This window comes from Polyodon spathula, chromosome 12 (assembly GCF_017654505.1).
Source record: "Polyodon spathula isolate WHYD16114869_AA chromosome 12, ASM1765450v1, whole genome shotgun sequence".
NCBI lineage: Eukaryota > Metazoa > Chordata > Actinopteri > Acipenseriformes > Polyodontidae > Polyodon > Polyodon spathula.
Genome location: NC_054545.1, coordinates 34,753,277 through 34,815,968, shown reverse-complemented (window position 1 = coordinate 34,815,968; position 62,692 = coordinate 34,753,277). Strand labels below are relative to the sequence as shown.

Sequence of the window (62,692 nt, the reverse complement as noted above, 5' to 3'; positions counted from 1 at the left end):
GATGTGACCGCTCAGCAGAGCTGCAATAGCAGCTGCACCCCAGGAAAGAAAGAAATCGACTCCTAAATGGCACCCTTTATAGCCAGGTTACATGAAACAGAAAGCTTTTAGTCTCCTTCACCCAGCCAGATTTACAACAGCTAGCCTCAGACTTCATTGACCAATGTATCACTGTGTATATTTTACCAAGATAGAGACACTGAGCTCCAGCATTTCGTTCTAGAGAGGTCCAGTCCACTTTCTTAAGGGTAGGGATTGAGGCACGTAGCGGGCAGTGCTGTGTGATACACTGCCTTTATGGATTGAAGCTCTAATGAATGTAGACGTGCTTGGCTCTTTTGTATAGTAGTTAAGACGCTCGCTTGTGGTGTGCATGCTCGCTGGTTCACCCCCAGCCTCTCCCCTGTAACAGACATTACATACAGTACGGAGAGATTTTGTTGAGTTATGACTCAGAGGGAACAGCCTCTCCTGCAGAACTGGATGGGACCAACATTTCTTCCATAACTTGATTGTTTCGATCAAGGATTTTCATGGTTTCCAATCGCAGCTCTCTTTTTCCAGTAAACAGACATACTGTAAATGACTGTCTTGTAGATATATATTTTTGCCAGACAGTCACTACTTGAAAACAGCCCCAGGCAGCCACAAGAACATCCTTAGCAAATGTAGTACCTGTGCAGGCAGTTCTGTAAGGCTTTGTGAAGTATAGTACAGTTCCTGGGCACACAATTTTGGCATCTATTCTACAACGCTCAATATTGCTTCTGACCATTTCTCTGCTTTCCTGTGAATTGCTGCTCCTTTGCTCAGCCTGAGTGTTGATATGTTGTTGTTGATCACTGTTGTTTTTTGCCACCCTCCTGATTGCTTGTTTGGGGCACTTTGGCAGCTTCTTGAAGCCTGGCTTTGTGTACAGATGATGTTTGTGTACACATCTCAAATGAGGATTAGCGAGGTCCTGCTGACAGCTCCGTACCCTGCCCACCTTCACTCCAGCCTCTTTCAGCTTATCACATTCCTCCCATTCCATGTACCTCAAAATGAAGCCTGCACACCTTGATCTTGCAAGGAGCCTCTCAGAAGACACCCGAAAGCAGTAGAGGGCTATTAGGTCTGCTAATGATTTGTTGCATAAATAGGGGATTATTTTCAATCTGCTGGAGCTAATTGGGCTTATTAGTATCACAGACTACTTAAGGCTGGCCTCAGTAGCACAGCTACCCAAAGTGTGACAGTTGTCAAGAAATAGACCCTTGTTATAGTTCTTCCAGAAGTGCATGGAAAATACAAGTATTAAAGGTGTCTTTAAGGTGTCTTTGAAGACTACAACTACTGTCTTAGTAGATTAGTAGACTTACTGTCTTAACGGATTCCAGGATGATAGTGGTTAAATAAAGAACTATATGTAAACAGCTTATTACATCTTTTGTCATTTTAAGGGTATGTAAGTAGAACATTTGCTGGGTTAAATAGTCAGAATATTTTAAATCATGAACTATAGAATAAAATGACTCCAGGACAGGATAGCTGTATTTTCAAATGATAGCAGTTCTCCATTGTCCCTCTTCAGTCAAATACATGGATTATTAATGTCTGACTTGTAAACAGATCAGGTTTTCATATTTGATATCACATTTTCATATACAAGTACAGGAAAATACCTAAAACCAAGTTTTCCAATGCTTTTCCTGTGTGGTTGTACTATGCATTTACTATGATTTATTATGTTTTTATAATGTTTTATTATGCTTTATATCGACCATGCATTCACTGTGCTTTACTACACTCGATTGAGCATTTACTGTAGGAAACTTTTACAAGGTTTGTCCTACATTTACAGAAGGCTTGAGGGCAACATCTGACTGACAGGAAAGGGACTGTTCTGACAACAGAATTTTGATGTCAGAACAGTAAATAATGACCTTTTTTTGTATTGACTAGGCTGCAAGTAACAGTTGTGTATTCTAATGTTATTTATAGAGATATTAATTAGCAGCTCTAGTGCAGTTACGTTGCAGCTAAACTGCGTTCCTGCCTGTTTACTGGGCTGTGCTCCATATGGTCGAGAAGAAGTCTACCTGACCTATAACCTAACCCAGGACCTCACCTTCGATCTCTGTGCCTCCAACGCTCACTTCGATTCGGAAGTAACGAAAGCTAAGAGAGCACAGCCCCAGGGCTTCCAGTGCAGGCTGCTTGGAAGAATTTCATGTCTCCGTTTGTTACAAAAAGCTAGCAAATACACACACAGGTTTGTGCACCTAGAGAAGTCACAGCTTGAAATGCATTGTTCAGGTATATCAATTAACATCCATCTCTCAGAGTGAGTGTCTATCGACACAAATCAGAAGCCATTAACAACCACTGTTAATTATTAAAAATCTAATAGTACATTTAGAAATACTAATAGAAGCACAGTCTATTCAGAATTTAAAATGCTTAAGTATATTTTAGAGTTGCTATTTAAAAAAAAAAAAAAAAGCTATTCAGTGGACCCTCCAACAAACAAAACAGTAGACTCTTTCTAACAAACACAAATAAAATACCTTTGCCTATTCCATGTCTGTGCAACATTTTAATAAAATAAAGTGAAACCATCTCTTGCTTGGTAGTCTTTGTTTCATTATTTTTATATATAAAAGTGCAATCAAACTTAAGATCCCAATTTGGCCCAAGATAAGCCAACATCTGAACTGAGATCCAAACCATGCTCGCTTGATACTTTAACCCGGAGCCAGTATCCTTTGGAAGTGATCAGACCCTTAAGCAAGTCAAGTGGTGTCCAATTAGGCCTGAGTGGTTTGAAGGGGGGTGGAGGGGAGGAAACCTACCTCTCTGGATATGGGCCATCATCACCTACATTATCACCCTGCCCAAGCACCCCCTTCCTTTCACCTCAGAGGTGGGATAGCCCACCACTTGTACAGATGCTTAGATACTCACAGAAGCATAACCTAGCCACAGGAACGCGTCAATCAAAGAGGCAGCCAGGCAGCTGTGTGCATTCATACTGGCCCTCTGGAAATAGATGCCACTTTTTCATTTTGAACAGGGAGTCCTAGGAGAGCAGAGATAAAAATCAAGGAAACCCTATCCCGTCTGACACTCAAGATAAACAGATGTGATTTTCTTCTCTTGAATCAGTACAAGATAACCTATGCCGTCCCTGCTGCACCTGCCCTACGGCTTCGCTGGTTCCAAACTGAGAGAAGGGGGTGTCATTGCTGCAGTGAGGAATGACTGGTGCTGCTTGAGCTGCCAGGAAACAATAATAGCAACAGGTCTTATGAATATGTGTGTTATATAAACTAACTTACACTAGAAGTCTTGTTATTTATTTTCATAGCAAAATTGTCTCCCATGGTATTTCCAAAGAATATTATTTATCTGGGTAAGCCAGTTGTTTGTTAGTGCAAATTATCTGACTGATTGCACACAGTTTTCTTGTAGATACAATTACATATTTGTTGCAGAAGTTATTCTCATAAGTTTGTTGTTCAATGGCAAAGCAATTCAAAGTGCCATAAAACAGCAGGGATGTGATGTCCCTTTAACTGAAATTCACATTAACAGAAATGAAGCACAATGTTTCCTCGTGATTGATGTATTTCATGTTGTTTTTATAAAGTTAGCATTATTCAGGAGAAGTTTGCAGTGGTGCGATTGAAAACCAGGCCTCGTTTTCAAAGTGTCTCAAAGCATGTAGTATTCCTGTCTGAACTAACAAGACAATATTTCATTTGTTGTTCTAATCCATCTCCGTGATGGAGTAGTGAGGTTTTCTGATGAGAATTTAATCAGGGCTCTGGAGGTCAAGCCCCCTGCTACTCTCCAACAATTGGCATGAAATTCTTAATGTCCACAAAGCGGACGGGACCTCAAATTTAATGTCATGCAAAGGACGGCCAAACGACAGAGCGACGTGCTCCCCTCTCCACAACACACCGCTGTGTCAGTAAACGGTATAGTTTAAGTTATAGCCAGGAAAGGGTTGACCTTCTAAATGTGCCATTCACTGAGACACAACCATGCTCCTAGCTTGCACAGTTGCCTAGAATAACTGAAATGGACAGGTTAGCTGACTGTTGTTAAAAATCACACTGGATGACATTGCAATAGATTAGGACTGGAGCTAGATGGAAAGATTTTGTTTTAAAATAAATGATTGGCAGTGCATTATTTTATAGTGTTTACTTCAGTAGTAGCAGTTTGGTAACCAACATTGTAGTTACTACATTTTTATTCCCTAGCTTTGATTGATAAAAAACTGTGGATACGTGTAAGTTCCTTTATAAAACTTTGTGTCAGTATTTTTGCACAATATTTTTACTTATACCATGAATTCCCCTTGGTTATACTATGCATTTACCATAGTTTAGCCTGGTTTGCCATGTTTAATAATATGCTTTACCATACCTCACTTCTATGGTTTACCATGCTTTACTTACTTTATTACACTTTATTGCACTTTGCTATACTTTTATAGGTAAAGGCTTAACTATATGCTGGTATTTATAAACAGAAGATTAAGAAAGAAAGAAAGAAAGAAAGAAAGAAAGAAAGAAAGAAAGAAAGAAAGAAAGAAAGAAAGAAAGAAAGAAAAATAAAAAAACATATAATATTTCAATATATATATGATCTTGCCTTCTTCCAGCCCCTTTGAACAGTAAGCTGCCATGTTAGCCAAGGGCAGTGTTCATTGTTGCCCATTTCTCTACCTTATAAAAAGACTGAATGCAAATCTTTGATTTCTGCTGTTTTTAAGTCACCATGACTGAAAGTATAAATCACACATTTAAGTTGGCTCGCTGCGCAGCCTGCAAAACAATACAAAGAAGCCGAGAGGACGAGGGGTAACGCCATAATGTAAAATAGTTAGAAGCTTATTGGAGCCATTCAAAGGCAGCGCGATTTCCACTTTGTGTCGGGACACCCCAAGCCCAGCCTTTCAAGTGATTGTGAAGGGGGCAATTCAAATCTCTTTGGGCCCATATGAATGGAGGCCTCTTAAAGCTCTTTTATAAGCCACCAAATTCCTCACAGGCATATGCCCTTTAGCTCTATTACTGATTTACCCACCGCATTCATCTCTTGCCTTCTGCTTCTTCTTTCCCATTGTTCTTCCAGCCTCCCCAGCACCTGACAACTCCAGCACCAGGCTCCTTTTGCTTCTTCAAAATGTGTAGGCCAAGAGAAGTGAGATTATTGATATATATCTTTTTAACAAAACACACAAAAAAAGATAGGTTGATTGATTTCTTTCTGTATCGGCTGTTAATGTTAACACAGATGCCTTTGCAAGTCTGACTCCTCTCATCTTAGAAAAGGGGGAGGTTCGTCCTTTTTTAGTTGAAGAAAAGAGTGAACAAATTCCAAGTGGGGCCAATGCCTCCTTACTTAGATTAATTAGGCTTCCTTCCAAAGGCTATTCATCCTGTCTCATAAAAGAGCTGCATTGCATAATGTACAGTCTGCAGAGGAATTGGCATCTGTTTGTGAGGCTAAAGATAATAGCATTGAGAGGCCATTCAAAGAAAGACAAACAAAAATCCCAGTTATGCTAACTTTACCATTTGCATCTCCTAGTAGCTCTGGTTACATTCTTTTACTCAAGATGGTTTACCTAACCTGATGAAGACAAGCTATGTGTCGAAACGCATTGTGTGTGTGTTTTTTATTTTATTTTGTACTGTCCGAATTAAAACGTGTTGAAGCAAATAAAATGTAAGAAGATTTTACTGAACAATAAGGGGGAGGGGTTCATGTAAAGAAACTCTGGTGCAATTTCAATTAAATATCAAAACAAATCAACAGGGGATTTGAATGTTAATCATAATCTTACATTTATTTCCAGCCGTAATATAAATCTCAGGTGAGTGTTATTGCATTAAATTCTCACATCAGGCACTGTGCTTTAGCACACAGTTTTGGATTGAGGTGAATGGCTGCCTTCTATCAAAGACAGTTCTAGTGTTTAAGAAGCATTAAGGTGAAGTTGGTAGAATGCTTAATCACAACTACATTGTCTTAGAAAGGAACTGCATTGTATAGTGGCCTAATACCATGAACTATTAAAATACAAAGACAGGATAAGTAGGTTGAATAGCAGCCTTATATCAGAGATGGCATTAGAGCAAAGAGCCTTAGAGCAAGGGTGGATTAAAGCTCTACCCGTCTTACCAGTGAAAGTGCTGGAGCTCAGATGCTTAGAGTGAATCAGAGAATATAGTGGCTCCGATTGAAAAGTTGAGGGTAGAATGTACAATGGCCTTTTGTCACAGAAATTTGCAGAAGGCAGAGTACAGTCATAAATTACTGTAGGACAATTGCCTTCCCAATACATCAGAGTGTACTGTGGACTGGTATCTGAGCCGAGAGCCTGAGGAGACGAAACAGGAGCAAATTAAAGTACATTTAAGCTTTATATCATAATATAATAGCCTTGGAGAATAAAGCAGTGTAGAATAGACAGGCAGATGGGGGGGGGGGACCAGACTAAATAGATAGTAAATATATAGAATAATATGCATGCTCCAGTGCAAGCAATTGCATCAAGAGCTTCTGTGACACATTATGCTTTTTTCCAATGCATATTTTACAATGAAAGGTTCTATACATATTTAGCAATAAAATGTACTTTACATATTTTGCAATTAAAGGTACTACACACATAATATAGACATTGAAAGACTAAAGAGGCAGAGATCAATATAAGTCTAATCTTTCAAAGGAGCTACAAGTTCTTCTCTTGTTCACCTTTTGGCAACGCTCTGCATGTGCATCCTTTGGGAATACAGGGCGTTCTGTTCGTTTGAACAGAATAAAAAAATACCAGAGCCCTCTCCATTTCATCAGAGCCCAAGCAGCACACACTGAGGTCAATGAGGGCAGCCCAGAGTGGATAACAATACCTTGAAAGCAGGGCCAGGGTCCACGGCCCTGCAAGAGCTGCTAGTGTTGACTTTGCTGTCAATGGGGGCTGAGATCCCTTCTAGCCCTGGGGTGCTTCAGTGGTCATTAATAGCAATTCTCACTCACAGAAAATAAATCCTCTTGCCATCATTCTCTGCATTACAGGCAAATAGAGCCTCCTGTCCCTACTTCTGATTGGGGGGGGGGGGCTACCTATGTCTTCCTTTTCACAAAGATTTACTTCAATTTCATACCAAGCTATTCTTTCCTAGCAGTGGAGAGCAATAATATAATAATAATAATAATAATAATAATAATAATAATAATAATAATTTTTCCCAAATAAAAACTCACAGAGATTACAATCACTCATCTTTTTTTCAAGACCATCTTACAAACCAAAAATAACTCAAAGAAACCTAACACAAACAAATACTTCACGGCTAATTTTGTAGTTTTTTACAACAAAACATAGGTTAGTCAACCAGATTTGCCAGGACCATTAAAATATGGCAGAACTGTTGATAATATTTTAAGAGGTGTTGAATAAGTTGCCATTCATTTTGATCTAATCAACACAATTGTATTGCGATGAACTAAATGTAATAATCAGGAAATTTCACATTTAACATTAAACGAACAAACACAATTGTTTAAAATACGCTTCAGTGAATTTTAGTTGGTCTTTTGAACTTCGCTGCCTGGCCCTGGCTGAAATGAAATGTACTGTAAGTTCTCCACAAGTGGTTCTTATACAAAGTATCTTCCTCACAGTCGGATCAGATTTATTTAAACTGCATGGATAAAACATTAATGCCCTTTGCTATTAGACTCCAGAGACTCTGCACTCAGCCCCCCTGTCTTGGATCTCCTGCCTGCGACCGAGAGACCCTGCAGACTCCGCCCCCATTCCTGGATATCCTGCCTGCGACCGAGAGACCCTGCAGACTCAGCCCCCTGTCCTGGATCTCCTGTCTGCAACCGAGAGACCCTGCAGACTCAGACCCCTGTCCTGGATCTCTTGCCTGCGATCAATTTACATGAGAGACTTCCAGTCCAGTAGCGGCCTGTCCAGGAATTTAACAAGAAAGCATTATGACTCCCACAGTGCTCAACATGCATGAGTTCAATATGCAAATCCACTAGCCCTCATGCCTGTCTCTTCCATATTTGATTAAAAGCTGTCTGCAATTGGGGAAACATTCCTGTCACCACCCCCACCGGTTGTTAATATCACCCTCCCCACCCGCTTATCAACCCTGAGAGCTTGACACACATTTTGAGGTCGTTTAATACAAGGAACTCAAACTCAGCACACTCTTACTCCTTGTTATAAGTACTGGAAAGATGTATCTTCATTATAGAGCAGCCTCACCTGCACTGATTCATTAAGGACCTTGGGAGGCTCTTTAGGAGAAGGTAAACTCCACTGCAGAGTGGGGCGGCAGGGGCTGAAGTGTGCAAGCTGACTGAGAATGGCTGCAGCCCAGAATCACTGTGAGCCCCAGAAAATCCCATTACACCCCTTTGAGACCCTGGCTTAGACCTCAGACAGCCGTGCTCCCCGAGGCAACATCTCTGTCTCTTTGTGCACCTTGTCTTTCCCTTGATTCTATCACATTAGTTCCAGGGCAGGCTGCAAGTCTGTAATAATTACTATGCTGTGATGGTGAGTGGCGTGTGTGTGGGGGGGTGGGGAGGCACAGATAGATGGAAGTTGGAAATAGATTTTGGGATCAGTCACAAGCTTAGAAACTGATGGGTACCCCTGGTGCTTTTTTTCCTTTCTGATCCTTTAGAGTTTTTAAGCCTTTTATTGGACCATTTTACAGTCTAACAAACAGGCTTTCAACACTGCTCAGGAGCTGCAATATCAAAGTGCACACTACTGTTTGACTGTACTGCAGCAAATCAAAGTACTGTTTAGTAAACAGGGATAAGATTCTGACCCCTGATCAAGTTGCTGGCTGAAGCGCTATTCTGCTCAACTTAGTTACTTTTAAGTTGTATAATACAATCTATGATGATACGAATGGATTCTTTCCAACTTACAGTACTTAAGAATTTATTTGGAGGCTTAGATTTTTTTTAAACAAAAATAAACCACACACAGACCCAGATATTATTTAAAACTCAAAAACTTTTAAGCATCTTGGACAATCGCTGTCTCTAAAGTTTAGAATCTTTTAGAATGGTTTAGAATCATTGGAACAATAACTGCAGAAAGTGAACACTAAGAAATCTAGTCATTGTACGCTAGGGACTGCCCGAACAGCCACAGAAAAACATTGTATTGAAAGGGAGCCTGTATACCTGTAATTAAGCTACACAGGTGTGTGTACTGAAGCAAAGTACAGCTCCTTCACTGTAGATATTCCAGTGCTGATTTAAGTGATAGGGCGCAGAGCATAGACTCAGGCAGGGCTATCAGCACAGAGGTTTGCTTCTGTTCTAAAGGTACTTAATTCTTATTCAGGAATTATTAACACCCCTTTGAATGTAATGATTTCCTTTTTCATTATGCATGGAGTGGATGAGCTCATTCACGTAGAAAGTGTTCTTTCCCCGGTGGTGTTGGGCACAGGAGGCATCCATCACACAGCCCTGTCAATGAATAGCGTGGCTTGGCTTTGGCCGGGCTATCTGATTGAGAGATGAGGAAATGATTAACAAGCCTGTCAATATCTTCATGGCTTGTAAACATCTCCTCTATCCAGATGCTAATGGCACAGGTTAGGGGCTTGCACCCAATGAGCAACTTGCCTTGCAAATATGCCAGCACTCTCTCCATTCATTGATTGATTGATTGATTGATTGATTGATTTGTAATAGGTACAAATAAGTATTTAGTCAGCTTAACATTATTTTCTGGCACTTAGAAAACACAAAACAAAATGAATCAACAGGATCTATTTAAAAATATCTAAATGTTGCCGCTCTTTAACTATATTAATCCCACTGGTGTTTTCATATATTGACACACTAAAAATACAAACAAAATATAATACTAAATACAACACTAAATACAATACTAACTACAAAACTAAATACAACAATAACTACAATACTAAATACAACACTAAATACAATACTAAATACAACACTAAATACAATACTAACTACAATACTAAATACAATACTAACTACAATACTAAATACAACACTAAATACAATACTAACTACAATACTAAATACAACACTAAATACAACAATAACTACAATACTAAATACAACACTAAATACAATACTAACTACAATACTAAATACAATACTAAATACAATATTAACTACAATACTAAATACAACAATAACTACAATACTAAATACAACACTAAATACAATACTAACTACAATACTAAATACAACACTAAATACAATACTAAATACAACAATAACTACAATACTAAATACAACACTAACTGCAACACTAAATACAACGCTAACTACAATACTAAATACAAAACTAAATACAACAATAACTACAATACTAAATACAACACTAAATACAATACTAATTACAATACTAAATACAATACTAGCTACAATACTAAATACAACACTAAATATAGTCAAATGAGTTCACAAAAGGTTGAAAATGTGATATAAAATAGACTCCAATGTCTTATAGCTTTTCACATGATCTGTTTGTCAATTACTGACCTCATTATAATTGCTTTTACAAAAAGGTGGCTGCAATAACTCATCAGTGCTCATCAAACTCTTAACTAATTCATCCGATATTGAAATCCTGAGTATAATGTGGTCCTTTAACTGCTGACTGTGTTCGGCAAATGATTATAATAGTAGAGTGAACTACATTAGAAAACTGCTCAAATAAACAAGACTCAATTGGTCCTTCACACTGGTATTTTACCTACAAGAAAAACCATATTGCATGATTGTAAAGGTTTTGTTGCTGTATACAAAACGCTCAATCAGAATCATCAGCTGAAACCATAAGAAACGTTTCAACTTGTGTCTTCTCAGTGTGCTGACAACTAGGTTCAGGTGAGTTAAACAGCGCAAGATGGATTATGTACTAGTTATCCTTAAGCATTGTATCACCCACACACGCCAGCATGCTACAGCAGGAAGTAGCTGCTGGATGGATGAGGTGCAGATGACCAGGCACTAGTAGATTGAGCATGGGTTGATTAACAGTGCAGCACCCACACACACACCGCTGGGTAGCTGCAAGATGTTGCTCAGCATGCTCACATGCTCAGCAAGGCACAGCATTACCAGTAAAGAAGAAACACAATGCCGGAAAAGTAAGACCTGGTCTGTGATGCTTTGTTGTCAAAGAATATTGCATTTGCAGCTTTGATGGAGACTAGAGATAGTAGCTACCTTTTTCACCATGATGTATGGTAATATTTTAATCTGGCCATGTTTCTTCCCCTGTTTGAAAGATGGCTAAACCGTCTGAGGCCATGATGATGCAGACCGACATGGGGAATATGTGTGGTTCCTGGATTTGAAAAGCAGCCTTCCACCCAAATGAACACATTTTCTCACGTGCCACCTGATATGTGTGATTGAGACCATGCATTTTCTCCCTCTTGTTATGGCAGACCAATCTGGTGCCACCCCCAACCCCAGGCTCATTGTTCTGCCTCAGAAACGCAGATTATGTGGTTACTATTAAGAAGACGGCAGCTCAGGAAAGAAAAAGGACCCCCTTGCTCTTTATGCACTGGAAGGGTTCTCTGCATTAAAGGCTGCCCTAGTTAAAGCTGTCAGGTCCTATGAGTCACCTGGTGTCTCTGCCACCCAGTGCGACGCACTTTCATCTATTGTCTTTCAGAGACGCAGCTGGTTGTGTCTCACACCCACAACCCCAACCCCAATGCCAGGCCACCTTGACGCTGATTTAGGTTGTCTCATTAACAACTGATATTAAAAGAAAAAGCAAGCCTCCTCTTACCTGAGCCTCATTGTATAGGTTTTGTGCCACCCATTTATATTCTAGAGGCTTCCTTTGTGCAGGTTTTGAATCGGACAGATATAATAAGACCGCCTGATTCGCTGCAGATTGCATTACCTGTGATAAAGCACACAGGTATGCAGAAAACGAGAGACGATAATAGACATGATTGCTGTGCCTTAATACTGTAGATGCCAGTTATTAAATCTGTAAGTCAATGTTTCTCTACACTTGTGCATAAGAACATAAGGACATAAGAAAGTTTACAAACGAGAGGAGGCCATTCGACCCATCTTGCTCATTTGGTTGTTATCCCAAAATCTCATCAAGCAGCTTCTTGAAGGATCCCAGGGTGTCAGCTTCAATAACATTACTGGGGAGTTGATTCCAGACCCTCACGATTCTCTGTGTAAAAAAGTGCCTCCTATTTTCTGTTCTGAATGCCCCTTTGTCTAATCTCCATTTGTGACCCCTGGTCCTTGTTTCTTTGTTCAGGTAGAAAAAGTCCCTTAGGTCGACATTGTCAATACATTTCATTTGATGTCTACAGATGAATACACACAATACCAGTGGCTATGTTAGTAAGTTTCCATTTATTGATTGAGTATTCAAAAGTTACACATCTATAGTGTAAGCATGTATCATTAGACACAACAAATGTGGCACCTAGTTTAAAATAGAAATCAGATAATGCTTAGTTGCCTAGTTCTTTGGGAGATGACTCAGGTACAGAGATGGTCTATCACCTGGAGAGGATTGTAAGCTTGTTTCACTTGGACTAATGCCTGTCTTATATATCCTGCCTAACTGTGTGTGTGTGTGTGTGTGTGTGTGTGTGTGTGTGTGTGTGTGTGTGTGTGTGTGAAGCAAACTTTGTGAACTCCTGCTTCCAAACAGTTTTCCTTACAATATCTAAACACTGTCAATTTCTTGGCGTGAGTTATAAGGTTGTTCCCGACACAGAACATAAGCAAGTTCCAAATGTACCCCAGTTTATCAAATTCTTGTTCCGGCGTCATCCGGGCTGGCTGAGCAGATAAACATATTCCCACAAACGCAGCTGGGCTCCGGTGGGCTTGCTTAGCTTTTGTTGATCCCTGCAGGTGTACAGTGGCGGAACTAAATGGAAACAAAAAAGTCAGAGGATGGCCAGTTTGTGTTCAGGAGCTTTCTGTGTGTGATAATGTAATTATTTATAGCAGGGGTCCCTACAGTTCTGCTGCATCCTCAAACCCTAATACCCACATGTTGAATAGTAATCTGGGAACGCCTAGTCTTCAGAAGGTTGGTAATTAGTAATGTCCAGCCTCTGTTCACGCAGAATCCAGAAGATCTTACTGTGGCAGACATTGCTCTCTGTATTGTGAGTAAATGATTAACAATGAAATGCAACCAGTAAGTTCATGTGACTTTGAATGGAAGACCATAGGAACAACACATGGACATCAGACAACTCCAATCAATAAGAAAAAACTATAATGTATTGTTTTCACATGCGTCCGAATGCAGAGGAATTGGTCATACAGTCCCTATTGGAGGCTGCCCTCCTGATCTCTTACCTTCCTAGTCTCCCTGCCCACAACAGGGTGAGGGAATGAGGGGGGGGGGGGGGGGGGGGGCAGTGAGGGAATGGTATGTTTACCTAGCAATCATTGTTCTCCATTGACACTCAGGGATGCAAGGTAAACAGCAGCTCCAAAACAAAGGAGGTGCTTGACATGTGTAATTGAACAGCAGGAGTCCAGTAATTCCTGAGCAGAGTGTCACCGGCAACCACAAAGCAATCAACAGCGCTGGAAAGAAACTTAAACACATAAGAGACACATTTCAATGCGAAGACTTTCACATGCCGTTCTTGTCAGAAATTAATCTTTTTTTGGCTTTCACTTAAATCGGCTGTTTTTTTTTAAAAAAATTTTTTGTTTGTTTGTTTGTTTTGTTTTTCTGCTCCACTAAACAGTGCCACCTGCTGGACAGATTAACAGATTTGTTTTAACTCTAAACTGGGACCTCATCATCACGTGCAACTCGTGCTGAAAACGTTTGTGACGGCGAGCAATGCAGGATATTGCAAATTCTTTGAGCTAGAGGATTATAAGGTTATAGGATCTACTGTATCTAGTACCTTTCTTTTCTATTTAAGGAAAATATTTATACATTTTAAATCAAGTATTGAATTTGAAAGCATTAACCGATAACCCACCCATTTGTTATAGACCTCAACTATGTCGCTAGTTAAAGATCGGTAGAAATTGTGAAATGCTTTTTGAATACACTGTAAAAGAATATAAGCCACACTAACATCAGATGTTGACTGATAGACCTCTGAACTACAGAAAGGACCCCTCTTAGGCCTGATTTCTTTTTTTCTTTCTTTTTTTTTTGCACATTGCACATCAATGACAAGTGTAAAGAAACTGCCAATGAGGCGAGACACCCGCCGTATAGGGTGGAAGCCCTCTTTTCTGCGTGTGAAAGAACTCCCCAGATGGCACAGGAGAATTTACAAAAGCCATTCAGGGTTTTACAATACAATCTAATTGAGAACAAACTGTGATTGAATTGGGTAAAGAGCATGACCGTGGGCTTGAGGATTGTGTAAAGGATCTCTAGGAGAAGCACATTGATAACTCATTCTCAACTAGGATGCTGGGTCAGACATGGACTTCACATTAATACCCTGGGACAGACAATGCTATGGCTTTGTGCATAAAAAAATAGTTACAGGGCTTCTTGTCAGACTACAACCTATTAAAAGTGCTAAATATATGTCCGCTTCTGCTAATTTCCAATAAAGAAAAAAACATTATCTGACTAATGAAATACAGAGCAATACAGTTTTGAACTGGTGCAGTTACGGTGCAGCTAAACTACAGTCTTGCTTTTTCAATGTGTAGGCCAATGAGGTATTGTGGATGTATTTACGAGAAGCGCTTGCACTGCAGCAGACTGATCTGGATCTGTGAATAAATAATCAACCATCAACCATCAACGCTGACTCCTGTGATAGCTGTATCCTTTATATTTCATGCAGAGCTCCTGTAAACTTAGCACAGTAAATAAACCAGAACCAAATCCTTACAACTAGTTAGTTGCTGTTAATAGTTACATGCAGTTAGTTAATGCACAGTTTACAAGTGTGCTCAAACAGTAAAGCCAACAGTTCAGCTGTTTAACATTTCCAAGATGATTTTGAGTGCTGCTGTCACAGTTGACAAAGAGGTGGGTGGGTGTGAGTCATTGTTGGTCTCTGTGTGTCTGTATTTGTGTGTGTGTGTGTGTGTGTGTGTGTGTGGTGTGTGTGTGTGTGTGTGTGTGTGCATGGGGGGGGGGGGGGGGGCATGGGTGTATACGTGCGTGTAATCATTTTAGCCTGTTTGTTTAGTGAATGTCCGGTCAAACTGGCTAAGACAATCTTCTTGTGAACAGCACATAGTTACTTGGTCTCCAGTTGGTAGCTTTCTTGGTGGAGCTGCTGAGCTTCAGTGTCTGCAGCTCAGCTTAGTGGACCACCAGAGGTCTGGGTTTGTACAGGGTATGGGCACTTACTTATCAGTGCATGGTTAGAAAATGTTATGCAGGTCATTGTGACATCTAAAATGTATAATAATAATGATAATAACCACTAACTGTGATAACAAGCAAGCTGTATCGAACAGAACAGAAAGAGTTTGAATGACCATGCCCTATACTACCACATACTGTCCACAAGGGGTATAGCACATGCAGAATGTATTGGTATATTCAAACAGTCACCAGATAGACACGTTATCAGATGTGAGCTCTCCTTTAAAGTTTGCTATAGTAAAAGTATAGTGAAAGCATTATGAAGTCCAAAGAGGTAAGGCAAAGCATATTACAAAAATGACAAACCATGGAAATGGTATAGTTAATGTATAGTATATCACCTATAACTATGGAACACTCAATAGTGCTGACTGATGATATAAATAATACATTGTACTTCATTTACAGATATGTGTGTGCGTGTGTACGTGCGTGCGTGTTTGCATGTGTGCATGCATGTGTGCAAGTGCATGTGTGAATGTGTGCATGAGTGGGTGTACGTGTGTGCCTGCATGTGTGCGTGCGTGCATGAGTTTGTGCATGTGTGTGTGTGTGTATATGCGTGTGTGCGTGTGTGTGTGCATGTGTGTACGTGTGTGTGCGCATGCATGTGTGTGTGCGTGAGTGCGCATGTGTGTGTGTAGTAGGGGGGTGGGGTTCTTGCTGGTCTAATTAAACAGAATCACAGGGATATATTTAGTGTTGTTTTGTATAAACATTGAAGCACACATTAGCTTATCAGTCTTTTGCGCTGGATTATTTCTCTTCGAAGTCCCTCCATCTGTCCCTGTTTATCTCTGAATCTCTTTCAGACCCCAAGCTGAGAGGGAAGAAAAGAGAATGAGAGAAAAGGAGACTGGCAGGGGGTCCTCATTGGAGTGCAGTGGCCGATCAGTCCAAGCACTCTTGTATAGATTTCTGATGGGTTTGCAATTTGAGACTCAGACAGGAGAACGAGGAGGAGGAGGAGCTGTGGTTTGAAGAAGGTTTTTTTTTTTGGAGAGGGGTTGGGGGGGTGTGTAGGGGTAAAAACTGCAACAGATGGGCCTGATTGTGCTCTCAAGGCAAATTAAGGAGAGGTGACATCTGTAGCAGCAACATACTGGTGGTCTGAAGCAATTAGGCCCCTGGTGGAAAAGGGATGAGCGTCCCTCTAGCCAGCAAGCCAGCCAGTGCATAGAAATGAAATCAGACTCACATTACAATGAGTGTGGCCACAATGGATGGGAGCGGAGAGGGAAAGTGGGAGGTAGAGACAGAAAGACGGAGAGAGAGGCCAAAGAAAGGAAGATTAATGTAAGGAGGAGAAGCAATAACAACACTAGAGGCGCTGCATGGGCAGTAAAATTAAAGAGGAGGGGCATCTGTCTCCGTTATAAAGTGTGCCCTTTTTTTCAATTAGTGGGGTCAGATTTGGAGGTGACTGCTCGGAGGCTCCATGTTGTGGGTTGAATGTGTTTTTGTTTTTTTTTCTTCATTGTAGGAAGATGGAACGATAAAGCAGGGTCACCACCCCCCCCCCCCCATCACCCCCACTGTATTTATTGATTTGGTAGCTGGGGTATCCATCCTATTTACAGTGGGCCTTGGGGAATGTGATTCTACAAAACAGCCAGCTTGTGCATAAATTCATGTTAATCAAACCAGTTATCAGCCACAAGGATTTAGCCGACAGTAACATTCATGAGCTATTTTGGGTTCATTTCCTACTGTTATCTGCACAACTTTTAAAATAGAAAATATGCCTTTGAAGGGCTTTCCTTTTGCATGCATTTGCACATGTCTAAATACTGAATAACCCAAACATGCACATTCCTGATGCAGTGTGAGCCTGTTAGGAAGTGTGTTTAGAACATCAATGTGATTATTAATACAGGAGACACCAGCTGGGAGGGGGAGCCCTGGGGACTGTGCTCTAACAAGGGCAGATAAAACAGAAGCTACTCAAAACACAGGAATGTTAAAGACACTTGACCAGTTTCAGCTCTGATTATTCAGAGGTGTCATTTTGTATGGGTCATGTGCTTTCAAGTCTGAAAGAAGCACTTCTCATGGCTAATGTGTATTGTGATGTAAAAGACATTGAAAATAAATACGTATTTTAAAGGATGCTTTTAGTTTAGATACCTCCCTTTGGGGTTATAGAGTACTGTGCTTAGAATGTAGTTTCTGCTCATTAGCACCATCTTGTGAAGTTTGAATACTTTAATATTTATAGAGGATTGAAGGGTTAGGATGCAGCAAAGACTACATGGTATTTTCAAAGACAAACACATCCTAACTGAGCAATTTAGAAATGCAATGTCAAAGATTGACCAAGCTCAGCATGGGTTATTAATGTTCATAGGGCCTCAAAAGAGCACTGAATGTACCTGTAATGTGCACATTAAGTAGTGAGCCTAATGTGCACCATAAATCAAAATGTACTGTCCCATTTACTAACAGAGAATGCATTAATTTAAGTGCACACTATTTGGTAATTTACCAACCATAGTGTGCACACTACATGTATTGTAATTTAATGTGCACAATAATGTCCAAGACTTACCTGTGACAACCATGATATAAAAAGCCCCAGCAGTCCAGGCATATCTGTTGGTCAGTGGCTTATTCTGAAAGGTGGAGGTGGCTTACATTGACCTAAAATGAGGGATCAACAGACACAACCCTCTGCACCCTCTGCAGGCAAACTAAAACTGCACACAGAGGAGTTAGAAATTCTAGTGACGGTGGTTGTTTTAAATGATAATACCTGGTTTGATCCAGTGTTTTATTTAATCACTCTATTATTTGTACCAATGTAATGAACTATACAATACAATCTAAACAATTATAACATTAATTCATGTTTATTCACACTTAATATAACCTGTTATTTACAGGTAATTTTCACTCCTCTATATGAAAACATTGATGCAAGTAATGCCTCTATGATACAAGGTAGATTTTAGCCCAGAAAAATGCGTTTAAACAGTGCGCCTATCAGTGGTTAAAAGCTAAGTAATTAAGTAATTATCCCTAACTTGAAGGTCCACACTATGATTATCTTCCTTTAGTAAATATGGTGTGAATAAAGCTCATTATTCAAAGCGGGGTGCCTCATTTAAATACATTATCATGCATTACCATACAAATCATAAGACACTTAAATGTGATTATCTAAAAAAAAAAAAATCTCACACAGAACAGTCCCAAAACCTGGAGAAGTTTCCCAGTGAAACAAATACTTGTGACAGACACTGCTTCAAAATGAAACTCTGATGAAGATTACACATTATAATAAAATCATGAGGTTATGTTAAAGGAATGTGATTTAAATTTTCTGTCTCACCAGGAGCTTACATTTGTATAACTAACCTACCTACTTAAGTAAGAGTACCTAAGTGGCAGCTGATCAAATGTTTGGACCAGAAGTTATAAATGTATGAATAGCCTTCCTGGTGAACTATTGCCATTTTTGGACATTAAAAAAATAATCAGACTGTCCTATTAAAGTAGATCCTCTTAACAAATGGTGCGCTAGGAGAGGAGCCTTGAGGAGCCTCTTCCCGTTCCCAAACTTTTTTTATGTTCTTATGTTCTAACACCCAACAACCTGGCCACTCACAAACCCTACACTTTCCTTCTTTCATGCTTGTCTTAAAGAAACACCTGAGTGAATGGCTGTATTATAAGCAAGGGTTGTGAAAAGCCTCAGTTTTCCTTTCATTCGACGCTCAGGGAAAATGGAGTGAAAGAAGCTCAGGACTTGCAGTCACAATTGCCAGGGTGGGAAAGGAAAATAATGGCTGTCACCCGATAAGATCTTCTTTCTTTAAAGAAAAATACTGCTTCTGCAAAGTGATAATTACCTTGATTGTCGTGAGGCTTTGATAAAAAGCATCTCTCCCAGTTTGAAATAGGACCTCCGCTTGAGCTAATCCTGTGGTTGCCTTGCCTCGTCAGTTTGGTGCCCTGCTTCTGTCAATCTCGGTGGGGAGAAAATCGAAGGTTTTACTATTCTTTCCACCTTCCACCCTGGGCTCCAAACTGACAAAAAAATGCTTCATGCTTCCCTTACCTAGATCACGAGACGGGCATACATTTGTTTAAACTACAGGTGGTTCAAAAACCTTTCTAATAAATACTTTTCATGATTTGTGTATCTACAGCGCATACATTATATTGCCAGTGTTATTTTAGTTAAATTGACTCATCCGGAAAAATAAAGGTTTTTCATTGATCGATTGATCAGTACTTGGATCATTGACAATTCACATATTGAGCAAACTGGTATGGAATTATTTCTTTTTCTGTTAATTCTGAAATTACTTCATTCCATTTATCCATAGCCTCATTCCTCAAGTGAACATGCTAGGCTGCATATGCTTGATCTTATTAGAATTATTTTTTAATAGATCGATGCAGATCCATAAGTCTGATAAAAAAATCTCCTTTAGTGTATGCAACAAGCCATGCTATAACGGATTGGAAGTTGTATTGGCTGGCTGGTCCACTCCAGTCCTAGTTAACCCCCTCTTTACAGTGGAGACATCATGGGCTTTACTGGTCAGGTTACCAGTTAATCACATTTCCTCTGCAGCATCATCAGCTGAATGTGGGTGTTTCATCTTTTCGCGATACAGTACTGCAGTTAAATCATTTAGCAGATGCTTTAATTCAAAGCGACTTACAGAGACGAGGGTTGTACCATGCATCAACAACTGCTGCTGCAGAGTCACGTACAATAGGACTTCAGTTTCACGTCACATCCAAAGGATGGAGCACAAGGTGGTTAAGTGATTTGCTCAGGATCCCACAGTGAGTCAGTGGCTGAGCTGGAGGATTGAACTGGGGACCTCCTTTTCTTTAACCGCTGGACCACCAAGCCTTACATTAGAAAGAAAGAGTAATTGCTCACCTGTGTTAGGTGTGTTTCTTTCTAACTAAACTCTCAATTAAAAAGATGAATTGTGCACAAGCCTCCCACTGATAAGATTGTCTTGCATGCTTTCCGTATCAATTCCATTAAGTGATTTACAAAAGCGACAATCTTTTAAGATTACGTGGTGTCTGAGTTTTTGTCATAAGATCGCTCTGTCTGGCACGTCAGAAGAAGCACTTTGTTCTCTAAAAGTGTTTCCATTCTGCTTGGTGCTATTAATAACACCATTCTTTCTCACTGCTCACAACACATTTCGGACTGAAGTAGGGACAAATAAACTTAGATGCTGCTTTGGGGACTGGAAATAAAACTAATATCTACTATACATTGGCTCTCAACAGTTAATCCCTCCTTGGACTTTTCCACATTTTATTGTGTTACAACATGGAGTTAAAATGGATTTAATTAGGAGTTTTTGCCACTGATCAACACAAAAAGTCCATAATGTGAAAGTGAAAAATAAAATCTACAAATTCTTCTAAATTAATTACAAATACAAAACAGACAATAATTGATTGCACAACTATTCACCCCCTTTGCTATGACACACCTAAATAAGCTCTGGTGCAACCAATTGTCTTTAGAAGTCACATAATTAGTTGAATGGAGTCCACCTGTGTGTAATTAAGGTGTTTCACATGATTTCAGGTTAAATACACCTGTCTCTGGGAGGTCCCGCAGTTGATTAATACATTTCCTAACAAAAGCTACATCATGAAGACGAAGGAACATTCAAAGCAAATCCGGAATAAGGTTCTTCAAAAGCACTGATCGGGTAGGATATAAAAACATTTCCAAGGCATTGAATATCCCTCGGTGCACAGTAAAGTCCATTATTAAGAAATAGAGAGAATATGGCACAACTGTGAATCTGTCTAGAACAGGCCGTCCTCAAAAACTGAGTATCCGGGGAAGAAGGGCACTAGTCAGGGAGGCCACCAAGAGGCCTATGGCAACTCTAAAGGAGTTACAGTGTTCCACGGCTGAGCTGGGAGACACTGTGCATATGGCAACAATAGTCCGGGTGATTCACAAAACTGGACTTTATGGGAGAGTGGCAAAAAGAAAGCCATTGTTGAAAAAAAACTCACATCAAATCTTGGCTAGAGTTTGTCAGAAGGCATGTGGGAGACTCTGAGACCAAGTGGAAGAAGATTCTATGGTCTGATGAGACCAAAATAGAGCTTTTTGGCCTCAACACTAAGCGCTATGTTTGGCGCAAGCCTAACACCACACATCATCCTGGTGGTGGCAGCTGTAATAAAGAGCAATTTGCTTGGTTAAATTCATATTTTGACTTACCAACAGCAACAAAAAACTGCCCGTATTTAGTTTTCTTTGCAAGACAACTAATGCCAGTAACACTAACCACAGAACTTCCTTAAAAGGACAAAAGTAACCCACATCACCCACTCTAAGAAGTTAATAAAGTCTTCACACTTCCTGTTTTGCAACAAACAGCATCTGATTACCATCTCTGGCCTCACAGTGTCACAAGAGAATGGACTGCCAGCAATCTGAAAGGATCTATGTCATCCTAGCTGCCCTGCTGTCCTGGACGGGACTGTCCGCTGAAAATCCATGTTATAAAAGTAAGAGGCTGAGCTTTTAATGAACAGGACTTTGGGGGGAGCAGATAAAGGTGCTGATGAAGCAAAGACCTCGTTTTACAAGATGACTGCACTTTTCTTTAGTTATCTTTTTATTTGTTGTCTTGTGGCTAACCTTTAAGTGAAATGAGTCACACCGTAATAGCAGTGTCAGGAATGGTTTTACTCCAGGTGGAGTAGTTACAAATAGACCTGCGGAGGTTAGTAACGTTTTAATGACATTGTAATACAAGGTAGCCCTGTCACTACATATGTAATTAGATTATTATGAGATGCTTTATAGTTGATTAGTTAGATTCCACTGGTATTTACAGAAATGTACAGCATTTCATGTTATATATCAAGGGTAATTGGGTTAGAGTTATATCTTTTTAAAAATGATGTTTTGGAAAAGTCATGTAAACAGTGCAGTAAACAACATCCCAGTAATTAGAGTATCCAAACAATCTGATTAGCCCAACACTCCCTGGTCCCAATCAGTTATTAATAGAGGACAACAACATTGTTTTACTGTATTTCATGTTTATTTGAATGATATTGAGAAATTGCTTCTCAGATCAAATGCCTCTGAACGAAATTCAAACAATGACCATTCTTTTTTTTCCTTCTTTTTTTTAAAGAACAAGGCAAAGCATTCCTTATTCAAGAAAGTTGCAAGAATGGTGTGAGAGTCTTTGATTTGGAAGAATCCGGCGTATCCCACCTGACGAGTATGGTCACTACGTTGGCGATACCCATCCTGTACACGGCTGTGTTTGTCATCGGGCTGCCCGCAAACATGACAGCTCTTTGGGTCTTGTTAGCCAAGATGAAAAGGACCCCCTCTACCATATTACTCACGAACTTGGCTATTGCTGACCTCCTGCTGATCATATTGCTGCCCTTCAAAATCACTTACCACTTCCTGGGCAACCACTGGATCTTCGGGGAGCCCCTGTGCCGGACCCTCACTGCGGGCTTCTATGGAAATATGTATGGCTCCATCCTCTGCCTCATGTTCATCAGCATTGACAGATACATCGCCTTGGTCCACCCATTCTCAGCAAAGAGCTTCAGAAGCAGTAAGATGGCTGCCTCTGCTTGTGTGGTGGTTTGGGTCACTGTCGTGGGGTCCATGTCACCCTTTGTCTTCACTCAGCAGTCCTACTCCTTCGAAAACACCAACTTCACCACCTGTCACGACGCCTTGCCCAAAGAGCTGCAGACAAATTTGTTCTTCTACTGTTTCCTCCTTCTGTTTGGGTCTGGATTCCTGATTCCGTTTTCTGCTGTATTTTTCTGCTACATTTCTATCTTGTGGGCCTTGAGGAGGAGCAGGGAGCGGTACAACCGCACAATAAAGATCACAGCCCTGGCGCCTGTGGTTTTCATCGCGTGTTTCTTTCCCAGCAACGTCATCTTGCTTCTCCATTACTCCGAATCTCACGTGGAGAAGGCCAGTGCCTTGTACTTACCCTACCTCATCAGCCTGGCTCTCAGCACTTTCAACTGCTGCATCGACCCCTTCATTTATTACTACGTGTCGGACGATTTCAGAGCCAAAGTGAGAGAGGCAGCTGGGTGGGTCAGCCAAAACAGTGAGACCCAGAGCTCCCAAAGGACAGGGGATGTGTACTTATCAAACAGGAGCAAGTCTGGAGAAGCCATGAAGCACACAAGTGTAAACGCGGGTATGAATTCAATCCATTTAGAGACAACATGTGTGCTCTTTAACATTACATCCACTTTATAATGTGAAATTTCTAAATATTAAAATTAGTTTTTATTAGAGCATTTCTTTCCTTTAAGAGGATACTAGTTCTTAAAAAGAGGAATACAAGAGATTTTGCATCTTTAAAAGATGAAAGTTTGAGAAACTGTTGCGAATGAGAAATCCTGTAATTCTGCTCAATACCTGACAAACATGCTTTTGTATAGATTGTTTGTACTGTAGATACATTTATTTGTTCTGTAAATGAAATTTCAGAAAATCCTATTTCTTTATGTAAGTCCTCAGATTTTGTAGATGTTTTGGGCTCTAACAAAAGCAGACTATATTCTTTATGATGCACGTGTGCTCTTATCATTACTGCACTGCTTACCCTTTATAACGCTGTATTGGGGAGCCATAGTTAACAAGACCGTGCTATTTGTGTTCCGCCTTATAACGGGTATAAAAGGGTTACTGTAATGGCATTATGAAGCAAATGGGAGCCACGACTCTCCCGTGTCATAACCGATTCCCCACTATATCGAGGAGCATTATAAAGGGTGAGCATTGTATGTGTGTGTGTCTCAGGTGTAACCAGTCGCCTTCAAAATCACATACCAAGTTAAGTGGCCACCACCTTCGTGTAGGTTCCCTCTCCTGGGTAATGCAAAGCAAAGACTCAACCATGAGCATCAATGCTCTTTCAAAAGAACTCCGGGACAAAGTTGTTGAAAGGCACAGATCAGGAGATGGGTATAAAAAAATATCAAAGACCTTGAATAGCCCTTGGAGCACGGTCAAGATGATTATTAAGAAGTAGAGGTGTATGGCACCACCAAGACCCTGACTAGATCAGGCCGTCCCTCCAAACTGGATGACCGAGCAAGAAGGAGACTGATCAGAGAGGCTACCAAGAGGCCAATGGCAACTTTACAAGACCTACAGGCTTTTATGACTAAGACTAGTAAAAGTGTGCCTGTGACAACAATATCCCAAGCTCTCCACAGATCTGGCCTGTATGGTAGGGTGGCAAGAAGGCAGCCATTACTCATGAAAGCCCATCTTGAATCCTGTTTGAAGTGTGCAAAGAACACTCAGGAGATTCTGTAGCCATGTGGCAAAAGGTTTTGTGGTCTGACAAAGCGTTATGTTTGGCGTAAACCCAACACAGTGCATCACCCAAAGAACTCCATCCCTGCTGTGAAACATAGTGGTGGCAACATCATGTTATGGCGATGTTCAGCAGGGACTGGGGCACTTGTTAGGATAGAAGGGAAAATGAATGGAGCAAAGTACAGAGAAGTCCTTGAGAAAAACCTGCTGCCCTCTGCAAGAAAGCTGAAACTGGGACAGAAGTTCACCTTTCAGCATGACAACGACCCAAAGCACACAGCCAAAGCTACACTGGAGTGGCTAAGGAACATATGTCCTTGAGTTGCCCAGTCAGAGTCCCATTCTAAATACAAGCAAAAATATGAACAGTTTGGTAAAGAAGAATGGTCAAAATTTGCCAAATTTAGTTGTGCAAAATTGGTAGAGACCTATCCCAACAGACTCACAGCTGTAATTGCTGCCAAAGGTGCTTCCACCAAGTATTAACTCAGGGGGGTGGAGACTTATCCAATTATGATCTTTCAGTTTTGCATTTTTAATATATAATTTTTTTCTCAATAAAAACTTTTTTCCCCTTTAACAGTGTAGAGTATGGTGTGTAGACAAGTGGGGAAAAAATATTCACTTAAATGCATGAAACTCTGAGGCACTGACACAACAAAATGTGAAAAAAGTTCAAGGGGGTGTAAACTTTCTATAGGCACTGTGTGTGTGTGTGTGTGTGTGTGTATATATATATATATATATATATATATATATATATATATATATTGCTTTCTCAAAATCACAATCTACGATGTTGTTGAATTATGTTAATATAACATTAATATTGCATGTTACTGTGTACTTTAAAAATGCATAATCAGTGAACGCTTGATACTACATTTAGAAAATTTTAACATTGCAAAAGCATGGCAAAGTGTAATCAATCATAGGGCATAGGTAAGCATTGTAAAGCCCAGAGAGGTTTGGTAAAGTATATATAAAAATACAGCTAATCTAGCCTTATATTACATTTTTAATTAATCCTATGTTTTACCTGCTGTAATTCTACACCTTGCATTTTCATAACCTCTTTTTTTATATACCTGTAGTGTGGGTGTCATGCTTGCATGTTCACTTTTCTCATTTAAGGTAAGCCATGTGCAGAGCACAGCTGAGTGAGGACACATAGTCTCAAGTAAGGTTTGAGAAGAGTTTTAATTTAGCAGTCCCTGAATATCACTTCATTGAGAATATTAAAAGAGAATCTTGTACAGGATGCTCCTCAGATTCTTAGCCTGCCAAAATACAACCAGCACTTCAGTTTAAACCAGTCAGTCAGTCTTATCAGGAAACAGATCAATTATCCACTCAATTGATCAATGACTTTGTTTTGTAGGCGTGGCTGCACGGTGGTGGCTGTTTTGTCCCAGAAGGAGTGTTTAAGGCGTCTTTTTAAAAGGACTGCTCTTTAGTGTTGTAAAACATCATCTAGGTTAAGCATTGCTTTGAAAAATGAGTATAAACTTCTAGCCCTATCTGAAACCAAAACTGGTTTCATGAAAAGCATGATTCAATACATAACAATAGGGTTACTGTACTTATTTTATGAAATACTAGCACTAATGTGGATTCAGGTCTATGTGAATCTATACAGCATATAGACCTTGAAGAAGTAGTGTGATGAGACTGTGTGGATATATATATATATCATATATATATATATATATATATATATATATATATATATATATATATATATATATATATATATATATATATATATAAGAGCGAAATTATTTATATTATAAATAATTCATATACGGTTGCACACATCCTACTGTACACACACTACTGTTTACTTGTCTGTCACGTCTTGGATAATGGTTAGGAAAATGTTTCATTTCCCTATTCGTCAGAGACTCAGCGAGACTCAGGGCTCAGTGCATACTGTAATGTGATTTAACCCATAACTGCTATTTTCATGTCAGGTCAGCGGCAGTTGTATGTTGCTGTTCTTGCTGGTTTCTGCACTGGTGAATACTTGGGTCCAGAGGACCTGTGGGTAGCACTTCATTCACTTTCTTTGGTGGACAGAGTTATGGTTTAAAATAAATACAGTAGGATGATGATGTAACTTGGTTCTTATCATATTGCTGCAATCTGCTGCTGGATTCCCTTACCTTTCTTTAGAGCATCTCTGATTAGTAACAGGAAAGAAGCCAGTCCAGACTACAAAATCAGCAGATGTGTGAAGTTCAAACCCTGATTATGAAGAAGTGAAACTGCTGCTGCTACAGGGGGAAGAGATTCTGCCAAGAAAATGATCTGCATTCAGCTAGAAATTAGCTGAGTTAGTGGCAGCAAAAAAAACAAACAATCAGAAAGGTAGTGTACATTATTCAGAATAAAAAACAAAAACCCATTAATTTAATAAGATATTAACATGTAACAAATGTTCTTTTACAAATCCTTCATTCTTAACAGATTTAAAATATTTGGTCATAAAATATGTCTCAGTAAATGCACACAGCGTTAAAAAAAGAAACCACAGACATAAACACAAACAATATTTACAGTTATTGTGAAAACAAAATACAGTTACAGAGAAGCAACATGTTGTAAAAGACCAACACTTTAAAATGTAACAGAACAGCAAGGTTAGCTCTAGAAAATCCTATAAATAAGTTGATAAATGGGAGTCTAGGTGACAGCAGCCAGAGAAGATGCTCAAGTGACACTATCAGATGCGGAAAGCAAGAATAATACAACACTCCCTAATAGTCCCTGTTGAGTCCCTGTTCATATATCCCCATATATAATATATATATATATATATATATATATATATATATATATATATATATATATATATATATATATATATATATATTAATATATGTCTCAATCCTAAAATTGTAGGTGATGCAAAACTGATAGCCATAGCTGTACACGATTCACTCTGAATTCACCGTGCTTGGTGTTCATCAGGACATTTCCTGTTATTTCATCACACGTAGTAATCTCATAATACTAAAGCACTGCAAAGTGACAAAGTTGCAGGTTAAAACAGCCTTATTTTGCTACCCAACCTCTTTGGACCTTTATCAGTTTTATGAACAAAGTGGAGTTCCTGGATTGCATGCTTCAAAAACATGAAAAAGTACATTTGTTTTTCTGTATCCAGTTGGCGTAATGTTAGGTAAAGTGCACAGCTGGCTGTGTGATGAGACAAACGGGACAGACTGCACCTACTTTGTCTTCAAATAACCTTTTTGTTCTCTTCTAAACAATATTGTGTTTGCACGAACATTACTTCAGTTTAACCCCTTAATCTGGAACCACCTTTCAAACGGCTTGCCCCACAGTGACACCTAGTGGTGGATTTGAGCTAGTGAAGCTGTCGGGCACCCATGATAGCCGCATAGATCCGCAGCCTGCCTGGCTAAATCAAGACAGGATATCTCAGGAAAAAGCAGAACAGTAATTGTGCTCAAATACTGGTTTTAGTGTAAATAACTGGAATTACTGTTGTCTGATTCATAATGGAGACAGAAGTGGTTAACTCAAAATTCAAGTTTTAAAATGGCACCGTTTGATACAACGACAAACTGTGTTACTTCTAGATACCAGTGTTATTACAGTAAAGCATATTTAGGACAACATTTAAAATATAAACATGTTTTTTTTTTTGGGGGGGGGGGGGGGGGGGGGGGGGGTACACAAAGCAAGCTTAAGTGCAGTTTGCAAAATGAAAAAGTGTGTTGCTTTGTCTTTTTTAAATGGACTCCAAAATGAAGTTATTGCAGGAACTCAAAAGGCTAGACTTCTGGCACAATTTTTATAAGCAACGTACGTAAAGGGCTAGATTGCTGGCATTATAAAGTTTACCTTACTTCGGATTTTCATGCTGCTGTTTCTGTGTTTCATATGTTTGGGTGAGACTTGGATTCTGGTAGTCTCTTAATGTAAATCGAGAGTAATACATCTGTATGTGAGCAAGTATGCATGTGTGTTTTCATAGAACGGGTTACCAGTTATTTCATCATATTAAACGTACCTGGCAACAGCAGGGACGCTATGAAGCTAGAACAATCAACACTCAGAAACAGCATTTAAGCCCACTGTTCCTTCGTGGAATTGCTGGACAGTGATGACGGGCAACAAATTTGGAGGCTGCCCAACAAAGGTTGGGAGAAGGCTAATCTCAACCTTTTCAGTATGTCCAGCAGCTCTCCCATTGAACACTTCCAGTTTAAACATATTTGTTTAGGTCGATGGCTATAAAGCCGCACAATCCGCACAGCTCTGAACACCACAAGCAGAACCTAATGACTAGCCTGACTATAATCCTAAAGGATGTTCTGTCCAGCCTGGCTGGCTGCATTCCCGGCCTCGCCTTTCTTCATAAACACATTGGCCAGCTCCTGCAGCAGCATGTCCTGGGAAGGGGTGCTTAAGGCCTTCTTTTTGGGGCAAGGCCTGGTGGACCCCTCTGGGTCGGTGGTGCAGGATTCCTCCAGTACGAGCGGCTCCATGTGGTCAGGGCTCCTGAACCTCTCCAGAGACGAAGACTGGGAGAGGTCCCGGGACCCCTCAACGCACAGCGTCCTGACGGGGTTGGGACCGATCATCCTGTCCAGGGAGCTGGTCTTCCTATAATCCTGGCTGGCTGGCCTGCTGAGAGGCAGGGTCTTCACCTCCGAGGGGCCCGAGAGGAAGCTGGTCTGCAGAGACTTGAGCACCTGGAGTCCGAAGTCTCCCACCTCCTCGTACAGCGGCTCGGAGCTTGAGGGTTGCTCCTCGAACGAGTCCTGCTGCATCTTCATGGGCTGAGAGAAAAAGGGAGCATTAGGGGAACTGAATGATTACAAACAAACAAAATGAAACAGAAAGAACCACATGCATAATACATCACAGCTGAGCATGAACGAGCCTACAGCACACCCATGACCCAAAGCAGTGGTACACACACACAGAACACAGAGCACCCAGGCCGTAGCACTGTTAGGAAACATCCTCAAAGGGTGTGATATGTTGATGACACATGGGTATTAAAACCAGCCCTGTTTACTCACCAAGGAGCTTGCCTATGCCCATGCCTCTGTAGCCCTTTCCTGGGACAAGCAGTTCCAGGCGGATTTAAAAAAATAAAACCCCAAATTAACATAATTCATGATTGGCCAGGATACTTTTTGGTGGGACTTTTATTTTTTTTGGCATGCAGGCAAACACAAGGGCATACTTACAAAGAACATGGAGAGCGTCCTCCTAGCATGTAGCTTTCGCTGCAAAGACAGAAACACATAGGCCATAAGCCCCACAAGCAGAGCAGGATAGCAGAGCAACAGTAACAGGAGAGGGGGAAGGAAGAAGAGGGGGTGAGGGCGAGGGCCAAATGGCAAACATACATACCCATTTGCTGGACGTGCACGGTAACCTGTGCACTCTTGTTACACAATAAAGGAGTGCTTATGTAGAACCAGTCTGGAGATGTCATGAGGTGTTCTAGTCAACACCCTAATTAATTAATTACAGTTATGCAAATATATTCATTATCCGAAACAATATCCGAAACACTGACAGATGATTAGATATAAATGCGAGTGACTAGAGAAGTTTGGCTAGACAATTGAGCATTGCTCCCAATGGAAGGTATTTGCAGGAAAAGGGCACACTCCCCAGTGTATTACCAGAGTCTGATTGGCTGACAGCATGGTGCTGTTGCTCTCATCTCCACGAATGGAGACCAGAGGCATCGTCCCAAAGTTCTGCTTGGAGAGGTCAGAGGAGGAGTGTCGCCGCAGAACTGCAGGTCGAAGGTCATCGTGCTGGAAGAGAAGCAACACAACCTTGCTAATGGAAACATGCATGTAAGTATGTATGTATGTATGTATATATGCATTCATCCATGTATATATATGTGTATATATATATATATATATATATATATATATATATATATATATATATATATATATATATATATATATATATATATATATAGTACAGAAGTATAGAAGCAGTTACCTGAGCCTTAAGGATATTTGTCATCCAGTCCCACATCTCAGACTCTCCAGAACAACACAGATATCTGCAGCAAGAAAGGAGTCTCTTACTTGGGTGTGGAAGATTGCAGCTCAGGGTCAGAGTGCTGGGCTGCAGTGTGGAAGGCAGTGGGTTTGAGTAGCACACTGGTTAGAGTGCTGAGCTGCAGTGTGGAAGGCAGTGGGTTTGAGTAGCACACTGGTTAGAGTGCTGGGCTGCAGTGTGGAAGGCAGTGGGTTTGAGTAGCTCACTGGTTAGAGTGCTGGGCTGCAGTGTGGAAGGCAGTGGGTTTGATTAGCACACTGGTTAGAGTGCTGGGCTGCAGTGTGGAAGGCAGTGGGTTTGTGTAGCTCCGTCAAGATGAGATGCATGAGGAGATTATATTAGATCCTATAAATGTATAAAAACATGGAGATACTTACAGCTGCTGTTTGTCCATGAACACAGTGAATCCCCACCTATAAAATAGACTCAGTTAATTCATTCACATACAGCACGCACAGAATGCATTTACATTTCAATTATTTCACAACATTGCCAATGTAAGCAGGCAGCACTGTGGGATGCTCTGCCCTAATGGACACCACTGAGCACTGTGTGTGCAATGTGCTAAATCGACTGATCTTATTGGCAGAATAATGTATTGATGTGAAGATGTGCATATTCCCTTAACAAACTGTTTCTTTAGCATTAATTTCTCCATGTGAAGATCTTTTGCTATATTTCAGTTTATTGCTGAATATAAAAAAACAATAAAAGTAGGTCACATGTTTTAATTGAACCTTGTTTGTTTCACACAGGCAGCTCAAAATGCACTTCTCTTCAAATGTCCATGTTTCTGAAATACATCTTATTTGAAATACGTCCTGCTTCTTCTTTTGCTGCTCAAATAATGGTTTCAGGAGAAAACCATTTAGAGGAAGTTTCTCAAGCATTTCCTCAGAGAAGTGAAAGGGACACATCGGCGGTACAGTTTTCCTGTGGGCTTACAGGTTACAATTGGAATAAGTGCCACGATTGTTCTAGCTGACAGATATCACTGAATTGTCTTACTGTGTTGGGGCTTTCAGTTTCTTCCGAATTCCCAGGTAAACCTTTAGGGTTTTTAGTGGCCACTCCTTCTCAGGTTTATTACTCTGAAATTACACAAGGAACACAAAACTAATACAATACCAACACTAAACAGTAAGGCTGTTCCACTGCTATCCTGTGCCTCTGTCTCAATAAAAAGAGCTGTAATATGTACATTAAACAGCCCAACAGCCCTTCGGAGTGCTCAGTAGTGAAAGTACAGCACCTATTCATTCAGTAGTCACTAGGGGCTATATATTTCTCTGTAAATGACAGAGAAGGGTTTCTCCTTAACAGAGATTTGGCAGAGTGATTTACATCTTCCTTAAATCAATCTGACATTCCCTTGAGTAAAATGACACATAGACAGTGTACATAACTCACAGTTTATAGTGTCTTACAGTTTATACCAGATGTGTCTCTTATATTGTAAGTAAAATGTAGCTCACGCTCAGACTCATGCTCACACTCACACTCACGCTCACGCTCAGACACACACTCACACTCAGACTCACTCACGCTCAGACTCACACTCACGCTCAGACTCATGCTCAGACTCATGCTCACGCTCAGACTCACGCTCACACACACACACACTCAGACTCACACTCACGCTCAGACTCATGCTCAGACTCACGCTCAGACTCATGCTCACGCTCAGACTCACGCTCACGCTCAGACTCATGCTCAGACTCACGCTCAGACTCACGCTCAGACTCGCGCTCACGCTCACTCGCACGCTCAGACTCACGCTCACGCTCAGACTCACAAGCAGCCTTTGCTGTAACTTCACCTTCTTGTCTTTGAGCAGCAGAAGCTTATGATCATGGATCTGGAAGAACCGCTCCTGGAACTTGTTTCCCTGCAGCAGTTTGGGCGGCTCCTCCCGGCACTTCAGGCCCCCGCTCTTCACAATCTCACTCTGGAACCCTGTGAGACACAGCTGCGAGTCACAATGTGCTCCATGTCTCAACTTTACGTGAGATGCAATCCCAAGCTACTGCACAGAAGACTGCTCCATCCCACTTGGCTAATCATCAGATGACTGGGAAGACTTGAAATCCCAGCGGCAGATGGAAGCACAGATTACTTCATATATCAGGGCTTGATAACTTGAAACACCAGCAGAAGGAAGAACTGAATACAAGGATACACTTACCAGTGAAGATTTCGATGGCCTGTCCATTAGGAATCTTCTTTACCATCAGGTAGGCTGAGCTGGGCTCAGGCAGTTTGCACCACTGCAGGGCCTGTTCCAGAACCTTCTCCTTGGGGTGGAGGGGTCGTTCTGGGGACAGGAACCAGACCAGTTACAGTTCACAGACATGCTAAGGAACAGTAAGACGCTGTCCAGTCAGATAAGAAATGATAATGTAATATTCCTTCTAAAAATATATAATATGGGGTTATTTCAGTATACACAGAGCACAATAGAAAAGAGATAACAGAACAGTCTGGAAGTCCTAGGTAAATCACTTCTTAAAAAACACAAATGCTGTAGTTATCAGTGTAATAGTATTTATTTAGTGGAATACAATGCTGTTGATGTATTATTTGCATTATTGATTTGGCTTGATACTCCTGCATGCTAGACCTCCTTTGTATCTCATGAATGGTAAATGGAAACCTGAGAGCACAGCCAATCTTACTAACCCAATTCACTGTTCTCGATGGCTTCAAATGTCAGCCAGACGTCTTTATCCCCGGCTGGGATGTTTCTCATGTATAAAACCTGATTGGTCAGCTCCTCCGCACACATCATAGGGGAAACCTGGGAGAACAACCAAGCAGAGACTGGGGCTGCTTTTCCGATTATCTACCAACACTACCCTGTGTGAGTTCGATGTGTAGCTCTGGCTCAATCTTGTGGTAGATTAGAAAAATATTTTCTTTCTTTCTTTCTTTCTTTCTTTCTTTCTTTCTTTCTTTCTTTCTTTCTTTCTGTCTTTCCACTTTTTATGTATTATTGTGATTTAGCCTATCTGTGTGTGTAAGCTATTTTATACGAATGTATGTTTTCACAAATATGTGTAAAATTACTAGTAGCTGATGCTCTGAGGTGAGCTTTTCCAAGAAATGGCTTCCTTTGCTATTTTAATAAGCGAGTATATTAACCCACTGCGAGATGTGTGTGTCTGCTCTACACTGGTCCAGCAATCAAACTGGATTCCCTTCCAGAATCCAGTCCCTTCTGTTTCACTCACTTTGAGGGTGATGCAGCAATCAGGAAGTTTCTTCTCCAGGTACACCTCGATGATCAGGTCGCCTGCCTGGGACAGCTGAAAGCAGCAAAATAAAATCACTGAAAAGCTCATAAAAGCAGAGTTGTCCTCACTGTGAAATTAATCTGTGTGTTAAACTACTGGCAAGAAACATGTACTCGTGCCTGTCACCAGAAACCAGATCAAGATCTTTCTTTCTATATTACATCCAGTCACAGCTTGCGATGTGTGGACAGGGAGCAGAGTTTGGAAGGAGAAAGATGACAAAGAGGCTTTGGCGCCCCCTACTGGCTTTTTGTAAAGAAGGCGGTTCCAGAGTTCCTACCTGCACGTCTTTCCAGGTTGTGATCAGACTGATCTCCAGTTCTATCTGTGTCAGCTGTTCCTCATCAATCTGCAAAGCCAAACAATCTTTAATACAAAATGATTACACTAGACACTCTCTTTTGTTTGAAGTATTTGTTACTTATTTTATTGTAAGGTTTTTAGTTAAATAACGGTTCTGCACATCGCTGTAGAGGTATACAGCATCCAGCGATCTTAAATGCGTAATTGCTAGCATTAAAAGCCATTGCTTTAGTCTTCCTCCGTCGTAGAGCAGCGGGCGGTGAGGAAGCAAGTTGTTTGGCATGTTTGATAACTGTGCTGGAGAGCACACCCATAGGTTTTTAAAGTAACTCACGTCGAAGACATAGAGGTAGTTATCGATGAGGTCCTCCATGATCTTCACCTCGTGCTCCCCTTTCCCGTCGGTCTGGAAGAGGCTGGGAGCGAACAGCAGCGACAGGTTCTTAGTGCACATCTGGTTCAAGTCCGCACACTTCTGCACCCTGCAGAGCAAACACACAGAGCTCTGTCACTGCACTGCCAACTAGACACCAGCCAGTTCGCCCCACAGGACTGCACCCAGGACACGAGGCAGCTGGGAATGGGGGGAGGGTACAGTCAAACTTGCAATAAAACAAGCACTCTCAGCACTAAAAGCAGTCTTTATAGACAAGCAAAGAGACCATCATAGACAAGCATGATCCTTTCTGAATATGAGTTTCACTGTAGAAATCATGCAGCAAACAGAGTGAACATGATGTGTACAGGAAGACTGGTGCTGCAGGCAGTGTTCTGATACTAGCCTGTACAGGTGTCCGATGAGAGCGGCCAGCGTAGTCCTGTTGACTCGAGGCAGGCTGCAGATCAGCTTCTTGTAGCGGTCCAGGCGCTGCAGCTTCTCACTGATCACTGGAGGGGCAAAGACAGCAGTAAATACCCCTGCAGGTTACTGCACTTCTATACACTGTCCTAAATACTACCTGCCCTTGAAATGAATATGCTTACTGTGCGCCAGCCACTGAGGTGGATCATTCTGGAATTAAAAGGCATCTTTATAAATAGTCAAGTGGATAAACGTTTCATCTTATGCCTTCATCACTGTTTATTTATAAAAAAAAAGGACCAGGAAACTAACCATAAAACTGATATATGTTGGTCATCATGTTTCTTTTTCTATTTTTTTACATTCAAGATATGCTAATGTTGTCCTAATTCTGTCTTAATTCTCTGTAACCATGCACTTTGTTGGCACTTTCAATCATTTCCTTACTGCTTCAGTACATCTTAAATGGAGCTGCCTTAATAACTGGTCTGCTAGAACCTGCTATCACTTTTGCAACATAATCAAAGCTCTGCAGGACCTTTTTAAAGAGAAGGGGTGAAGGGGTGAAGGTGAGATCTACCTGCAGCTTCCTGCCACAGGTGGTGGAGGTCCGCCATGAAGACAGGGTCGTCGATTTCCCTGAAGAACCTCTTAAGCACGTCGGTCACGTCCTCAATGAAGTTGTCCCCCATGCGCAGCTTGACGTTGCGCGCATCCCTGCGGAACTCCTCCATCAGCAGCTTGATCCGAGACTTGGCTCCGTTCTTCCTGTAGATCCCCTCGTGCCTCAGGCCTGGATACATCCAAGAACATTCAGTATATTATCCCAGTGTAAACGAATATTGCTTCGCCCAGGAACAAATATTCTGCAAGAACTGTACCCCTAGGGGAACGAATATTTGTTCCAACCAGAGAGAATTTGTATCCCCCTACATGCATGTTTGTTATTTATCCTATTTTTATGTAAATTCTGCATGTGTCATGCTAGTAAATGTGAGCAATGTTTGCAAGCTGTTACCATGTATTATTGACCTGTCAGAGGAGACTGGATGGTACAAGTTTAGATTTAGGGTTTGGTTTATGATTAAGGTTAGGAAAAGTGGTCTTGAATTGAAGGTTTTAGTTAAATGCATAGATATAGACTTATATGCAAAGAATGATTACTTTGTTACAAATAAGGGGGAACATATATTCAGAAGGGGGACATATATTCTCTGACACCGGTTATGTACTAGGCATTATACTAACAATAATGCCTATAATGACATACCCTGACTTATCAGACATCCTGTATATTTCTAAATAATTTGTCTCATTACTTTTACATACAGCTCATGCTGATAGCTGGTAAGGCGGTCTGAGATAATGCTGCATACAAAGGAACTGTAGCTACTAACCGTACTGGGTGAGGAAGGCTATACAGCTGTCCACTATGATGGGGATGCCGTTCCTGCTGAGCTGCTGGTCTCGGAGTGCATTCCCCTTCCCTCCCGCAGCGGTCTGGATGTCCATGTACCACATGGAGAAATCCATCCGCGCCACGCTCTGGAGGTACAGAGTCCTACAGCAACACAGCACAGGTGAGTCAGAGGAAAGGGCTGCCTAGCAGTCTGCTATGAGACACTCCTGTTGTTTGCTTACTGACATCTGTTAAGTTTTTACAGGCAATAGGTCAGTGTAATGCGCAAGCTGTTTGACTTTAAACCCATTCTGAATTTTACCTAATCAAAGATCAGAAATGAATTTATAAAACAAAGGCTAGAGTAGTTGAATATAGTTTTGTATACAGTTTAATAAAAATGAGTCAATAAGTACACTGAACAAAAATATAAACGCAACATGTAAAGTGTTGGTCCCATGTTTCATGAGCTGAAATAAAAGATCCCAGAAATTTTCCATGCGCAGAAAAAGCTTATTTCTCTCAAATTTTGTGCACAAATTTGTTTACAACCCTGTAAGTGAGAATTTCTCCTTTGCCAAGATAATCCATCCACCTGACAGGTGTGGCATATCAAGAAGCTGACTAAACAGCATGATTATTACAAAGGGGCACCTTGTGCTGGGGACAATAAAAGACCACTCTAAAATGTGCAGTTTTGTCACACAACACAATGCCACAGATGTCTCAAGTTTTGAGGGAACGTGCAATTGGCATGCTGACTGCAGGAATGTCCACCAGAGCTGTTGCCAGAGAATTGAATGTTCATATCTCTACCATAAGCCGCCTCCAACGTCGTTTCAGAGAATTTGGCAGTACGTCCAACCGGCCTCACAACCGCAGACCACGTGTAATCACTCCAGCCCAGGACCTCTACATCCGGCTTCTTCACCTGCGGGATCGTCTGAGACCAGCCAACCAGGACAACCGATGAAACTGTGGGTTTGCACAACTGAAAAATTTCTGCACGAACTGTCAGAAACCGTCTCAGGAAAGCTCATCTGCGTGCTCATCGTTCTTACCAGGGTCTTGACTTGACTGCAGTTCAGAGTCGTAACTAACTTCAGTGGGCAAATGCTCACCTTCGATGGCCACTGGCACGCTGGAGAAGTGTGCTCTTCACGGATAAATCCCGGTTTCAACTGTACCGGGCAGATGGCAGACAGAATGTATGGCGTCGAGTGGGCGAGCGGTTTGCTGATGTCAACGTTGTGAACAGAGTGCCCCATGGTGGTGGTGGGGTTATGGTATGGGCAGGCATAAGCTACGGACAATGAACACAATTGCATTTTATCGATGGCAATTTGAATGCACAGAGATACCATGACGAGATCCTGAGGCCCATTGTCGTGCCATTCATCTGCCACAATCACCTCATGTTTCAGCATGATACTGCATGGCCCCATGTCACAAGGATCTGTACACAGTTCTTGGAAGCTGAAAATGTCCCAGTTCTTCCATGGCCTGCATACTCACCAGGCATGTCACCCATTGAGCATGTTTGGGATGCTCTGGATCGACGTGTACGACAGAGTGTTTCAGTTCCCACCAATATCCAGCAACGTTTATATTTTTGTTCACTGTATATATGCTTTTCAGTTGAGGCACATTTCCCCAGGGTGAGTAAATTATAACCAGTTCTTTCTTATGTTTCATCGTAATAGTCCATGGTCACAGGCAGCAATGTACCGATCGTCGACTCACCTTCCCATTTCAACCAGCACCAGAATGTCCTTCTTCTCACTGTTCTCATTCTGAGAGGCAACACCTGGAAGGGAAAGAGGCTGGCCATTAATATCGCTATCAGAACCGTATACACTTTCATTGTACTAGTGAACTGCCTGCCATTTGAATATTTGTCATATATTTTTATGGCTCAGATCGTGCTGAATCTTCATTTTTGTGATTTATGGTAAGTTAATATGTCATGTACAGGGTATCATTTCTCTTAATAGAAATCCTGCAACAGGAGATGCCATGTATATAAAATGAAAGACACTGACGTGTGCCTGATTTAGTTTTTTTCACCAGGGGTGTCCAAAATTGGCCCTTTCACTCCTAGTCTTTGTTACAACCCTGTTCTAAATTGTTTAATTGAACCAATTAAACCTCCATCCAGGCCATGAAGTAGTTAATTATATAATGATGACTTAACCTGACACCCTGTATGTTTTTAAACAGTTTGTCTCATTACTTTTTTTGTAGAGCACCTTTTGATAACACAACCACGCAAGGCAGTCAGAGATAATGTTGTACAAAAAATTGACTGTTAGTTACTAACTGTACCGGACCGTGATTGGACACCCCTGTAGCCATACTGGACTGTGATTGGACACCCCTTTAACCGTATTGGACCATGATTGGACACCCCTGTAACCGTACTCGACTGTAATTGGACACCCCTGTTTCATGAACCCTGAAAGATCGTCAGCCCCTGCCCTGGCTTTCTGATCCATCCCTTGAGAAGTTGGGTCACCTCTACTCCACCCTGAGTAGACTCACTGAGTTCCTGCAGCCTCTTGAGATTGATGCTGTCCTCCGCGGCCCCGTCATTACTGGGGCAGATGAACAGGTTGGATTTCTGCAGCACGAAGTAGCCCTCCTTCCACTGCTCGGGGTCCAGCATGGCCTTGTAGCGGAGCCGGCCCACACGCTCAAACTCCCGGCCCAGCAGACAGTGACAGCTGAGCGGGGTGCACGCCTGGGGAGCAGAGCCACGGGGACAGGGTTACACATAATGCACTGTTCCCCTTTCAGACACCGTTTTTGCTTGCAAACTCACTGTTTGGATTCGAGGAACTCCAGTTATCCTGTTTCCAGGACTTGTATTTAGATTTGTATAGCCTAGCTCAATACGAATGGTGAATATATAAATCAGCTGCTTTCTAACCTAGCTGCAATAAGAGGGAAGAGACAGAACACAGTGGATCTAGCTGATACAATATCCTGTACCTTTCCTAAGGCACTCGTCCAGCTGTGCAGAGCCTCGGGACTCTCAACCCCAAACTGGTACAGCTTCTCTGAAGATAAGTAAAGCTCAAAAGTGTATCTGAATCTGTAAAAATAATACAAAAAAACAAGATCTTAAAGTACAAGCAATCAAATGACCCTAAATTAATTCACTGAACCAACTTAATCTCCTTCTTTATCAGGTTATTACCTAATGATACCTATAAACCAGGAGGACTGTGTTTGTGCTCCCGTGTTTCGTGCTTTGTATTGTCTTGGATGGCTTCACAGTGCTGCATACCTGTCAAAAGGACCAGGGCTGGTCAGTGAAGCCGGCCGGATGACTCCTAAACAGATGATGTCACTGAGCTCGATCTTCATGCTGGGCTCGGTGCTCTTGTCAGTGTCATAGAAGAGCAGGGACCTTTCCAAACAGCACCACTGCTTCTGGAACTCTGCGCACACATAACAGAACTCTGTGACCTACAACCCAATCAGCCCACCACACTGGTCAATAGTCTGTAAACCTGTAGCTCTGCGTTGTGTACCTGCAAAACTCTTGAAAACTCAGCAAACAGCAACGTACCTAGAGAAGAAATAAATGACAGCCAATCTCTTGACGGCACCTCAGTTACTGACTGTGCTTTCTGCTGCTCTGTAGGACTAGTTCATAATATAGATACCTTCTCTGGGTTTCTTTGCTGTTGTCCCTTTGCTGGTGGATCCTGACTTGTACAGGTACCCAGAATGCAACACAGACTGCATGATCTCATCGTACACACTTCCTGAGCCGCAGTCATCCGACGAGCTGAGATCTGCAGGGGTACAATAAGGGGGTGTTTACCAGTACCACTGTCCTAGGGCAGGTGCCATTCTAAAACTGATGTCACTGTGTAATGTGAGGTCTCGTAAACACGCTCCAGTTGACTGTTTTTCAGTTAATTACAGAATTAAAGGCTGGAGAAGGCAGCTTCAAAATGTGGCCCTGCGTGACTCAACCTCAAAACACAACAATAAAAATAACACCTTTTGATAAGGGAGGAATTCCAGTGTATAAACTGGTTTCAAGTACAGTCTGTTACATAGAGGGCCATATTTTTTTAAAGGATAAAAATATCAAAAACTAAATTATCAAGCTTGCTTGGTAATGAGAAATTGTACATTTTTTAAATAACTGTAGTTGGGTATAACACCTGCTGCACCTGTGCTGTAAAGGTGTGTTTCGTACAAGTTCCTGGAATTGTCATATCCGTTTGTGTCTGCTACATCAGCCTCCTCCGCCTCCACGAAGATCTGAGTCACTGTTTTGAGGAGATTCTGCTCCACAGTCGCTGCGCACAGTGCCTGGGGTGAGGAAAAGGAACCATAAGACTGGTGAGGACTGGGAGGTACAGTAGTGCTCGAGACTGAAGATTGTGGAAACTGCAATACAAACTCTGCATGGACACATCTAAAACCCATGTTACACTTCTACAGTAGATGTCCTACACTGACTCTAGAGGGACTCCTTTCTTGATATAAGAACACTGTCTCTTAACAGCTAAGGTGCAATTTAAAACAAGCTCCCCACTGTCTCTTTAAACCCTCTCTAAAGCACAATTTCAACCCTCCTAAACTTTTTAGATCCCCTAATGAAATGCAATTATATATTCTTGTGGTTCTGGAATATAAATGATTTTTCAACCAGAATTTTTATATTAATAGGGCAGCCTTGACAGTATCGCCTTCCTTGCTCAAGCTCAGGAGACTAGTGGGGGTAGACAACCCAGCAGAGGAATTCACCCATTATTTCTGACCACTAGTCCTGCCATATGCACTGTCCTACAAGAAGTGCTCCAATCTTAAGCAGAGCCATTTCTGTTCTTGCACCTTGAGCAGCTCCTCCTGTGTATTGAAGTGGGGGTGGAGGCGCCGGTACTTTCCATCCCGGTACTTGAGCCCGATGAACTCTCTGCGCTGGTCCGGAGGAGCATCGGTCTCCAATTCTTCACCAGAGGGGAGCCGAGCCGCCCAGAATGCATTGGCCTTCTCATTCCCCAGCATGATGAAGAGCTGGAACAAGCACACAGACACACTGGGGGTGGTGTTCAAGACATACTGACTTCACAGCTACTGGAATTATCTTATCTGCTTAACGCACAGCTTCGAGTGGTTGTTTCTGAGGTTACTGGAATGATACTTTGTGTTAAATCTTAAGAAAGTGTTAAATCTTAAGAAAGCTATCTTACATAAAATGCTTCCAAGCTTTTTTTTCCTCTCTCTTAAAATATCATATTGAAAATGACACCACAACCACCCTTGAAATCACTGCTGGTTCTCACCTGGACTATTTCATTGCTCCACACACTGGTATCCAGTTTCAGGCTCTGAACTTTAGAAATGGTGGTGCCCAGTCCTCTGTGCTGACCTTGAGATAGAAAAGACCAAAAGACCAATATTTTACAGAACAGCTGGAGTCAGGATTCAGATGTATTCTGAGGAAGAGCTACACAGGGCTTGGGGCTGCACTCAGGTCTCATTTGAAATTCTAATACACTCCTGCAATGCGAGAGCCTGATTTTAAAGAGACATGTGCCTACTGTCCCATTTGGTTTCTACAGGCTTGTGTTTGTTAAAGATCTGTAGATGACTTTAAGACGACACGACTCATACAAAGCAATGAGGATGACATTTGTGGCATGGACTGACCTGCACAGTTCTTGCAGATGATCACGCAGAGGTTGATGGAGGCCCAGTCTGGGTTGTAAGCCTTGCAGTCCGCACAGGTCCTGTTGGAGCGGTTGGACCAGATCTTCTCAGCCACTTCGTAATCAGAGAGGGTCTCTGCGATGGACTCCTGCAAAGCCTCCATCCACTCCTTCTTCTCACGCTCTGACTCCGCGGTGAAGCTGCCCAGAGACACCGTCACGTTAAAACACTCATAAAAAACATAAGCAAGAAATTTCAAGTCAAACCGCTGGTAAATGACTAGTTATTCTCTGTGAACAAGAGATTAAAAATAATACTGTACCGTCAACACGAAATCATTAATTATAACCCACCCTACAAAGAAACCAGTGGGTGACGGGACTACAGCTATTCAGAGTAGCCAGGCCTTACCTGAACACTTTAAAGGGGGATATCAGCTCAAAGCTCTTGCTTTTGTTGTCTCTGATCGTTGAACCGCGGACGTCGATCAAAGTTATTCCAATTCCATTTTTAAAACCCTACGAGGAAACAGAAAGGAGATGGGTATTTATAGAGCTGAATTATTATACAACTCAGTTAAACACATGAACAACTGCAGGGTAACTGAGTCCATTTCAAATGCCACTTGTATGAACAGATGAGTGTACTGTGTCACTGGCATGTGTAGACAGCCAGTGATAAAAGTCAGTGATATGTTGGCAGTCTGGCAGTGGTGGTCGTTAGCTCTGGTTCCAGACTGACTAGTCCTGTGTGGGATATGTGTGTGTTCATCCCATGGTGCCGCACAGTTAGCAGCCCCCTCCAAGGGGCTCACCTGCTCATTCTTGTGCAGCCACACTTGGTCAGTGTTGATGGCAACGTAGACCTTGGACTTGGTTCCCTTCAGCTCCAGGTAGCCACTCTTCTGGCAGTGGCTGCCCGGCCCGAACCGAGGCCTGGAGAAGACCAGCTGATCCTTGACTCTGTTCTGCAGTGTGCTGGACCACTCATTCCGCTGTGCTGCAGAGACAAACCAGGACAGTTACCTACCTACCTACCTACAGTTTATGAATGTATCTGTTACAATACAGTATTTGCACAAGCATATTGATATTATATTGATATATATATATATATATATATATATATATATATATATATATATATATATATATATATATATATATATATATATATATATATATATATATATATAAATATGATGAGGAGAGAGCTGGCAGTGAACCCAGGGATCCCCGCTCAGGCATCACTCACCTTCAGTGTCGGCGCGGAACACAAACGTCCTTTGGCTCGTGACGATCTCAAACTTATTGTCCTTCGCTGTGCGAGCCATCTGGATTGCTGCCAGAGGGATCACTCCTTTAGGGTAGACTTCCTACCGAGGGAAACAGGAGAGTGGAGCTGAAACAATCATATATATATATACACACATACACACACACACAGCTGTGGCCATATATACAGCTTTGGCAATGGGTATCATTTTACTTTATGAAGCAAAATTAGTTAATTCTATAGGGTGATGGAAAACTTTTTAGTCTACATTTTTTCAATGAATCCTTTCTCTTAGCTGGATCAAACATCTATTTTCTTATTTACAACGGTACACTGAGGGAACTGGGCTATATAAAGGAACTGGTGCTTTATCGTGCATACAGATAAGGGTGGTAGTGGCTCCTCATTTCACACAGCTCGATGAATGAGGAAGGAAGCAGCGTGGCACACAGAAAGCATAGGCTTGCGCTTTACCTTGTCGTTGCTGAAGTACATCAGATTCTTCCCGTCAAACTTGACAAAGCGTTTCTGGAATACATAGTTCCTATATGAGTGGAGGAGAAACAGAAAAGAGTAGACAGAAGTAAAACATCTGCCTCCATAACTGCCTGCTGCTTTATACATGAATGATTAATAATGGGTCATGTCTTCACTGGCAGGGATTCTGTAGTGTATTCAAACTGCTTCTTTATGCTGTGCGTCAGTTTCAGTCACCACTGGCAGGAAGCTGATCTGACATATTTTGACAGAGGGCTGATTTCTGGCAGTTGCTTCCATAACCAGGCCATTGCACACAGTAGTTACAGTGGTGCACAGGTCCTCTCATGTCATTTCCAATAGCATTAGTAACAGTAACTGCATTCCAAACCCTTGAGTGGCAGGGCTGAGCGACTGCATGTAAAAATGTGTACATTATGTGCTTTTTATGTGTCAGCAGATTGGACACCTCTGCTCTACAGAAATGTTATCTAATGGTCTAATGAAGTATCGGTTCTAAGACTCCACCCCACACCCCACCAGGGGGCGGGTCCCCCTGTCGAAAACGGTCTACCGGGGGACAGGTCGTCGCGTTCCAGCCAGCCGCTGATGATGGGCTGGGCCCTATCGGGGAGGGAGGTGAAGCTGGCGTAGGGGGAGATGGTCAGGTCGTCTCCCATCTCGTCAGCGTACATGTCTAGGGGGAGGGAGAAGCTCTGGCTGGGAGCATGGTGCTCCCCCACTGTGGAGTAGCCTTCAGACTCGCTGAGGAGGATTTGGGAAATCCGCTGTTCCTTCAAGAGAGCTTTCCGTCTGGAAAACAGCAGCACATTTACAAACCCCAGGCAAGGAATAATTGAACCCTCAAATTGAACTGCTGTGAATCCTGGCATGTACACAATTATTAGTACGTGCTAGCTGAAATCACATAATGCCGGTTTAGCCCTGCAAATGCAACTATGTAGGATGTGCAACCTCCTTTCAAACTGTTTTGTGTAACATTAGCAAATGACTTCCCTTGAGTGATGTAATGATGCTAAGCTGTGCCGCACTTCTACTGAAATGGTACAGAAGCAGGCAATACTGCACTGGAGCACAGGTCAGAATGTATTTTAAACTGCTGTCTAAATGTCTGCTGCATTATCGCTGTTCTTTGCAGCAGCTCTCTGCATCGCCACTGTAGTTATACCAGTTTGAGCTGCTCAGATGGTGTCTATTTTGTAATGTTATTTATTCTTACCCAGAATCCCCCTCATCGTCCTGTTTGCAGTGTCCAGTGCCCTCAGTCTGAGCTCGAGTAGCCTAAGTGAGACATGAAAAAGAGATCATTCATCATGGAGACATGAAAAAGAGGTCATTCGTCATGGATGCTTAAAGAATATGCTGGCTTCCCTCCCTATATCAATATATATATATATATATATATATATATATATATATATATATATATATATATATATATATATATATATATATATATATACACACACACACACACACACACACACACACACACACACACACACACACACACTTGAGGATGAGACTGTTCATTAAAATCTCTGGCATTTACTATCCAGGGATACCAAGACATTTAGTAAGAAAAAGATTAGTTAACTGTTAACTGGCAACAAACTCCCCATCCTCAGTTTTAATGCTCTCCTAGATAAAGGAGAACTTTTCGGGGTACCATTCTACTTGTGAAATGTCTTGCTCATTAAAATATTCTGCATATTTGTAAAAAGGATATGATTATCAGGGTATTTAGTAAGTAAAGAGGTCTGAGTGAGGAATAATGGGCAATACAAACCCCACGCACTCGAACCTTTTGTTCCCGATTAGATCTGTCTCTCTGGAATACAGTTTCACAGTATGGGCTGATCACTTCCTCCTGGTGAACTACAGAAAAAAGGGAAGCCTCTCTGAATGAAATGTCCCCTTTTAAGGAACATAAACAGGAATAGCTAAAAGCACAAAACTAAATACATGTGACACTGCTGGCATAGTACAATGCATACAGGGCTGGAATCCACATTGCATTTCAAATCATCTGTGTAAGACATGCATCTTCAAAGCACACTAATTCACGAGGATGCATGTGGATTGATTTCATAGCAAAAAAGCCTACAGCAGGAGAGGATGGCCATATTCAAAACTGGTATCTGTCAGTACAGAGAGGGTTGTTACTGTGTAAACTAGGCTGGCAGCAGGATTACAGTTTAAATTGAATAGAGGACTCACCCAGGATTCTCTTGGTAGGCACAGGTACTGATGGGGGCTCACCATCACTGCCTTTTAAAGTGCTGAAAAACGAAAGAGTGGATTCTTGTAAGTAAGGTTTAAAGCATAAGGTAAAGAAGGCAGAAGGCAGTTTATTCTTGCAGCCCAGTAGTACCGATACCATTGGATCAGTGCTATTGGGACACCCTATACTGTACTGCAAAGTCTAGCTGACTGAAACTAATCTAATGTACAGGTGGAAGTTTTAGTTCTGTTCTGCAAGTCATCTGCTCAGTATGACTTACAAGCAATATCCATAACTGCACAAGAGCAATTACAGCAAGTCTTGAATCCCTACACAGTGCAGTATAAAAAAGGTGATAAAAGACAGAGGGCATTATACTGAGAGTTACATTTCTTCTCTCCTTAAATATGGATAGGAATCATGAAGCATCAAGAACTAATTAAAGAATTAGAGGGGGCAGACTATTAAAAGAATACTGAACTGAGACCCGTGCTGAAATTGATATTGTTTAGAGATGCCTCATGTTGAGTTGTAGTGCCTTCTTTAGAAAACCTATTGCCATATAATAATGTACTACATAACATACGAATACAGGTTTCCAGTCGAATAATATCATAAACTTAAGAGTGAAAAACTCGCTGGTCAAACTGAAATCTCCAAGCTAAAGGTCAGAAGACCTGCCTTTAAAATATGTGTACATGTGGTGCAGACAGCATATAGGGGCACCTTTATTTTGTTCTAATCTGGAGGATTTGTATAGCTAAATGGTTCTACTGCAGAATTTGGACTGTTTTGGAAGACAATAAGGCAGCTGTTAAATTTTAAACTTTTTATGTTGCTGGCTGCTCTTATATTGAGGTGTTGTCCACTTACAGTATTTAATGATTCATAAAAGGAAAGGTCTGCTCTGGTTAGAAAAACAAAGCTGGGGCCAGCCTAAATGACATCAAAGTGCACTGCTGGATGCTAACCAACCACGCAAGTCAACACCGTAATCAGTGAAGGAAGTTTGTTTCTTGATTAACGATCAGGGAGATGTGGTGCAATTAAACTAAAGTGCCTTGATGTCTTGTAAATCACTATATAAGCTGTTCCTCGTCAAAGCTGTGACTCTCTTAAGCCCCTTTCATACTGGCATGCTCTACCCGAGTCGGAACCTACCTGAGTCAAGACCCAGTGTCATGTGGGTTGGGTGCGTGATTTTACACGGGGGTGACAGACGCGTGTACACAATGTGAATGTAAATGACCCGGAAGCAACTTATTACAGACGCTTCCATCCAAGCTTCTCTGGATTGAACAGTCAACCCAACTGTTGACTAGAGTAAATGTTTCATCATCTCTGCTGCAATCTGGCTCATGGAGTGTCTCAACCAATAAAAATATGGCTAAACAGAATAAGTAGAAATATTCCTTGTGGACGTGAAACCTTCATACAGGCATGGCTGTTTGTTATTTCATCAGCTTACTAACTGCCATTTCGCTCAACCAGGGTCAAAGCATGTTGACCCACATTGTGAGGTGGGTCGCTGCTACCTGGGTTAACCTGGGTATGACCCAGGTACGTGGTTTCATACTGCGTGGGATTATAATCCAGGCAGCCAGAACCCGGTTATGGATGCGGGTAAAGTGCCAGCGTGAAAGGAGCTGTAGTTTGCAATGCCAACAATGGGTTCTGTTTTAATTAGAATGGATTCAATGCTGGAGCTTTTTCTTCTGTCAGTTTATGATACAGGATATCCATTTTGTAATTTTTAATGTACAATGGATCATTTCTGTCTCTGTATTCTAATATGAGAGGGATCTTTTTTCCCCCTTTGGTACATAACTGAATAACAGACTCAGATAAATATGCTTATTGCCACTGGACACTTGTAACCTTCAATTCTCATTCCTTTTATAAATAGATATCCCTCCTCCAACTGGCTCTGGTTGTAAAAGCTTGTGGGTGCTGTAGCTCCAAAAAAGAGCCCTGTCTTTCAAGGTCATTTTGTGTGCAAACTATACAACCAATAACAATACAGAGAATGGTTCAGTACCTTTCACAGTTCTGCAAAAGAGCATTTCAGTGGTAGGCAACATTGAAATATTTAAATTTCCCTTAACCCACCCCCCCTTGGTTCTGTGTAACTGGAGAGAATCCCTCAAAATTACAAGGACACATTTTCCCTTGAAATTTGCTGCTGAACTCTGACCACTTCCTGAGATTGTCTTCAACTGGCCTGTCCCTTAGAAAAGTTTACCATGGTATTCTTTACAATGCTTGCCTCTGCTCTACTATGCTTTCGCTTTGCTTTATTACACTTTGCTGTGCTTTTACTGTGGTAAATAAAAGGGGTATGCCTATCTCTCTCACTTCAATGACTGATCAGTGTTAAAGTGTACCAGCTCTACTGACCACAGAAGCATTAACTCAAACTATTTCTTTTGATCTGTGTTTTCTTTACTCCTCCACAGACATGCCAAACATTCCCAACCCAGCGGCTACACTTCTCCATTGTTTCTGAAAAGTTGTGTGCAATCCTTTGTTATCGTTACTTGGACAGTCCAGCAACTGTACATCTGTAGCAATTAGTGTGATTTGCTTTTCCTTTGCGTCATGCTGTTCCCACAACAAATCATCCTACAATGGAGAGAGTCTGAGCAAATCAAAGATACTTCAATGACACTACAATGATACTACAAAGATACTACAATAATACTACAAGGTGCACACAATGTAAAAAGAAGGACAAATACATAAGTAAACATCATCTGTCACACGGGCGTATTCAAAAACAATACTTCAGCATTCAAATAAGCATGCTTTCTCAAGATGAGCAATCACATGTAATTGAACTTCTATTGAAAATCTATACCTAATTGACGCATAAAATGTAGAGTTGGGGGTAGAGATAATGCTGCTAATGCTTCTTTCTAAAGCAAACAATGGCTTGAATTGACAAGGGAGAGGAGAGAGTTCAACAGAACAATGTGTGCTGGCACTGCAGCAGTAGGCAGGATAATACCTCTGTGAACTACCGCACTACTTCCTTTGATGTAGAAAAAAGTGCCCAGGACACAAACTGCACAAATATAGAGCTTGCTTTTACTGAGACAGACTTACCAGGATTTCTCCAGGGATGAGCTGGCTTCCAGTCTAGCTGGGGGCAGTGGGACGGGTCTGTTCTTGCGCATCTCCAGCGCACTCGCTGTAACACCCGTCTGACTCTGGCTGAGGCCTGCGTAAATCTCATTGGAGATCATTTCCATTCCTGGATAAGGAGGTGTGGGCAGGGTGGTGCCGGCCACCTCCCCAAAGCTGCAGCAGGAGCCGGGGGAGGATGAGAGAGCTGAGGTGCTGAGCTTGTCCTGTTCTTCTCTGCCAGGTGAGCCCTGCCCTGTGAAACTGGCCGGGGGGATCCCCCTGTGGATTCGAGGAGGAACTGGAGGTAGGTTCCCTGCAGACTGCTCTTCCTTCGCTAGGGACTCCAGCGAGCCACAGTTTGACAAACTGTCCTCTCCCGGTTCAGAGCCACGCTCCTCAGCATCAGTGCTAGATTCCCCTGGAGCGAAGTCTTCTAGAATGATGAAGGAGTTTGAAGTGCATTTCTGTGGGGGTTCTGTCGGAGGTTCTGTTTTTGGTTTGTTGAAAATCGTTCTGGGCTTGGGGATTGGCTTCTCGACAGCTTCTGCCTGATCTCTGTGCGATTCTGTGGTTGCACCAGGGATGTCTGGAAGGCAGTTGTTGGGAAGCCCCTTTGGATCCCAGGGGGATGCCAGTTCCTCTGGAGGTGCTTCGTCATGAGCAGGATCTGGCTGAGGCCCGTCCCAAAACGGCTCGATGTCTTGTGGTAAATCCCCCTGCGGGACCTGCTGCGCGAGTTTCAAAATCCGTTTCCGGTGGCCTGTAGCTGTTATCCCCATCTGGACGAGTTTTTCATTGTCAAGGTGGATGAAGTCTTTAGCCGTGTGGAAGCCATGCTGCCTGAAGCTGTCTTGGTACCTTTCCAGATGAATGCTCAGAAGCAGCTCCCCAACATCAGCATCCCCGGAGTCTTCATCCCAAGACTTCATGGCAACCCCGATCTTCAGAGCCACCCAGTTACCAAGTGTACACCCAAAAGTGGTCACTCAAATGCGAATTACATGTCTCCTTCATCTGAAACAATATATATAAAAAACTGTTAAAAAGTCACAGCAGTAGTACATGTTGCTAGATACCCCTGAGCACAATATGAATAACAAAAATCAAAAAAACATTTTGACTTCTCTGTCACTGTGGAACTAGTCAGGAAGTGACCTGACAGATAATGGTGTATACAGATGTTGGTTACATTTATTTTTTATTTCATGCTATTTTCATGATGCCTTGTTTGAAGCCCAGATCTTGACAAAAAGGTATCTCCCCCTTATCATATTTTACCACTTACAATGTAATGAAAAGACCACGTTGAGGGCTGCCTAGGCCATTACAGGTTGCCAAGGTGCGAGTCAAATCAAGGGTTTGCTGTGCAGTCCTACAGTTTTTTTGGAAAACATGGATCGAGAATTGATTAGCAGTTTGCTACGCATGTGGACTTGTAAAGTTATACTGGTGTTCTTTTCTGAAAAGAGAATAATATTGCAGATCGCAGACTGTTTGGTTCAAATTGCATGTACTGGTAACAATTAATATAGCCCTTGCGTCTACAAGCTTCTTGCCCAGCATTGACTGCAAGCTAACAAGATAACAATGCTGTGGACCAGAAGGGGCGCAGGCTCTAAGACTTTTGGAATGCAAAGCATAAAGGGGCTAAAAGGCTCCCAGGGACTGGTGTTGGACCCAAAGGTTCTCAGGGAGAATAAGAGATAATGCCACTGGACTCAAAGGGTCTCAAGCAAAATGGAGAAATATGAACAAGGAAGATGACAAAAACTAGATGTATGGACCTTTTGGGGCGCCAGGGGTTTGAAGAATACACTGAGTTCAGAGGTCGTCACACAAGACTACACACACAGACACACACACACATTCACACTAAATTAAATACATATAGTATATGGTAACAGAATAATGTGTTGTACCTTCGCTATTGGTTAAATGTCAGAGAGAAAGGAGGTGGACCATCTATACAGAAGGGTATTTAATGTCATGCAAAAATTGTAAGAACGAGTAATCTGTTTGTCCTGTACCTGGGACCAGACTTCCTGCATATTTCAATAAACCTAACAACTGATTGAAGAAAAGGACTCTGTGCATTTTCTTGAATCTACTTACTCACCATCCTTTTTTTTTTAAGTTACATCAAGTTTTACTAAACTTTTTTTTTGGTACCCTCTGATCAGCTTGGTTTCTCTCATCCCTAACTTAAACACTCAATCGTGACCTATTCAGAACTACTAAAATGAATTTTGTAAACAGTGACAGATGGATTCGGTGTGGCCAGCATGTGTTTTAAAACAAGCTGCGCTGTCTGTTTGCTCCAGGTGTAGTGGAATTTAATAGAGTATGCTTTGGGCAGTGCTCATAATCAACCGGTCAAAGGTGAGTGACAGCTGAGACTGTAATGTAACCATGCAGCTGGAGTTCATGAAAGTCCTTGTTTTCCCTGAGATATAAATGAGGTCACTGTGACCTTTAAACCACAGGGTCAGGACCTCCCCTTTTCTATCATAAAAGTCATTGACTTGGAACAAAGACTAGACTAGTTTATCTGCTGACAAAGACCCCTTGTTTTCCCCTTCCAACTCCTTGCAACTCAGCCTTAAATAGAATGAGGGCTAAAATCCATTAGCTTGTCAGCAAGTCTAACAAAGGGTAATGAGGTGGCAATTAAATGTGCCTTAACTGAAGACCTATATGTAGACTACAGCTTCTTAAAACTTACTGACAGAGGCAAGGCTTCCAATTCAATGCACCTTTAGCAGGAAAAACCAAATCATTCAAATAAAAAGAGAAAATGTGTAGCAATTTTTAATTGGATACATAAGCATGGTTCATCTGTTAAAAAATATATAGGTTTTCCAAGCTACTTTAATTGGACCCATAGCACTGTGATAGTAACAATCACTGAAATGATGGTGAGTCAATAACTGAATTAGAAAATATACTGTATGTTTCTTTGGAAGGTTCCCTTGAAAAAGGAAGCATTACTTTTGTGTCATCATGCCAATTGTATCTCTTGTTAATCATAAGTGCCACTCTAATCTTCACTTAACATGCTCCATTTCAAGATTATCAGACCGGTTAGCATTTGCTCAATTTTGCACACCACTCTTTCATCAGGTTGCATATTATATTAGCTGTTTATCCCCAAAAGACACTAGATCATTTTTGTTCAACAATCCTTATCATGAATAATCTGGGTGGAATTTTACATTTCCTGCCAGCGCAACATTTATACTGTGAAGCATTCCAGGGCAATTCTTCATTCAGCTTGTAAAGACAGCAGCATAATATTGAAAACAGGGCTGAGCAAACCACATTCTGGGAGACAAACTTAGCTCCTGAAGAAGAAAAAAAAAATACTGACTGCAGGTTATTTAAGAAAAATTCAAAAGATTAAAAAGCAACGTAAACCCATTTCACTGATATGGCCCAACATACATACAGTACCTGTAAACCAAAATGTTCAGAAGATACAGTATCTTACATAAAAATGGTTTAAAGTGTACGAAACGTTTAATATCCGCAATTCCAAAGAAATACATATCAGGATTTGCACACTTTTAAAATATTTAATAAGTAGCTAATTAACGCTTGGTTCATTAAGGGTCCTATTCTATTAACAAATGGGTCAATTTGATCAGCTTTATCCTGAAGGACACAGTCAAGACCTTGTTAGATCATTTTACAGAACTGGGGAAACCCCCCTTGTTTGTATTAACTACCTACACTTGGTTATCCAGAGATTAACCCTGGAATGAGTAGTTGGTGCAATTCCTTGGTGCTGCAAAATGCTCTTAAAATCCAGCTGTGGTTTATCCCGATGGGATATACAGTAGGTTGATGTTAGTATTCAGACTGGCCGCTGTTTAGAACAGAACAAGAGGGCCCTTTGTCTCATAACTAAAGGGTTAACGATTGTTATGAGCTGAGATGTGGGGTTCTGTTAAAAATTTAAATGTCATGAGAAAACAACAGCACCCAACTTTAGTTTCCCATGGAAACAGAGGGAGAGAAAAAAAAAAATAATAATTTGGCAAGAATGGCTACATCCTGCATTCCCATTTGGTCCTCTGCACAGTAATCATTATCATCTTTGTTTTTGAGTTACTGTACACTGGACCAGCCCCTCCCCAAACACAGCCATTCCAAGTTGGATTTATATCAGGCTCATGGCAAGGTGGCTGAAGATGTTTTGGACTGCTCTTTATTTGTACCGTCACCTCCCACACTTACACTTCTGAGCCAGAAACAGCTGGGTAATTCCAATGGGGTTAAATGTTCCACAGTCAGGACCTTAACAACAAAAAACAGAAGAGAGCAGTTCAACGTTTGGTAGACCTCGCGTGCTAGTGATAGAATGGTGTCATAACAGTTAATCTGTGATAGATGCAACTCAAAATAAAGAACCAGAGACGAAAAGAAATGGCAGTGAGGAAGTAACTTTTAAATAGTGCCTTTGGCCTGAGTTTGGCTGGTATGTCTGTAGAACTCAGCTCTTGGGAACAGCCTGCTTCTGAAAATCTCAAGGCCTGAGCGAGGCCCAGCATCAGAGCTCCTCTTGGGACAGACATCATTCTGCTCCAGGACCTTTGGGACCATCGGAATGCTGAAGGTATTTGTACTCAGCGCCGAACAGCGGTGTTAATAGCTAATATTGTTCAAACGGTTATTCTGTTTTTAGAAGGCACTGCTTAAATATCCATGTCAAGTTTAGTACAGTTCTAATTTTACTAAGTGTTATTCCATTGTTAATGTCACCAAAAACAAATATAAAACTCATTAATCACACACTTTACTTAAAGTTTCTGAAGAAGGCTCTGAAGGTTTCTGAAATTATACATTGCTCTTAAAACAGCTGTGATGTTATCCCATGTTTGTTTTTACAGTGCATCTGGGTGGTAAAGTGTCTGTTGTGAGCTCGGTAGAAAAGCAAGTCTCATCCTAAACTTCCCCCTGTCTCAATCCTGCCAGGTAACATGTAGTTTCCTCATAAGTGGCTCTGTAGAGGAGTAAGGACGGAAATGCACAAGCATGCTTGAAAACAGTATTAAAGGCAGAGAAGAAGGGAGATGAGAATCTGTTGTGGTGGTAAAGTTTCCGTCAACTTTAGCACCTAACACAGCTTTTAATATTACTTTAGTTTCCCTAGTCTACAACAATATGAGTCAACATTGCAGTAAACCCATACCAGTAAGTGCATTGCAATTCCATTGAGCACAGCATATAGCAGCTTGATCCCTTTACTCTACTCAGTTTATTCCTCTGGATCCACAATCAAGTTATAGGACTCCCCTAGAGACATCACAAGCACATTTCATTTGGGTTAGTGCATTACTCAGAGGTTCTCACGTTTAAAAACCCAGACAAACTTATCTTACGCCACGCCAACTGTATCCATGACCTGTATCACTGTTTGAGCTTTTCATTTTTAACACATTTCTGCAAAAGTCTTTTCAGTGGAGAGCTGCAAGGGTACTGAACAACAGGAAGACAACATATTTTAAAACTGTAGGGTTGTAACTTTAACTGATACCATGAATAATCTCAATCAGGACATCTTTGAAAATTAGGTTATTCCTTCTTATATTACCAGCCTTTGTATAAACAATGTTATTTGGTAATAATATAGTTACAGCATCTTGTAGGATTATTAGATCATGGGAACCATACAATTTTTTTAATATACTTTAAAAAAATAATAATATAATACAGTATACACAACACATCATATTACCGCCTCTCTTGGCTCACAGATCCAATATGGCTAAATTACTGCAGCTACAGCCTGAGAGCTTCTCTATTTTACTCTCCACGGAAGCCCTGTATGGCTGTTCTTTAACTAAGGGTGCTGTTAACATGTACAAGTAATCTGCCTCTAATGATACACAGCACAGTAATTAAATTAGTCACATAGGGCAGAGCCTGGCCAGAATTGTTTTGACTTGTTTTGGAATTTGGTCACACCACAGGGAGTCCTTATCCTACATTCCTTTGAAGGAATCCCATCTTCAACATCCAAGATGTAGCATCTCAATTCCAGGTCCCATCCTCCAGCACTGTCAAATAACTCATGGGGGGGGGGGGGGGGGGGGGGGGGGGGGGGGGGGGGGGGGGGGGGGAATCATTAACACTGACAGTTCCTCTGGATATTCAGCCAGCATTTCCAGCAGAAATACAGCTGATTTAAAACTGATATTTTACAGTTGACCTGATACCATAGAATAGTGGTACTGTACCATGGCATTGCTGCAGGTTAACTGTGTATTGAGATTCCACTGGGACAGCACTGAGGAGTCCATTAGGAAACTGTGCTATCAATATTCACAAGCCCTCAGTACAGTACTCGTGAAGGCAAAGTCTCTCTGCTTACGGTACGCCGACACCTTTGCTAACACAATGCATATACAGCTGTGGACAAAAGTTTTGCATCACCCTATAGAATTAACTAATTTTGCTTCATGAAGTCGAATGAAACCTGCTGAATAATGTTAGCATACTGAATTACATACTACTTTGTACTTTTCCATACACTTAATGAAAATGAAAAATTTAAAACTGTGACATTCTGAATTCTAACATGAAATACTTTAATACTATTATGGATTCTGGCAGACTTTTGCGATATCATTATGTTAAACAAAAGATCTAAATTATGTTCATATAGTTTTTTGTTTTGTTTTTTGTTTTATTCCTAAAATTCTAGGTGATGCAAAACTTTTGACCACAGCTGTATGTTTTGTGTGTGTGATTAGTGTTAAGAAACATTAAATTATATAAATCCATTTTATTTTTCGTTTTTTTTTTTTTTTTTTTTTTTTTTTCCGTGTATGAGTCAACAGTGTTATCTGTGTTTGCCATCTCCGTGCTGTTGCCCTCTGATTCCCACAACCCTGACGCCTCACTTAGACTTCATCAGAGCCGTGGAAAATACAGGATACAGCTGTCTTCCAAAACCTATTAAAAACATGGACCAACACCCTCCTCCTCCCCACCTGACTGCTCTAAAAGGAAAGCAGATAAATTCCTGATGTGTGTTCAGATCAAAGATAAAAACAGCTTACTGGAGCAGCACCCTTCCCATCATGCACATAGTACAACAGACTCCAAGCGCCAAACTACAGAGAACACAATCTTATATTTACTGTTCATTTTTGTGTACTAAAACAGCTTGTTTCAAATTCCAAATTAAGGCTTTTAGAGATATCCCCACACTCCGTAACTGTTAATCTGCTATACAAATAAGACAGAAATAAATACTGGACTGCATAGCAGTTTCACCCATTCCAGGACTTAATATGAGCTTATTAGCCCCAGTGTATAGGTAACAAGCTCAGGTGTGTCTTAAACATAGTAAAACCAGGAATGGATCAAACTGCTATGCAATGGGAGTCCATTCCTGCACTCTACACTGTTGGTTATGTAGAATTTCCACAAACCAGCTCTTTTGTCTCCTCGGAACAGCCTAGTTCGTCATCGATTACAAAGATTTTTCATGAAAGAACCAATTAATCTGTATGATTTGTAACTTCAATGGAATTTTTCACTAAATATTTTTGGATTGTTTTTTTCATTTGATAAGCTTTTTCTTTCTCGCGTAAAAGGCCACTCGTGTTTATTTTAACAGTTGCTGCTGCCCATTTTAAAGGCTTGCTTAGTTCCCCAGTTTCCATCTATTGTTCAAACGCTCATTTCCTTCCTCTCTTCCTTCCCCGTTTTTGAGCAGCCTCCTGTTGCAGCTGCACTGTTATGAAGCAGTGGGACGGTCCGCTTCGAGCCGAATGTTTTCACTGAAAATCCAGGAATGACTGGGTCCTTCTCTCTCCTGTACGCAAACACTGACCCCAAACACATTCAGTAATGCATCTACACAATTCAGAAGACTTCTTGGGTTTATCAACATGTGAACAGCCTTGAGGCAAATTGCAGAAATACTGTAACAAGCAGGGCTAGCTGACAAACTGAAAGGAAAACGGGTCACAAGTCATCTGGAGAACATTGAGAAATGTAAAGAAAAAGTTCTCATTAAAAACCCTTTGTAGTGGGAGGTAAAAATGCTGCCCTATTACAGTATGCCGTAAACACAGCTTCTAAGTGTGCAAATATGACATAGAACACAACACATACAGTAGACTAGTACTATATAGTTAACAAGTCACCCAATGAACAAAATCTCAGTTTTTTTTTTTAAAGCTTATTCTATACAACATTACAGTTAATATTTGGGTTAGGGTATAATTATAACATATAAAGCAAACAAGCCTCCTTAAAGGCTGCTTCTGTTAGATGCATATGTGTACGAGCTTGTGCTGTGTGCCTGATTCAAGAAGGCCCTGCCATTGACTGTAGAAACAGCTACACAGGTCTAAGGCAACATGCCCAAAGTGTAGGGAATTAGGCAGAGGAATATGGTGTAGGGCATGAAAGGGGGCTCTAGCTAACCCACTGGCCAGCCAGCAGTGCCACAGTGCAGGCAGGGAGGGAAGGATGATGGGCACATTACCAGTCAGAATAGATAACAAAGTGGTTAGAACAACCTTTCCCGTCAGTGATTACATATGGACTGAATAATGGATCTTTGTAAAAGTACAGTAGCTTGAGACATCAATATGTATGTAGAAATATGTAACTGCAGTAAGTTTATTTCTTGGAATATCTTATGTTTAAAGAAATGGAGCCTAAAAGGGCTGAAGTGCCACTTTTGACACGGTTTCCTTTATATTTGCAGTTTCCTCGTCTTCAAATGGGAACACACACTGCATGTGGTTTGGAGTCTGACAGAGCGGGTGACCACTGCGCAAAGCATGTTATTGAAAGGAATTTAATGTAGTGGAGTTCACACCAAGCTGTGGCAGTCAAATGAGAAGGTGAATCAGGCAATCCTAAACCATATCAAGTGCTATGCTGCAATAGTGCTTCTACACATGAACAGAACACTTTGTTCAAAATGCATGGAGCTGGATTGCACCACAGCGGCACAGCAAGTTTTAAGCACTGTCATAGAAGAGGATTGTTTGCAGATAAGTAACACACCGCAGCATCAACACTGAGTAACAGGCAGTGCTGGGTGAAACAGAGATTCCAGATTCAGACCTCTGCAGGTGGGTTAAGGAAATATTAAGAGCTTGTGAAGTGTGTGATCTTGGGTTTGCACACAGCCTCCACACTGCTATCAATGCACTTGAGCAAATTTCTGTACAAACAGCAGTGGGTGGAAGACAAGAAATATACAGCAAGAAGTGAAGAATATTCCTGGGATTATGAACCCAGCATGCTGGACATTGAATTAAGCAGTGTTCCTTTCTGAAATGATTTTATAAGATCTACGCTTTTGTCAAATCTAATTATTCTGCTCTATAAAGACCTGCACCTTTAAATATTGCAGATTCAAATGCCCTAGCATCTCAGTCATGTGGATTCCTATCTATCACTCAAGCCAGCACTGCTACAGCAGACCTACATTGTCCCCTATGCAGTCAAACAGCAAACCGCGTGTCTCCTCCTCAGTAAAACATTTTGGTTTCTAATAGTCAATAAGGACACAAACAAAACCCTGGCGATAATGGAAATGCATCCTTCTGTGAAACAACAAAATTAAATGTGTTCATCCAGACATGCACAAGGAAGCTCAGACTACATGTTTTGTCTTGCGGAAAATAACCAAAACAGAATTGAAGGGACCAACGGTGGAAGCCTAGTGCATCAACCCACAGCAACACCCAACCCCCCCCCCCCCCCCCCCCCCTTAGAAGATGCGGCGTTTTTGTTTTATTCCTGCAAGTAATGAACAGTAAGAGAACTGGTCTTTCCACTGGATCAAGTATAGAGGAGCAAAGATAGAACTGGGAGAGTTCCAGAGCTCAACAATTACATAAGAATCGATGACTACCACATCTTTCTAATCAGTGGCTGAAGTACAGATTATGTTTGCATGGATTCATTTCTGCTCTCACCAGTAAGTTAATGCACCAAGCTGTCTGTATGGTGACTATCCTTGTCAACGTTTAGCACGGTATTATGCTTATGGTTATGCTATGAATTTACCATAGTTTATCCTGGTTTGCCATGTTTAATAATATGCTTTTCCATACATTGCTATTCTTTACCATGCTTTCACTGTGACGTATTACACTTTGCTATGTTTTTACTATGGTAAAATTGTATTAAATAAATAAATAAATAAATAAACAGTAAATGAGTCTCGCTACCCCTAATTAAGAAGAACGTGACAGAGTTTGCAATGTGACTAGTTTTACTGTACAGGCACAATCAGAAACAGTAACAATTAGGGTTCACTTTCACTTAACACAACACTCGACACAAGAGATTTAGCCTTGAGTTTATTGAATCGTTCAATCTTATTTCATTCAACTGTCTTTCTTGTTCTACAGTGGTTAATGTTTTAGTCGAATTTTTTCACTTATCCTTTTTTTGTTTATTTGTTTTCTTATGTTTTGTAAGATCCTGCATTACAGACGCTACTTCATGTAGTTAAACGGTTCAGATATATGCATTATTAGGTGTATCTTCTGAGATGCCACACACGTACTCTGCAAAAAACGGAAAGTATACCTGACAACTACTACCAAGATAAAACAGCCACGTGTTTTTATGTTATACTCCTCTGCAACAATACCATTTGCCTTCTCGTCTAATACATCAAAGTTCTAAGCAACATTTTAAAAACGTCACTGCAGTACAGAATGCTTTTGTCACTCGACTATCGTACGCAAAAGTATTGTGTACAGTATAAACAATGTAGCAAAATAAACTCCAGTGCCTTGACACTAACCACAATCTATTTCTCACATTATTGTACAGATACACCACTACACTACAGTATCATCTGTCAAAAAAACAGTTTCAAACTATTGACTTTTGCTTACCTCTTGCGCCTTTGTCTCCAATCTCTGAATATGTCCACAGATTTATATTACATGCGTACAATTCCTTCGGCTTTTTCGAGAGTTTAATGCCAGTCACTGGTTAAGTGCCCACACCGCAGTATTTTGCTCTCAGACAATCAAGGTTTCGTTCGAAGTGGCTTTCTACAGGCTGCAACAGTCGCACAAACGTTAAAGGGGAGGGCGTCGGTCAGTAGAGTCTGCCGATTTTTTTGAACTGGTTGCAACTTTTTTTTTTTTTTTTTTTTTTTTTTTTTTTTTTTTTTTTTTTATCACCCATCCTACACGCTCACACATACAGGCGTCATAGTGGCTCATATTCAGCATTCGCAGCGCTTTGTGTGCTATTTACAGATTTTTACTGCTAACATTTTTTTTTTTTTCTGGGTGGTGCAACCTATATATATATATATATATTAGTGGTTAAAGAAATATTCGCCCCCTAAGCAGGGGGACCCCGGTTCAAATCAGTAGCTCAGCCATTGAGTCAATGTGTGACCATAAGCAAGTCACGTAAATCCGCTCTGGAATCTGATGCATACTTCACACAGACCTTAGTCCAGGTGATCTTGTATCCAAAAGAAATACGCTTTATATATATAATATATATATATATATATATATATATATATATATATATTTATATATATATATATATATATATATATATATATATATATATATAGAGAGAGAGAGAGAGAGAGAGAGAGAGAGAGAGAGAGATGCTAAATTCAGTTATAGCAAACATAGTTTTTCTCTTGACCTTTTTACAATAGTGTAGAGGAACATTGGACTTCCTTCTTTCTTTTTTTTTTTTTTTTTTTTTTTTTTTTTTTTTTACTGCTTTCTTTTTGACCATCGTTTGCCGTTTTCTAATAACTGTGATTCATTTACACAGCGCGACAGGTATCCAGCCCTCAGCCATATATTTGAATATAATCTGTGTTAATAATCTGGAAACCGCTGGTATACCATTCATAATCTGTTTGCTATTCTATCATGACCACAATATATGTAGACTCTGATTGAAGCCAATTCTGTATTCCAGCCAGAGAACATTGAAGCCCGTCTTACCTGAAGCAATCAGTGATTTATACGTCCCACACAGGTTTCCACTAAAATATTAATCTGCTTGAAACATATGTTTGTCTTTGATGTGATTAGTCATACTATCAATGCATCATAAAAACATACATTGTAATCTATTGAAACAAATAGTTTCTTGCAATTAAACACGTTTTTGCTTTAATTTGGAACTGGTGTTTTAAATATTGTTTAGACTGGTACCGTATTTTGATAAAGGATTCAACCCTTTGCCTACCATTTAAAATGCTATTTTATGACGTTGAGCTCAATCTGGCATATACTGCACCTCCACTCATTTTCTTTCACAGTAATAGTTCATGTAACCTATCTCAACTTAACCCAGTACCTCACAGGAAGGAATGATTCATGTAATGCAAATACAGGTGTACCTATACATAGTTACGGCGTTATTATGCATACGATGTACTTAAAAAGATTTACACATGAAGGACATTGTTACTATGCATAATAACATTGCAATTATGTGTAGGTACATATTTACTTAGTAACTACAATGTCGACACACAGTAATTAGAGATACTTAATGTAAAGTGTTATCCAAAATTGTTATGAATTTTAACAGACAAGGGAAAATTAAACCAGAGAGGTGTTTTCTGACAGCCTGGTCCCATGTGATGAGATAAATAAAACTATAGGACCTTGATTCCACATCTCCAAATGCACAATGCCCCAGAATCACATCTATGCTCAGTGAGCATCTCTGGAGCAGGGCTACAAGATACTGAAGAGGTCTTGGGACAGAATCTGATTTCAAGGTGAAGAGATGCAGGTCTAAAACTTCCTCTGCACTAATCGCTCCCTATTGTGATTGGCGTGTTAAGGGAAGCAGTCACATAGGCATCCGTGTGAAGGCGACAAACCCAGGGTTCTGATTTGATATAAGATGCTCCAAGTTCATATGCAATATGACGCTTCAGCCAGAACCACGACGCTATAGAAATCCAATATATGGCCCCTGCTGGTAACCTAAGGTATTGGTTAGAAGCTCTACCCAGTGTAATTGCAGCGTGTAAAGTTCGGGGTTGTGAAGGTGAATAGCGCAGTTCCAGTGTTGCTACATAACTGAGCCCTTTCTATCTGCTTCACAGAGCAATGGTTACAGCACTTGATTAGAGAGCATGGTTTTGACCCAGCTCCCTGCCATGCATTAGTTGCCTAACCCTAGACCATTGGGTCTGCAGATAAAACTCCAGTACCCTCCACATCAGCACAGTACTCTCTCTGGTAGCTGAGCAATATGAAGACACGTCTATCTGTTTGAGGA

The 62,692-nt window shown here is 41.1% G+C and overlaps 2 protein-coding genes across 2 annotated transcripts; one reads left to right on the top strand and one right to left on the bottom strand.

The window, feature by feature from the left end:
* The first annotated feature begins 21,811 nt into the window (after window positions 1-21,811).
* Window positions 21,812-24,373, top strand: LOC121324740 (proteinase-activated receptor 4-like). Its single transcript, XM_041266889.1, has 2 exons — window positions 21,812-21,925; window positions 22,564-24,373. Exons 1-2 carry the CDS (start codon window positions 21,835-21,837, stop codon window positions 23,673-23,675), a joined length of 1,203 nt encoding a protein of 400 aa, XP_041122823.1. The 5' UTR covers window positions 21,812-21,834; the 3' UTR covers window positions 23,676-24,373.
* A 4,060-nt stretch (window positions 24,374-28,433) lies between these two features.
* On the bottom strand, window positions 28,434-60,514 carry LOC121324109 (arf-GAP with Rho-GAP domain, ANK repeat and PH domain-containing protein 3-like). Its single transcript, XM_041265585.1, has 34 exons — window positions 60,304-60,514; window positions 49,397-50,431; window positions 46,288-46,349; window positions 45,857-45,945; window positions 45,287-45,348; window positions 44,614-44,859; window positions 44,044-44,113; window positions 43,549-43,669; window positions 43,109-43,293; window positions 42,706-42,812; window positions 42,295-42,494; window positions 41,928-42,013; window positions 41,476-41,658; window positions 40,800-40,950; window positions 40,290-40,421; window positions 39,908-40,061; window positions 39,610-39,712; window positions 39,160-39,358; window positions 38,362-38,425; window positions 36,617-36,780; window positions 35,800-36,012; window positions 35,200-35,305; window positions 34,752-34,899; window positions 34,395-34,463; window positions 34,052-34,126; window positions 33,501-33,618; window positions 33,007-33,135; window positions 32,641-32,777; window positions 31,830-31,912; window positions 31,199-31,234; window positions 30,759-30,822; window positions 30,422-30,559; window positions 29,978-30,016; window positions 28,434-29,560 (listed from the first exon to the last, which is right to left on the bottom strand). The coding sequence occupies exons 2-34, from the start codon at window positions 50,344-50,346 to the stop codon at window positions 29,081-29,083; spliced, it is 5,163 nt and encodes a 1,720-aa protein (XP_041121519.1). The 5' UTR covers window positions 50,347-50,431; window positions 60,304-60,514; the 3' UTR covers window positions 28,434-29,080.
* Window positions 60,515-62,692: the final 2,178 nt, after the last annotated feature.

Bases quoted from the DNA above. Each gene is read 5' to 3' on its own strand.
- LOC121324109 (XM_041265585.1), bottom strand. From the start codon at position 50,346: ATGAAGTCTTGGGATGAAGACTCCGGGGATGCTGATGTTGGGGAGCTG. The intron at 30,823-31,198 runs GTAAGTATCTCC...TTCTTGCTGCAG, and splicing joins TTCATGGACAAACAGCAGCT to ATATCTGTGTTGTTCTGGAG. The intron at 30,560-30,758 runs GTAACTGCTTCT...CTTCTCTTCCAG, and splicing joins CAAATATCCTTAAGGCTCAG to CACGATGACCTTCGACCTGC.
- LOC121324740 (XM_041266889.1), top strand. From the start codon at position 21,835: ATGGACTGCCAGCAATCTGAAAGGATCTATGTCATCCTAGCTGCCCTG. The intron at 21,926-22,563 runs GTAAGAGGCTGA...TTTTTTTTAAAG, and splicing joins TGAAAATCCATGTTATAAAA to AACAAGGCAAAGCATTCCTT.